At 44.5% G+C, this 72,089-nt stretch overlaps 2 protein-coding genes across 3 annotated transcripts; one reads left to right on the top strand and one right to left on the bottom strand.

Annotated features, from left to right (window-relative positions):
• Positions 1–16,854: 16,854 nt before the first annotated feature.
• LOC117853331 (proteasome activator subunit 4) lies at positions 16,855–36,655 on the bottom strand. 2 transcript variants are annotated; one of them, XM_034735722.2, is made up of 35 exons: positions 36,220–36,655; positions 33,999–34,101; positions 33,797–33,909; positions 33,597–33,719; positions 31,916–32,017; positions 31,657–31,822; positions 29,793–29,909; positions 29,374–29,441; positions 29,190–29,291; positions 28,883–29,099; positions 28,495–28,722; positions 28,282–28,409; positions 28,073–28,190; positions 27,768–27,983; positions 27,538–27,687; positions 27,350–27,426; positions 27,028–27,245; positions 26,478–26,694; positions 26,316–26,395; positions 26,128–26,245; positions 25,880–26,050; positions 25,378–25,546; positions 25,251–25,294; positions 24,823–24,865; positions 24,575–24,720; positions 22,042–22,136; positions 20,996–21,894; positions 19,406–19,690; positions 19,216–19,311; positions 18,681–18,859; positions 18,102–18,183; positions 17,765–17,886; positions 17,564–17,656; positions 17,223–17,376; positions 16,855–17,131 (listed from the first exon to the last, which is right to left on the bottom strand). In XM_034735722.2, exons 1-35 carry the CDS (start codon positions 36,378–36,380, stop codon positions 17,090–17,092), a joined length of 5,442 nt encoding a protein of 1,813 aa, XP_034591613.1. In that variant the 5' UTR covers positions 36,381–36,655; the 3' UTR covers positions 16,855–17,089. The 2 variants fall into 2 exon arrangements, with proteins under 2 accessions (XP_034591613.1, XP_072149239.1); XM_072293138.1 differs by having other exon boundaries at positions 26,478–26,691; positions 36,220–36,654.
• Positions 36,656–42,759: 6,104 nt separating this feature from the next.
• On the top strand, positions 42,760–47,127 carry LOC117854193 (protein FATTY ACID EXPORT 5). The gene is made up of 6 exons (XM_034736496.2): positions 42,760–43,161; positions 45,652–45,847; positions 46,188–46,355; positions 46,587–46,633; positions 46,707–46,747; positions 46,835–47,127. The coding sequence occupies exons 1-6, from the start codon at positions 42,988–42,990 to the stop codon at positions 46,914–46,916; spliced, it is 708 nt and encodes a 235-aa protein (XP_034592387.1). The 5' UTR covers positions 42,760–42,987; the 3' UTR covers positions 46,917–47,127.
• Positions 47,128–72,089: the final 24,962 nt, after the last annotated feature.

Here is a 72,089-nt window from a genome sequence, read left to right as displayed (position 1 = left end):
ACTGTATTCTGAATATGTGTGGTGCTGCTGTGCTTTGGAACTTGTGAAAAATTCGCAATACTCTATGTTGTCAGGGCCGCAGCTGGGTGGACGAACGGAAGATGGTCGACAATCCGATTGGCACGTTGAAGAACTGGAAGGTGTTGTGCGCAACAAAGCTGTACCAGGTGGTGGATGTGTTGATCTCAAGGCGACAGCAACCTCTGTGATTGACATGGGGCAGGGTGCATCAAGTTTGGGAGAGCTGCCACGCCTGAGGGCATTTCTGCTTTAGCAAATGATACTGACACTAGTAGAGAATTGGCTTTCGATCCGCCCCCTTTTGTCCCGGTTTAAAGTTGGCCCGGGACAAAAGGGGGTGCGCCAAGGTAGGCAAAATTGGAGGGGAGATTTACTCCCGGTTGGTAATTGCAACCGGGACTAAAAGCCCCCCTTTAGTCCCGGTTGCAACGGCTAGCTGGGGGGCGTCGGTGGCGGGACCCTTTTATCCCGGTTGGAGGCACCAACCGGGATAAAAAGTTTAGTCCCGGTTGGAGCCTCCAACCGGGACTAAACTTCCAACCGGGACAAAAGGTGTTCCTTTTTATCTCGGTTGGAGTTTTTAACCGGGATAAAAACTCATCCCCATTATATACGGCCAAAACAGAGGACTTTCTTCCTCCTCCAGCCCGAGCCAGTCCAGCACATTGACAGAGAGAGCTGAGCTTCACCTACTCTCCAGTGGTACCGAAGCAAGCAAGGAAGGTGCTGCCCGAAGTTTTTTCCCTCATTTTCGTGGGAATTTCACTCGGCCAACACAAGTGTTGCGAAGGTTTGCTACTTCATCCTCGTGTTATGCTTTGATTTATGCTTTGGAGATGGAAAGATTATTTGCTAGAATGTGATGATGAAGTAGAAAAATGGAGAGGTATTTTGAGCTAGAATGTGAGGGAGATTGATGTGTCATATATAGTATGCATTATTGCAGTGGTTTAAAAATGATGCTACCTTGTCTAGACGGTTTATCTTATCAAATTCAATATGGTTTTTTAAATCCATACTTGTTGAACTTGCATACCGTGTTCATTTCCGCTACGATGTTCTCCGCCGAGCAGCAACGTATGTCAAGAAGGAGGTTCGATTCTACGAGAAAGAGTGGATACGGACATCGTGACCGTGTCCCCTTTTCCGTAGCATCTAACCTCTTTCATGACGAAGTGCGGTGCCGCCCAGCTGAGGACATCCTCGCGAAATGATCACGGTCTTCAAGTTCAACAACTTCTGTAGTGGTAAGGAAAGAATTTTTGTATATAGATGACTTCTGCTACTTGTTGAACTTGCATACCGTGTTCATCTCTCCGAGGATGTTTTCCGCCGAGCAGCAACGTATATCAAGAAGGAGGTTCGATTCTACGAGAAAGAGTGGATATGGACATCGTGACCGTGTCCCCTTTTCCATAGCATCTAACCTCTTTCATGACGAAGTGCGGTGCCGCCCAGTTGAAGACATCCTCGCGAGATGATCACGGTCTTCAAGTTGAACAACTTATGCAGTGTTAAGATAATAATTTTTGTACATAGATGGCTTCTTCTACTGGAGGAAGTGGCGATGGTGGGGGCGATCGTGGTTCCTATTATGGCAAGATTCCAATCATAGTTGGCCCTCAGCATAAGCCGAAGAAAAAGAGCGCGCTGGAAAAAGCAATGCTTCGTTATTTGCAGCAACGTCATGAAGAAGCTGTTGCCGCGGGTCAGGAACCTCCTTTTGGTGGTCGTTATGCTCCACCCTCAGTCCCGGGTGTTTCACGTCCACTTAGTACTACCGTTTCAGGCGGCACAAATAAACCTAAGGATGAGGTTGGGTCAGCGGAACCTTCGTCTTCACCGTCCAAGGATGCTTAAAGTCCTCCTTGATAATAACCAGTGGATGGCTTGTTGTATTGTATCATGTTGTTTGGGACTTTAATTTAAATATGTGTATTTGGATCTTCATATTGTTATATTGTACCATGTTGTTTGGATCTTTAATCGATTTTCACGCGTAATCCATTGTCAAGTGTAATCCATTTTCATGCGTAATACGATGCAGATGGACCGGCAATGGATGTATAATGCAGACAGGCGGAGCAAGGCATTTATTGATGGCTTGCATTATTTTCTCGAAGTGGCAAAAGCGAACAAGCCAGAGAATGGGTTCGTATGTTGTTCATGCTTCCAATGCAATAACAGGAAGGAGTATTCAAAGGATTCCTGGGGGACTATTCACAGCCACTTGTTTATATACGGTTTCATGCCTAACTATTTGGTTTGGACCAAGCACGGTGAACTAGGGGTTGTAATGGAAGATGGCGAAGAGGAGGAGGAAGATGACACCATTCCGGACTGGGTTGCAGGCCAAGCTTTTGCAGGTACTACAATGGGCGAGGCTGATGAAGATGAGTTTGCAGAAAATGGCCCTACTGATGACCTTGGTCAGGTGATACGAGATGCATACAGAGATTGCGAAACTGAGAAGGAAGCAGCAAAGTTGCAGCGCATGACAGATGATCACCAAAAATTGTTGTACCCAGGTTGCCAACAAGGCCATAAAAAACTAGGTACGACACTAGAATTTGTGCAATGGAAGGCAAAAATGGTGTGTCCGATAAGGCATTTCAGGGGATGTTGAACATTGTCAAGAAGATTCTCCCCGAGAATAATGAATTACCGTCCACAACATACGAAGCTAAACAGATTATTTGCCCTCTCGGATTGGATGTTCAGAAGATACACGCATGCCCTAATGACTGTATCCTCTATCGTGGTGATGAATACGAGAAATTTGATGCTTGTCCCGTCTGCGAAGCCCTGCGGTATAAGATCAGGCGAGATGATCCTGGTGATGTCGAGGGGCAGTCTCCCAAGAAGAGAGTTCCCGCGAAGGTGATGTGGTATTTCCCTATAATACCACGCTTGAAGTGCTTGTTCAGGAACAAGGCGAATGCTAAGTTGATGCGATGGCACAAAGAAGACCGTAAGGAAGATGAGATGCTCAGACACCCCGCAGATGGGGCACAGTGGAGATCAATTGATAGAACATTCCCAGACTTTGAAAGTGAAGCAAGGAACATAAGGTTTGGTTTAAGCACTGATGGATTCAATCCATTCGGTGAGTTGAGTAGTGGCCATAGTACTTGGCCTGTGACCCTTTGTATGTTCAACCTTCCTCCTTGGCTGTGCATGAAGCGGAAGTTCATTATGATGCCGGCGCTTATCAAGGCCCAAAACAACCCGGCAACGACATTGACGTGTACCTAAGGCCGTTGGTTGATGACCTTTTACAGATCTGGAAGGAAGAAGGTGTACGTGTGTGGGATGAGGATAGACAAGAGATCTTTAATCTACGAGCACTGTTGTTCGTAACCATCAACGATTGGCCTGCATTGAGTAACCTTTCAGGACAGACAAGGGATGAGGATAGACAAGAGATCTTTAATCTACGAGCACTGTTGTTCGTAACCATCAACGATTGGCCTGCATTGAGTAACCTTTCAGGACAGACAAATAAGGGATATCGGGCATGCACCCACTGTTTAGACGACACAGACAGCATGTACTTGAAGCACTGTAAGAAGGTCGTCTATATGGGTCATCGTCGATTTCTCCCTGCTCACCACCAGCTGAGAAAGAGCGGGATGCATTTCAAAGGGGCACCAGACCATCGTAAAAAACCTGCACACCGTAATGGAAAGCGTGTGTTCGAGATGATGAAGGATGTAAATGTAGTCTTTGGAAAGGGACTTGGTAGCCAACCTGTTCCGAATGACGATAACGGACATGCTCCTATGTGGAAGAAAAAGTCAATATTTTGGGAGCTACCTTATTGGGAAATCCTAGAGGTTCGCAACGCAATAGACGTGATGCACCTGACGAAGAATCTTTGCGTGAACGTGCTAGGCTTCATGGGTGTTTATGGAACCTCAAAAGATACATTGGAAGCACGACAGGACCTGAAAGCCATGGGGCAACGAGATGACCTACATCCAGAAAAGAGAGATAATGGACAGCACTACTTACGTCCTGCCAGTTACACTCTCAGCAAGGAAGAGAAGGATAGCATGTTTGAATGCTTGAATAGTATGAAGGTCCCGTCTGGGTACTCCTCGAATATAAAGGGAATAATAAATATGAAACAAAAGAAGTTTACAAATCTCAAGGCTCATGACTGCCACATGTTGATGACCCAGTTGCTTCCGGTTGCACTGAGGGGTGTTCTACCAGAAAATGTCCGGTTGCCGCTCGTAAAGCTATGCGCTTTTCTCAATGCGATTTCGCAGAAGGCAATCGATCCATCCAAGCTATCAAAGCTACAGAACGATGTGCTGCAATGTCTTGTCAGTTTTGAGTTGTTATTTCCACCATCCTTCTTCAATATTATGACGCACTTACTGATTCACCTAATAAAAGAGATTGGTATTCTCGGACCTGTATACCTGCACAATATGTGGCCTTTCGAGAGATTCATGGCAGTCCTAAAAAACTATGTTCTTAATCGTGCCTGTCCAGAAGGAAGCATCGCCAAGGGATATGGAACAAAGGAGGTGATCGAGTTTTGTGTTGATTTTATTGATTCAATTGACTCGATTGGGGTTCCAACTTCACGCCACGAGGGGAGGCTCCGAGGAATGGGCACCCTTGGAAGGAAATCAAGTTTGAGCAATGATACTGATTTGTTCGACAAGGCACACTACACTGTTCTACAACAGTCATCCTTTGTGTCTCCGTATATCGAGCAGCACAGGCAGATGGTAGCTTCCAAAAACCCGACCAAATCCGATGCTTGGCTTACCCGTCATCACATGGAAACTTTTCCCTCCTGGTTGCGCCAACAACTTATGGGTAACTCTGAGATTCACCCACAGCTTGCCTGGTTAGCCAGGGAACCTGCTACCACAATCGTCAAATTCCAAGGCTATAAGATAAATGGTTACACATTTTACACGAGAGCCCAGGACCAGAAAAGCACGAACCAGTGGTGTCCGCATAGATGCTATGGACAGAAATAATAGCAAGGAGTCGTATTATGGTTTCATACAGGAGATATGGGAACTCGAATACGGACCGCTGTACATCCCTCTATTTCTTTGCAATTGGGTGAAGCTAACTGCCGTCACCAAAGATCAGTACGGAATGACAATAGTAGATCTGAGCAAGACTGGATACAGTGATGACCCATTCGTACTTGCCAATGATGTGCATCAGGTGTTCTATGTGAAGGACATGTGCAGCAAACCCAAGAGGAATCCAGAAGAGACATGGGAGCCAAAGTGCCACATAGTTCTTCCAGGTAAAAGAAAAATCGTGGGAGTCGAGGATAAAACAGACCAATCAGATGATTATGATCAGTTTGATGGCATGCCTCCATTCGCCGTTGAAGTTGATCCAAGCATCCTGCTATCCAAAGAAGAGGCTCCGTACTTACGCCGCGATCATGATCAAGGAACTTTCGTGAAAAAGAAATTTTACAACGTTGTATTGTAATGCGTTAAATGTACATGATCTTTGTGTATTAATTGATACAATTTGTAATTTACCCTATGTATGATTTCATGTCTTCTTAAATTTGTTAGGTGAAGATTTTATAGATAAACATGAACAATGTTAACCACAAATAAACATGGATTTTTCTGCGCATTGAAATTATTTAATTGAATAATTTCTTGATCACAGCAATGCAGTAAAATAAATATTTTAGAGGCTAAATGAACTGGTATAGAATTCATGATTAATTCATACTTATTGTCAATTTACTCGTTAATTAAATATATTTTTGTATGTACAAAATCTGTAAAGGTTTTGTTTTTCATCCTGAAATGCAGTGAAAAGATAAAATAAAATCCATTTCCAAAAAATAGGCGGGAGAAGAAAACTAGAAAAAAAGACTTTTTGTCTCGGGTGCTAACAGCAACCGGGACAAAAGGCCTCCCTTTTATCCCGGTTGCAAACTGCAACCGGGATAAAAGGGAACTTTTCGTCTCCCGCCCCGACGTACCCTTTTATCCCGGTTGCCAACTGCAACTGGGATAAAAGCCCCCCCCCCTTTTATCCCGGCTGGTGGTGGCACCCGGGATAAAAGGGTACGCTCCCAGCCCCACCTGGCGGGGGCACCCTTTTGTACCGGGTCCCGTCACCAACCGGGATAAAAGGGGGGGCCTTTTATCCCGGTTGGTGACGGGACCCGGGACAAAAGGCCCTTTTGTCCCGGGTGGCATTACGAACCGGGATAAAAGGGGGGGGTTAAAAGGCACTGTACTCCCTTCTACCCCCCGCCAGTTACACTTAGCCAAATTTTCGCCAAGTCCCGCGCGTTCTCCGCCGTCGCCGCCCGTCCGCCTCCCTCGCCGGCCGCCGCCGTCGTCGTCCCCCATTGCGACGTCGACGTCCCCCATTGCACCGTCGTCGTCCCCCGGCCGGCTTGCCTCGATCCCCTCCTCGTCCGTCGACGCGCCCGGCCCCCGGCCACCTCGTCGCCTCCGGCCACCGGCTCCATCCTCGTCGTCGGCTCCATCCTCGTCGCCCCTCGTCGCCGTCTCGTCGCCGTCCCGCCTACGCCGCCGCCTTCGTCGTCGCCTCGGTCGCCGTCGTCGTCGTTGCCTCGGCAGCTGCCGTCCTCGCCGCACCGGCCGCCGCCGTCCCGCCGCCCGGCCGTCGCCCCGCGCGCGAGAGGTCCGCCGCCGCGCCGGGAGGGTTTTTTTAAGTTAGAAAATTAAGTTATATTTTTATGATAGATTTTTAATTTTGATTGTTAAGCTAGAAAATTAAGTTATATTTTTCAGTTAGATTTTTTAGTTAGTTTGTTAAGTTAGATTTTTAAGTTAGAAAATAAAGTTAGAAATTCGTAGGATGCACCGCCATCCCCTCCGCCGTCCCGCCGCCGTGACCGCCGCCGTCCCGCCGCCCGTCACAACCTAGTAGGCACCGCCCGTGGTTCCGGGGAACCGTCCCCGCCTCCGCCGTACCGCCGCTCTGACCGCCGCTGTCACAACCTAGGCACCGCCCGTGGTTCCAGGGAACCGTCCCCGCCTCCGCCGCCCTGATCGCCGCCGTCACAACCTAGGCACCGCACATGGATATTGTTAGAAATTCGTAGAAATTCGTAGAAATTCGTAGAAATTCGTAGAAATTCATAGAAATTTGTAGAAATTCGTAGAAATTCATCAAAATTCGTAGAAATTTGTAGAAATATGTATAAATATTCCGGACTTTGTAGGATTCATGTTATTTTATGATTTCATTATATACATGTATGATTTCGGACTTTGTAGGACTTTGTAGAAATTTGTAGTAAGACGATTTCTATGACTGTCATGTATGATTCCATGTATGTTTCCATCAATAGTTGAAATGGCAGACGATGAGACCGCAAGGTATATCATGGAGCAGATAATCGCTGGTGATGGTAGTGGCGACAACGTTCCACTATCATACACGGATGAAGAGGGCACCCAGGCGGACATGTTCCTCAACATGTCCGCCGATGGGAATGAAGAGCAACAGCCGCAGCAACAACTTGTCGTGGTGGAAGGTTCCGGCGAGGTATATATAACCATTCTTGTATTGTTTCACGCTACCGTTACTACTACGTACTAATTAACGAATCTTGAACTGTTAGCCCTCCAGATCGACACAAGGGCAGAAGACCCGAGGTTGTACAAAGGTGATGGAAGGGAGGCTTGTCATCACGGAAGTGACAGAAGAGGGCAGGCCGGTTCCTCCCGAGAAAGTAGCAAACAAGTACGTGAGTCAGATCGGGGCAATCGTCCGGGACAACATGCCTATCAGCATCAGAGAATGGAAGGGCAGAAGCACTAATCAGTACGCCCTTCCAGAGACAGAAAAGAATATGCTGTGGGAAGACGTGAAGAGACATTTCACATGCCCCGAAGGATATAGTGAGAAGGATGTCAAAGCGTGGACGCTTAAGAAGATGGCTACTCAATTCCAGACATTCAAGAAGATGTTGGATACCCACTACATCAAGAAGGGCCGAACTCCAGACTTCAACGCGTGGCCAAAGTTGAGGGACCACTGGGATGCATTTGTTGAATATAAGAGGAATGAAGAAGGTGTGAAAAAGATCACGACCAACACAGCAAATGCTAGTCAGAAGGGCTACCATCATCATTTGGGGCGAGGTGGGTATGGCTCAGCAATTCCCAAGTGGAGGAAGATGGAACAAGATCTGATCGAACGGGGAATCGTACCTGCAACTATTGAATGGCCCGAACGATCAAAAAAATTAGTACTACGCTCATGGAGGCTCCCTAAGCCAAGAGGATGGGACGTTGATTTTTAATGACACAATACGTGAGAAGGCCGAACATCTCATGAAGAACATTAAAGATTCTAAGGCTAGGAGGTTGAAGGTGGACCGAGAAAATGATGAGCTCACATTGGCCCTCGGTAATCCAGAGCACCCAGGACGTTGCTGAGGGTTCGGGGTGGTTCCGTGGAAGTTCGCTTTCCGAGGCGACAGCGCCTCGTACAGAAGCCGGAAGCGAAGAAAGGAACATATCGAGGAGAGCTAGCGGCAGATGCTAGAACAAAGAATGATGGATGAAATCAATCGGCGGGTGGCCCACGCAGTTGCGGAGTTGGCCCAATCTGGAGCATTGCCGAATCCTAACACCGCCAGCCCTTCTCAACGCCTCTTGAGCAGTTGTGCTTCTACAGGGGTCCCCGATGCGCAGACGCCCAGGTTACCCGTGGAGGAACAACGGTTCCCCGTGGATGCCATCACACAACGGACCTCATGTGAGCTACATGCACCGGTCGGCAACCTCACTATTAAGGTATACTTATACATAATATTTATGCAATCTTGTCAATTGATCCAGGCCTCGAGATCGGAGTTCAACTTGTTTACTTCTGCTATATGTACAGGTAGCGTACGGGAGTGCGTTAGCAACCCTGGCGGGGCAGAGCAGTCATGGCATGGAAATTCCAACAGGCTACGCCAGCGTCTGCGTAGAGCAAATAGTTGATCCCCAGTATGAAGGTCTAGAGCTCGACTTCCCGGGAGGCGACGGGGAAAAGACATTGGCAGATGCGCTTCATGGGATCATTCTATGGAAGAAACGCTACATCATTATTCCCGGCACGGAGCCATCTCCTCAGACCTCAAGACCGCTCCCCGTAGATCCCCAGCAGCGACCTTCTCCTCATACCTCGAGACCGTCATCTCCTGCTCCAGGACCGTCCCTTCCATCTATATCAAGGTCTCCATCTCCACCACATCCTGGTGCTGGGAGCGACGACGACAATAACAACACCCCTCCCCGATCACCGTCGCCGGCACCAAGAGCGGCCCCCTTGAAGGAACCTGCACCACCACTAAAGAAGTCACGAGCACCGCCTCCCAAGCAAAGACAGAGAAAGAAGAAAACAAAGGAGTCTGAAGTGACTCGTAAGGAACGCTTTGAGGAAATGTCTCATGCAGAACAGTGGGCAGAAATCCAACGAGAGGCCAGTGAGTGGTTCAAGAAACAAGCCGAAGAAAAAAAGGCAAGGGAGATGGAGCCACCGCCAGTAAGTCGGCGAGATTTAAACTTTTTTATCAGGATGGAAGAAGGAGCCAAGAAAAGGATACCACTCTTGTCAAACTATGAACGGGCTCTAGTAAAGGCTGATGAAAAGGATAAAAGGAAAGGAAAGTCATCTTCCAGCGGTCCAGTCCCCGACCTCAGCCATTTATCAAAAAAAGATGCTCAACGGGTAAAAGCAATGCCCTTGGATCAACAAGCAAATGTATTGAAGTTCATGGAAGAAACAGGTCTGGGACTTGATGAATGCATAGGGCAAGTTGAGACGCCAACTGCACCGCCCCCTGAGTCGAAGTGGCCTTATGAGCTAGGCAAACCTCTAGTAAAGCCTTCATTGGTACGGAAGCTATCAACAAAGATGTACGCATTCCATCAATGGTACATGATGGCATCCACCGACTCGAGGGAGATGATTGGCATGAAGGTAAAACCGATAGATTTTCACGGTGAAGGGGAGAAAGTGCTGTGGCTAGACTTCAAGGATATATACGAAGTGTACCATCATGATGCCCTGGACGTCTCTCTGATCAGCGCTTGGATTCTGTAAGTGTCCGTTTATCTCTACATGTAAATTTTGGCGTGCGTCACCGTACTAACTTCATCTTCCATTTCATGTAGGATGCTAATTCAGACATGCCGCCGAGAGGCGTACCTACATATAGGCTTCATGGATCCATCTGTAGTTAACCAACAGATACAATTAGCGCCGGAAAAAACCTTTGCGGAAATATACAATTTCCTAGACAAACAAACATTCAAGGATTTCATACTACTTCCATACAACTTCAAGTAAGTGTGTGTATACCGTCTACTTTCGATGTCTTTTTCCTTATCTCTACATGTTAGTTAGCTCTAATATGCATGAACATTTTACGCACGCAGCTTCCACTGGATCCTTATTATAATTGAGCCTGAAAGAAGCCACGTCACTGTCTTCGATTCGTTAAGGAAAGATCCGGTGGACTACCAAGAATTGCAAGACATGCTAGGCTTGTAATAATTTTGGACCTTTATCTCTATGCAAAAATTTATTTCCTAAATTTTATCCCTGTTACACTATATCATTCATTATTCTAATCCGCAGCGCATGGAAACAATTCATAAGGACACACAAAGGTCCATTCAAAGAAAAACTTACATGGAACACAGACTTCCCGGTACGTATGCAGTCTGCACATTTATTACATTGTATAACACGAATATTTCATAACTTATTTTTTTCCGCACTGAAGTGCTTAAGACAGGAACCCGGGAATAATCTATGTGGCTACTACATCTGTGAGCACATGCACAGGTTTATGGGACCCAAGGGACCGAAGATGACACCGCACAACTTTAAAGTATGTAAAATAAAACTATTACTAGTTAATTATTTTCTAGCTCCTTATATGTATTTGTTCATGTAACATTCACAAATTTCCAAATTGTAGATGTTAAATATTCAACAAGGACTCTTGAAGGAAGAAAGAGTAGCGGCAATATGTGAAGGTCTCATTGGATTCATAATGGACGAGATGGTAAATCTAAAAGGAGAATTTTATTACGATGGACGACAATTAGACACTCCGATCAGCAACACCACGATGGGAAGATTGTAGGAAGATACTTTGATTTATTTGTATATATAATACGCGCTAATTATGATCGATTTGTACTAAGCTAGTTGAATTGTGTATATGAATTGTGTATAAGGATTGTGTATATATATAGTAATTGTATAATTACAAATCCCATTCGTTTAAATACTAGTTGATTTCGTTCTAAAAAAATCTCAACTACTAAAGGTTAACAAATTAAAAGGGCCGCGGTACTACGTATACGTGATGCATGCATGAAAAATTCAGGCGTCACGGCAGTGCCATGCAAGCGCCATTTAGTCCCGGTTGGAATCCAGCCGGGACTAAAGGGTTACCCTTTAGTCCCGGTTGGTGTCAGGGCCTGTCCCGCGCCTGGCGTGGCAGGCCCTTTAGTCCCGGTTGGTGACACCAACCGGGACTAAAGGGGGACCTTTACTCCCGGTTAAAAGACCCGGGACTAAAGACCCCCCCCCTTTTGTCCCGGTTGGTTTATCCCGGATGGATTTTCGAGAGATATGCACCCTACCAAACGGGATTAAAGGCCAATTCTCTACCAGTGTGAGGTGGTGTTTGGATCCAAAGTTCATGGGTTAAAGTTTAGTCCCTAAAGTTTAGCCCATAAAATTTAGTCTTTGTCGGGTGTTTGGATCCATGGGCTAAATTTAGTCTTCCTTGAAGTAATGACCGATTTGCCCTCATTTATTGATTCTATGCACATGCATGCCTCAAATTCATTTATTGACTCCATGCACATGCAAGCCTCAAATTGGTGTGCTCTCTATGCACATGCATATGCACGCCTGAAATAGTTCACTTGAATCTGTCCATGCACATGCACATGCATAGGCGTCGGCCGGCCAGGAACACGCTGATGTTCCTGCTGGTCTCTCAATATTTTACAATCGTTCAAGTACATAATCGTTCAAGTACACAACTCAGTGGTCCTAGGCAATACAAGAAATCAAATACTCTACGATCTATTATACAAACTTGAGGCTATTTGATCACGGAATGCATTCATGTTTGTATCTTCGTCCCTTGATTGAGTACTTTGTGTTGGGGGTTGAGAGGTTGATGCTTCATGAGGAACATAGTTCTCATCACGGTCACAACGATCAAAGTCCTTATCCTCCATATGACTCTCTCTAATAAAATTATGAAGTGCCATACATGCAACAATTATCTAGCTTTGCTTTGGCATTGGATAACTTGGCACTTTCAGCAAAATCCGCCACTACATCTTAAGAACTCCAAATGACCTCTTGACGCAATTCCTAAGAGATGAATGAGAGAAGTTAAAGGTCTCTTTCATACCTTTCGGCATCGGCCCATGCCTAAACTTTGGAAGATGGTACTTCGTTCCCTTGTAAGGTGCAAGATAACCAGACCGACTGGGGTATCCAGAGTCCACTAGATAAAACTTCCCTGCAAATACTAACATTATTGTTACAAACAAAAGCTACAACCAAAGTGGCATATATACTGAATGTGCAAACATAAGCACAACATACCAGGAGAGGGATGTGGGAACTTGTCTTTGTATTTGTCCCTTGCATCATTGAAAACTCTCATGTCATGTACTGAACCAGGCCAGCTCGCAAGAACAAATGTGAACCTCAAGTCAAAGTCACAGACTGCAAGCACATTCTGTGTAGTGAAGCCCTTTCGATATAGATGTTGCACCACCTTGTTATTTGGCACGACAACTGGTATATGAGTGCCATCTATTGCTCCTATACAATTGTTGAAGTGTGGAGAGAACCTAGGATCCTGTAAACTACGGTGCATTGTTCTAAATTAAGGGTCGATTGGCTTAATTATGTCAGCTGCTAGCTTTATAACACACTTCAAAACTGTGTCAAAATTGCGGTGAATTGTATCTAATGATCTCTCTAATCTGTTCTGGGCTTGTCTGACTGACTGAGGTGCACCAACCATCCAAAGAAATATTCCTAAGGCCTCTACTAAAGAACTCGTTGATGTGGACTTTAGGCCATATGATTGCATCAATAGATCATGCAGACGATCAAACAGTTATCTACTCATTCTAAACATGTTATAGCATTGGACACCATCTGCTAGATTTCTCATCACCCAATCATGGCCACTTTCAACCATCTTTCTCTTCTTAGCTTTATGGAAGTAAGTGTCATTTTACATACCAAACATAAGTAGATCCTCCGTGAACTGCCTTTCATATTCGTTATCCTCAATAATGAGCCTGAAGAGCTCATCGTCACTTGAATCACTATCCACATCCATATCCTGAGATATAATAGATAATTAAAATTAGTTAAATTCATTTCTATCAACACATACACTTCAAACCAAATTCAATTCAGCCAACACATCAGTTCAAAGCACATTCATTTCAGGCAACACAAACAGTTCAAAGCAAATTCATTTCAAATCTAGGTTCAAGTAGTACAGACAGTTCAAGTCATCACAAAGGCATCATCACAAAAACATAATTCTAATCTAGGTTGTGCTGCTTGCCATATCTCTTCAAGAAGGCCAACCTTCCTTCTGTTGTAGATATGTTAATGAAGAACTCTCTCATTGGCTCATTTAAGCAAATCTGGGAAACAACATAGTACTCCGTACTAGTTTCATCCACCCCACACTCTAAAACCAATTTCTGAGCCTGCTTAATGGTGTTGGACAACTGAGCCTTCCTATCTTGCCTAGTACAGACAGGTTGCTTGATGTATTCATTCCTTTCAGCTTGCTGCTTAGAAGAGAAATTAATGTAATCCTTCATCATTTTGACCATTGGGCTTTTGGACTTCTTGCTTGGACTTGAAGCTGTTGTGCTAGTACTACTTGTTCTCTTGCGGCTGCTTGTACTCATAGGACTCTGTGTATTCTCTGGAGGCCTCTCCTCCTCAGGCTTTTCATGCTCTGTGGTTGTTTGATCATCTGTATTGGTGTGTCCTGCAATAAAAGAACCTGAACCATCCACAACTACACCATCAAATATGCGTTCAAGCATTGGTAGATACTCTGGAGGCCCATGCCTTAGTTTCTTCCAATCTGGATGCTTCTGCACATGTAGTAATTGATGTTAGAAATTGATCGGATGGTTTATTACAGCCTGCACATGTACTAGATCAAGAAATACCTCTGTTGCAGTCTCCCACCATTCCAAGCTTGCAGTAGGCCACCCATTTTCATCATGGCTTAAGCTACTGTTGGAATGGATATCTTTTATGAACTGATACATTCCCTTGAGCTATCTAATTCTATTAGCTATATGTTTCCTATCATGCCTGAGCCCTGACCTGCAGTAATACTTTTCTATGATGAGCTTATACCCTCTTGCTGTCATACTCCCTTTGATGTAGTTACCCATTTCAATTTGATCAACGAGTAATTGACACAGCAAGTTGTTATTGTGCTCTGATGACCAACTTCCTCTGTCAAATTTATTCTACCATATGCATCATAAGAACACGCATATGATATTACTCTAACAACAATAGTGAATTCACGCACTTGTCTGAGATCAAAGGACATGAGACTCATACCTGATGGCTTGGAAAAATTTCTTCGACTTCATTGTCGTCAACATCGTCATCGTCGTTGCCTTGCTGTCCACAACGTCGACCTGAGCCATGGCCTACAGATGCAGCAGGCGCCGCCGAAGAAGCTCCACGCATCCCACGGCCGGCGGCGGGAACAGGTGGCAACCGACCGCGGCGGCCGCGACTGGACGGCAAAGATTCACCGCGACCTGCTATGGCTCCGCCACTGCTCGGAGCATTGCGTAAACCCAGTGTGCGAGAGCAACCTCTTTTGCCACCGCGCGGTTGAGAGGGATAAGGCCCCATGCTCTCGGATGCAGCCAGTGTGCCGGACTGCAATATCCCCTGATAAGCCGCCATTGAGGACCAGTCATTCGCCTACGAGTTGAGGTCGAGTGCCTCAATGCCAATCTGGGGACCATGGACGGATCCCGACCCCGGATACTGGCTCCCCTCGCCGGAGAAGAGGTCGAAGCTGCCGGAGAAGAAGTCCCTAGTGCCGTCGTCGCCATATCCGTCCATCGGCGGCGCGCGGATGTGGATCTTCTAGCTTGTAGGCAGTTTAGGTGCTCTGGCCATAGTGCCGCGGCCGAAAGGGGCGGCGCCGAAGGAGCACGGGCTACGGTGTGGCGAGAGGGAGGGGAGGCGGGAGGAGTCGGGCGATAGGGGCGGACGCGGTGTAGATCTGGCGAGAGGAGCGGCATCAGAAAAAATTAGGAGAGAGGGGTGGCGGCGGCGATGCGGGAGCGTGTGAGAGGAGGGGAGGCGGAGGGAATCGGGCGAGATGGGTGGAGGCCATGGAGATCTAGCAAGAGGGGTGTGCGAGCGGGGCGGCGGACTACGGATGAAGGCGATGCGGATGAGGGCGAGGGGCAGGGTGCGGGCACGTGCCTAGGGTGTTGTGCGAGGGGAGGGGTATGGAGCGTCCGGGACCACTTTTAGCTCAGTTTAGGGCCCCTTTGGGGGCTAAAATTTTTAGTCCAAAGTTTAGTTCTTTGCCCTTTCTGCCCACCTGTTTGGATCCCAAGAGCTAAAAGTAAAGAATTAAAATTTAGCTCATGGATTCAAACAGGCGTTCGTTTCATTATCCTTGAGAGCCGTACGGCTATTTGACAGCGGCACGCTTCGAACAAGCTGAACTCAAACGAGTGTAAGGATCGATGCTTTGTTTCGTTGAAATAAAGGGGAAACCTAGTTTCTAAAAAAAATGGAAGCGATCGGCGTGGCCGTTGTTTGTCCCGAGCGCTTCAATAAAAACGAGTTGCAGTCCTCCCCTGCAATTCTCCACCACATCTCAATTCCGTTCTCAGGCACCGAACTGCATGGACGTCTGGACGTGCACGATGACGTTGCCACCTTGGCTAGCTAGCGACAGCGAACATGCAGACATGCTTCGTGTGCATCGAACTGTGCTGTTTGTCTCGAGCGCTTGAATGAAAATGTTAAACAAAACAAAATCCAGAAATGGCCGTCGTATTTCCATCGGTTGCTTCGACTTGCATGCACAATGAACGCGATCGGCGTGGCCGTTGTTTGTCCCTAGCGCTTCAAACAAAATGAATTGCAGCCTAACTCCTAACTGCATCTTCTCCAACTCCGATCCGTTCTCAGGCACCCAACTGCATGGACGTCAGAACGTGCATGAAGACGTTCCCATGGCCTGCGAGAGCGAGCATGAAGACGTCGCCGTGGCTGAGAGCGAGCAAGCCATCGCCCTTCACCTTCTGCATCTGTAGGATCGTTTTGTCCCATGGGACTCCTACTACGACTAGCCTACTAGTGCTGCATGGACAATGGAGAGCCAGAGGAATGGAAGAGATGATAGAAGAACTGCTGGGATTGGTGTGCTGGCATTGTTGTTCTACTACTTGCAGATTTACGTAGGGCCAACTTTGATCAGGCGCGCAAAGAGGAGCCGCGCGGCAATGGATCAGGCAAATTTTGATCTTGCGCGGTCAATGAGGTTCCGCGGCCAGGGAGAACGCGATGGCATATTTTGACCTGGCGCGGGCAAAAGGCAACACGCCGCTGACTCAGGCAGCGCCCAGAATCGCTGGTTAACGAAGAGGCTTGGCGCGGCTAGCACGATCTTGTCGGGGGGAGTTTCGTTTTCGTTGGTCCCTGTGCCGCTAACAAATATGCTGATCAACGATGGATCGAGTACCAGTATATAAAGGCAGGCTATGGATCGGGTTAAGCAGCATAAAACACTTCTTACGTAATTTTCCTAAACCAACCTATCTTTATAGTGTACATACAAACGCGCGCGCATAGCACCATCCCACTTGTACGAAGCCAAAGCCTTAATAATGGAGAAAAGCAAATATGATACAAGATTATACTATATGAGCAACACTGGCAGCTCAACTGTCACAAATTCATATACATCGCACGGTATTAGAGCATACCCTGTAATCGGAATTTTGATCTAAGCAAAGTATGACGAGGATGATGATGTATCACGAAGAACCTGCATGAGGAAAGTGAGCGAAACTGTGAGAATGTGCGTATTCTGTGAAGCAGTACCAAATGGGTGGTCAAGGGAAAGATTTCAAGCTTGCCTCCAGTTCGTCTTCCGTGAACGCATCCTTCTGGATCCCCCACGTGTCGGCATGGGTACGCTTAAACTCCGCAACAGCTTTTGTGACGGTTGATTTTATGGGGGAAGGCTCACTGATAAACCGAGCAAGTAGCGTGACATGAGCAGGAAGCCAGCTGCAAAGACCACAAAAAACACATGCCCAGTCAAGAAAATGTTAGTTCCAACTCGAAATTATAGGATAGCTATAATTAAAATCGACATGATCAACCACTCATACAAGATATGGTACACCCGCCTCCTTGCATAAGGAGAAGCATCTGACATCTGCCAGGCATAGAAAGTAAATAACACAAAGAGTACCTAGGCATGTCGTATGGGACAGAAAGGACCGAAGCTGTCAGAGCAAGGACTGCACCATGAATGCTAGCAACAGAGTGGCCTGATTTTGAATTTCTGTAACCAATAACAGGTATTAGTAGACTGTCAACTCAACAAATCAACGCAAAGAAAAGAGAAGACACTATTGGTCCATGAGAATGTCACAATCAGCAGAAAGTTTACCTTCTCCGTGCAACAATAATACGCTGGGCTTGTGCATATGACCGATCACGGAAATCCTTGGATAGATCTTCATCTACACCCTTCATTAAGCTTGCAAGTACACCAGCAGCATGTTCCCTAACCTGAACGTATGAAAACAAACTTCATACCACTGACAAAAGCAGCCTCCACAGAGGATCTTTAGCTGAAAAGTACTTTCATAGTCCATGTTTTCTCAAGGCAAAGGTCACAATGTAAGTAGTGTTGTTTGTTATATATTTATCTGGTGTGCGGCAAATAAGAAAGTATAGGAAAATAAAATATTCATTGGATACATGTCAAACGAACATAAACTTGCCTCAACTTGGTTGTCCACAAGTAACTTCTCTATTGTTTGCCAGATTTGTGATTTCTCTGAGCCAGAAAGGATGAATGTGTGCCTGTGACAAAGGTAGTGGAGTGCATTCATTTTCCATTAGCTCTATGATACAGTGAAAAAATCAGAGGCATGTAATACCATAGTGAAGTTATCACATATAAAGTATGTAGAAATACTCAATCTGTCAAAAAAAAAAGCTATGTTTCTGTTGCTCTTGTATCTCTTCATCTAGCTCTATCACTATTTTCTTATGGTTTGTTAACTCCAACAAATTTTCCATTACTAAGGTAACAGGGAAGGTTATCCTTGTTGAAAAATGTTTCTGTTAGTCTTAATGAGAATGCATGTGACAGTAACATCTCACAAGTTATGGCACTCTGCTATAGTGGAAATGAAAATAGTGAGCTGTTTGTAGCAAGGACAAAAATATTGGCATTCACAACTTACTATTACGCCATTTCTTTCATACTGAGTATCACGCAAGGAAAGAAATACTCATGGTGCAGCAAACCACTGTCATGAAAATGGGTATAGTGGCAACAAAGTGAGAAATCAAACCTGTATGTAAAGGTCCTGAGATACGATAGCAGTGCAGATCTGGTACGCCAGTTAGGATCATTAACTGAAGAAAGAATAGATGAAATAGCAGTTTCAAGAAAAGGCCGATGTAGAATCCTCCATTTCAGCAACTCAAAAGCTGATTTAGCGAGCAACGATAAGTCCTTATTTGAGGTTTCCTGCGAAGAGAAAATATGCAGATAAAATGTAAATAAAAATTGATTGTAATAAAATCACACATTTCTGCTACCCAACATCCAGAGTTTCTGAGCATGTCTTTGGGATAAAATATTTAACAGCCTCTAAAGTTCAGACCAAATCAATTTCAGTCTACTAGCAGACCAAGGTGATAAAACAGCCTGAAGAGAAATTTCAATTTCAAGATTCCTCAAGACATTAACAAAGAAACGAAGAGAGGAACTTCCTCACCTTCAACATTTTTTGTTTCATTACAAGAAATAATATATTGAAGATGACGTAAAAACAAGAGTAGGAAAAAAATCCTTACACTGCTATAAGTTACCAAATTGTTTACCTGTAGTGAGAGAACAGCGTACAAGAGCTCAATAATAATGTCCAGTAGCACAGAAGATCTCCCAGACTTCAAAGATGCGATCATGAAATGAAAAATCTGCAAAGAAACAAAAAAAAAGGAAGACATAAGCAAGAAATGAAGCAAGTGGGTATGGCACCTTCAACTTGGAGGAAAGGCATAAAATAAGCACCGTTTCCATCCTTTTAGCGTCAGCCTGCTCTCCATGATCCATGCTATTTTCAGCAGCCGAATCTGATGTCAACTCCGGTTGCTTAGATTGAATACTGTTTTGTATACTTACAGCTAATTCATTAGCTCCATCTGTCAAGCATTTAGACCAATATTCATTTCCTGTTTGTTCAATCATGCGTACATCCCCACAAAGCTCTTCCGGTGAGCAACCAGTGCCAAATGATTCAGAAAGTCTCATATTAGAGCATGTAACACACATGGCAACACCAATTGCTTCTCTTACCTGATAACAAAATTTTAAAAGCAAATAGATTGAGAAAAAATATTGTTGCAAAGACAGTAATTATTTCCCTGTAGATGTCTTCCCTTCAACATTGGTAACATGCCAAAAGCTTATTTAATATATAAATGGCACTTGAATTATAGAAAAGTTCTAAAGTATTGATATATTCTAGCTAAGCTTTGATGTATTGTTCTATATATATTCTACCTAATTTGAGTTTATTCACGAAATGGATCAAAGAACTGGAAATGCTATTAGACACATTAATTGACACTATATTTGGGGAACATTGTATATTTTGCTTTTCACCAACTTCTAGCGAAAACTAAGTACATAAAATGTTCTTAATCAATTTCCAGCCCAGAATGATCAATGAGAAAAACAGGTAAGCATAAAGCATCGCTTGCCAATCAAATGGAAACAAACTAACAAAACACATCAGTAAACTAAGACTGCCATAATTTTAAACATAATAATTAGATGTAAAAGTACATTTTACATGATGTTTAACCATATTTCCTTATGGTGAAAATTTCTGAACTTTGCCTATGCTCATTATTTAATTAAACTAAAAATGTTTCATCATTGTTCTTTATTCTTTTTGCCTTTGCCTGTCCAATCAATAAAAAAGGTTTAAATTCTTGCTTCTCTTAATTCAACCGAAACTTCGAAAGGAGGAAGGAAAATATGGACAAATAGTTGCTGTAACAAGCAAAAAGGTTTCCAATGTTTCTTTTCATTATTTTCCTGCAGCTATGAGCATTGTAAAGTTGTAACTGTGCCTCCACTTTAATACATGGGGAAATAGGGAAAGCACTGAAAGAATAGCTGTTGACTGGTCAAATAATCAAAATTAATTTATAAATTTGACATTTGACATGTAAAGGAGTGTTGTCATGTACACATGTACTGTGGTAGCCTCGTAGTATGGAGTATGGACGCATGTAACAAGCATTGCCAGTCACCCATCAGAAAACAGCATATGCTTAAACGTAGTATAAGCCAGATTCAGTTCATAGGTACCAAGCAATGATAGCATAAGATTGATTCAGTTTATAGGAACTACGAATCCAACCTACCTAACAGAAACAGACCATCGACATAGTGGAGCATCAAAACCTAGTGGCAGGGCCTAAAATATGATGGCATACTTTATAATTGTTAAATAAACAAAATGAGAGAACTCCTAGAAAATTCTAGGAAATGCTCTTCAGATGTGACAGCATTATATTCTCAAAATAAGAAAAGTGAAATAAAAAGAATGGCAACTCATAGACACCCCCACAGTGGAGCCATTTGGTTTACCTGTGCAGATGAATGGTTCATGTTGTCAAGTAGTTCATCAAGAATTTTAACATGGTATTGCTTCTCTGCTGGAGACATTTTCGGTGCAGATATTTCTATTAGAGCAACAGATAAAAAGGCATATCTCTTGGCAAGTACGCTAGTTGCCATGGATTGAGGAACAGGACTACATAAGCACTCTAATACTTTTTGTCTGAGAACAGGAGCACGAGTTCCAGATCTTTCTTTTCCTGTAACAGCATATCGAATGCAAGCTGCCCATTCAGGAGCTGATTCCACAGATGGCACTAACATAATCTTCTGCAGTTGAACCATCAACCAGTTTTTCTCAGACTCCAAATTCCCAGTGATATCAGAGTGGAGCATCCCTGCCATGGCTTCAGCAGCCACACATTGCCTTGATCTCTCTTTTGAACTTAGGAAATCTTCCAGTGCGGTCTGAAGAGAAGACATTACTGGCATGCCACATTGTTGTATGAGCCTTTTGAATATCCTAGCAAAGCTGGAATAGAACGTGTGACCACCCACTAAAGAAATCCAACTAGGAGTACGTGGCCATGAGGCAGAGAAATCAAAATAGAAATTAGTGATTGCTTTGTCAGATCCGCTTTGAAAAGATGAAGCCCCATAACTCGCTTTTGACGAACCATCATTATCAGAAATAATATGGACATTCGATAAACTGTTCAGTGTCTCATTCATGAATCCTTCCTCTTGAATTATCTGATTCAAAATTTCTCCTGTCGATGAAGTGTTGCAATATTCAGGGTGATCTAGTGATTGCTGTGAACCTTGTGGACATGCCTTATGAGGCGATCCTTGCAATAATGTGTTCAGCGCAGATATTGCAAGCATTCTTGAGTGGGGCAGTTGACTCTTCAAATTCTTTAAGAAATGACCTAATATAAAAACATTTATTTTGAACAATGAAGCTCAATTAAAATATTTTCAAAGTTGACCTTTTCAAACATGAAGATAAATGCATGATAGCCGAAATGTGTTCCATAATAACAGGAAGCTACAAAGAGGAAGCATGCTGTCCATACCAGCAGTCTCTGCCAGCATTTGTGAATATATGCCAGATTCATTTCTGGATGCCAAAATTAGCAGCAGAAGTACTCTGTTGGCCATCAAATTGTACCTGAAATTACAGAGCTGCAAGTTTGAAGTACATTTGTATGTAATGACTACAAGATAGTAAAATTCGATTCAAGTAGATATGAATCTACGATTGATATTACATTATTAAAGGGGCAAGTAATAGTTTTTCATGTGTAGTTGTCATTGTGGAAATGCTATTTGTGCACTATGACTATGAACAATCGGCACAGAAGATTGTTCTGTACCTGCATGCTTTAGTTGTGGTGCAAATTTTTATTTTGTAGTGAATATATCTAATATGCAGACAAGGCCAGACAGCATGGCTTCAAGGTCGCTCATTGAAAATAGATCTTGCCTCATTGAAATGAAAGAATTCAGGTTGAGAAAAGACCATTTTATTCTTGTTTGATTAACAAAGATACAATTCTATCCCATTTTTTACTAAGCTAAGAAAGGGGTTTAAAAAATTTTAAGGCAAATGCAACTAATATGAGAAGACAAATAACAATTCAGTTGGTGGATGTCACCAGAGAATCCTTGCCTAAGCAATGGTCCGGCAAGGCAAATGCAACTAATATGAGAAGACAAATAACAATTCGGTTGGTGGATGTCACTAGAGAATCCTTGCCTAAGCAACGGTCCGGCAAAGTGTTCAAATCACGGCAACCGAGAACTTAATCATTTAGAGGAAGGAGCAGTCGTAAAGGTTACTATGAACTGACAAAACAGACCATGAAGAAACTCATGCCACCAGGCTCCGACCTGGGCACCTGACCTTTGTTCTAAAGGGGAGGGGCCGCAACAGAACCCATGGCACCAAAGGCATCAAGGGGGCAAAAAAGCTACTCAGTTTCCTGTTCTTTCAAATATGATACAATCAAAGCCTTACGGTGTACTCTTAAACTATTTTCTGTTAAAAGTAATGGAAAAGCTGTACACCTCGGGTCGCCAGAAAAATAGAAAACAAAAACCTCAGTCACAAGTCATTAACAAAAAAATTTTTGAGAACACAAGTCATTAACAATTAAAAAGATGGCAAGCACTTGCAAATACTTTGTTCTAAGCTGTCATATCATGTGGGTAAAAAAATAAAATAGACACAGCATTGTTAGTGACCAGGAGTTCCAGAATCCTTATTAGGCTAATCCCAGTGCAAGTTTCATAGAGGTTTCATGCACATTAAATACGATGACACATCTGCATATGTGATGACATGGCAAGGTAATTATGGCAAGGCTAATCCCAGAAGAAGTTCAATCAGGATGAAACTATGTATGCGCTGTTTCCAAGACTACGAAACCTGTTGAACCTTGCATTAGGTTCTATAGAGTTTCATTTTTTCCAATTGGAACAACTTGTTTCATTCATGAACTCAAACATACTTAAATGACATGGCATGCTTGGAAACCTGCAATGGAACTCTGCACTAGGAATAGCCGTAGCAAAAATACAATTATCCAACATATTGCAATGTTTAAAAAAATCCTAAAGATCATGTATGTAATACAAGCAAGTTATGTGAACCTGCAAAATTTAATTTCAAATGCTCATGACATGTGTATTTTTCATTTTTTATCATCTTCAATTTATATTAAAGGAAAACGTGTATTTTTCACCCCTCAAGTATTGCAAAAGTGTGGCATTCATCCCTCACATTTTATTTGGTGCAAATCAACCCCTTAACTAACTAAATCGGTGCATTTATCATCCCCACCTTAGTTTAACAATGGTTTAGTGTCATATAACATCGATTTAGATCATGTAATCATCTTACTAATCACCGCTTAGACACGTTTAAAGTTGTATCAATTGCCATAATAGTTTCACATGAATCGGTTCCGTTAATTTTTCACATAAATTTTTATGGGATAGGCAATGTAGAGGATTTATTGATTTTTTTTTTTTGGGGGGGGGGGGGGGGGGTTATATCTTCGACCCTGAATATTACATCGCTAAGCATGGATTAGTCTGGTGATTACGTTGACGGTTCATCGAGGAGGACTTGCACTAAGTTTCAAAAAAAAGGTAGCACTAAACCATTGTTAAACTAAGGTAGGATGATAAATGCACCGGTTTAATTAGTTAAGGGATTGATTAGCACCAAATGAAACATGAGGGATGAATGTCAGACTTTTGCAATACTTGGGATGAAAAATACACTTTTTCATATACTAAATAGCATGGCCTGAGATGATTTAAGTTCAAGGCAAATTTGAAAGGAGAGCTAGTTTCATGACATCTAAAGGAATTGGGTATGGTCAATTAGTCAATGAACAGAGTCCTTACTGAAAAGAGAGCTCAGTACATAAATGATGTATGCTGAAAGGTAAAGAACAGTAGAAAAGTGAGACAGAATAACTGGTTCAGCATATACGTATGGGATGACAAAAATCTTAAAATTTTGAGGTAGCAAAAAATTTAAGTGCCATATGTCTCTAGCATTGTGTTAATTTATGTCAGAATATACCAACTGCTCACCTCCAATGTAGGCTGTTAGTCTCAAAGCCCAAAGCATTGATTTGAGGAACTAAACTGAGAAATACCGGCTTGTCGACTTGACTTTCAGAGTTTTTAAAGAAACTCCTTGATATTCCAGAGAAACATATATTATACATTACAAAGAGCTGTAAACATATATACAAAAATCTTCAGTGCCACATTTAGCTTAAAATTTTATTTAGTTTATCTCTTTTTTAACAGAGGTAAGATCTTCTATTGAACTGTACCTCAGTAATAGCTTTCTGACACTTCAACGATTCATGATGAGAGCTATAGAAAAAAGGATTGGAGTTAGTAACATACTGATCAGCTTAACAAATTGCACACTTTTCCATTCCCTAATTATCAAATGCTGATTATTTTTGTTTGTTAAAGGCCCTGTTTGTTTCCGCTTATAAGCGGCTTATCAGTGAAAATAAGCGAGAATCCCACCAAACGCCTTGCTTATTTTCCAAGATTCTCGCTTATGTGGTAAGCCGCTTCAGAGATTTGAACTATGAGAAGCAAAAAGCGAGAAGCGAGAAAATCTTCGCTTAGATTATAATCCAAGCATGGCTGTGAGAAGCGGAAACAAACAGGGCCAAAGTGTGGTGTACAATAAAACATACTCATAGGGCATAATGTAGAAATGATGCGTAGGAAAAATGTAGTCTACCTTTCCAGAATGCCCATGATAAAAGAAGAGAGGGAAACAGAATCCTATATGAAACAATTATGTTAATACTATCCACATTATGAAATTAACCTCGGTCTAAAGCATGTAAGTAGTGAAATACACATACAGTGGTCAAGTGTCTTAAAACAGTCCGTGATGACAGAATGCTGCAAGAACCAAGTACCACATGTTCAGGAGCTTTCGGGTCGCGCAAATATCCAGTAAGTGTGGGAACACAGTTAGAAATTAGAGAAGGCCAGCGCTTCAATAATTTTGTTAGGGATCTTCCAGCATACCTGCATAAGAATGTACAGAAAAAGAAACAAGATGGTCATTACTTGAAGAGAACTACAAATAAGACCAACAATTGTGTGCTTGCTTGTATCCCATAAACAAGTGCGTACACTTGCTGATCAAAAAACATACTCGTGTGTTGCAAATGTTGGTGGCAACACTCAACTGAAATACGTACTATCTCCGGTCACTTTTATATGACGCTTCAGACAAAAAATAATGGCTACATGCAGAGGCCAAATCTGTTGTATGAAACCGTCACTTAAATCTGACCGGCAGGAGTACTAAAGCTAAGACATTTCCATCTTATAACCAAGGGGGAAGAGAGAACTTACGAGCGAACAGTTTCATAGTTGTGTAGTGAGAGATCTATGAGATCACTCATCAAATCAGTCATGAGGACAGATGGAGATACATCTGCATTCGTTCTGTATCTGTGATATGATGATTGTGAACATCTCCATGTACTATGCAAGTTTGCTTTGTCTACAAGCGCCCATCTAGGCCTAATATAAACAAAATTGAGAACTTCCATCACAATCCATATAGCAGAATCAGAATCCACAAATTCAGACGGGCATACCTCTTTTTTCCTTGAGCATGAAATGGAACAATGAAGTTACATGGAGGCTCAATTATAGAAGCAGACTCTAGCTTCCAAGCTTGAACATGGCTTGACCATTCTAGATATTCCAAGCTGCCTACAACAGTAAACCGTCACATAAACAGGGAGAAATATTCACCATGAATCTTTGAACCTAGTGAACATACCATAGTTTACCAAAGCATCAATGACACGGACAACAAGTGCTAGGAGAATACTGTCATCAGTTCTTTCCTTTAATAAGTACCTGTTGATGGATATACAATTGTGAGACTAAGTACTAAATGTTATCAAATGATACAGGATGACTTAAAAACAAAAATATTCACCTGCACGCAACATGCACAAATTCTGCAGCCTTTTCACGCATTTCAGAGCTGCCAACATTGCTACCATAAGATCCTGCGATGAAGAATATGGGCTCCACTTCCTTCGACCTCCCATCTTTGTACGATGGGCGCATTTCTGGCAAGCAAGACATGACACCATGCAATGCAGAGAGGATGCGCAATAGAGTTACTTTTAGGTGCTCCTTCTCATCTCCTGCTAAAAGAAAAACAAAACAATTATCAAGTAGGCACCTGAGCAAATAACCAAATACATAAAAAGAGGATAACATAGCTGCCGACATAGGTTTTTTTGGATGGTGGTGGTCGTGTGTGTGGAGGGGGGGTGGGGTGGGGGAGGTTGACATGAAGATAGATTATCAAAATCAGCTTCCAGTCAAGATACATTACCACCATATTGACTTCAATGTACCTGAATAGGAGTGTACTGATTTTTCTTATGTACATATCACATTATATTTAGTGGCCTCCAAATGAGTAATCAAACAAGAAGAAACTGAATGTTGTTTTAATGTCCAGTACGCATATCTACCTGTCTCAGAATTAACTTTTGTCTGACAAATAGTCAAAAGATCTTCTAAAGCTGATTGAAAATGAAATTGTAGTAATTCATTTGCAAAAGAGAGTTCATCTTGACTGGGATCATGCCACTTTGGAGGGAAATTAAGCATTTCAACCTCCCTATCCTGATGAGCTTTTGAACAACCCCATGGTTCAATAATATTACCAATAGGCTGACAAGTGAATGGCCTACAGAATTTTACACAAAAAAATCAGGATAATATATTGGTTGTTGAGTAAACAATTTATACATCAAATGAAGAAACAATCAAGTGTACAAGACATAAACATACTTGTGCTGATCTGTCGAATAATAGGAAACCAAAGTTCCTAGCAGAGAGCGAAGGAGATGATCCCCAGCTCCATTGACCTAGTCATTCCAAAGGAAAGGAAATTTGTCATCTAAAAATAGTATAAATATAACAGGGAGCTGGGGGTACTATCTGTCCAAATGTACGAAAAGATAGAAGAAAAGTATAACCTTCCATGAAGGGGCCTGAAATGCAGCTGTTATTATGTGATTTAATTCTTCCTTATACTTGAGTGACACGGGACCAGCATAAGTGATGGCTATGGCCAAAACCCTCAGATAGTAGTCTAATGCTGTTTCCAGAGCAGGAGAAAGTGCAGCCTGCATGTCAACAAATGCAAGTGGTGTGTAACACAGAATAACTCAAGTAATACAGAAATAAACCTTTTATATGAATAAACCTTTTTAGACATTTTGTCAGGAACTGCTCTTCCAACATAACCTGTTGTCGGGGTGCCTTCAAAGGAGGACATGATAGTCATTAAGATAGGTTTTACAAGGTGGACTGAAGCCTCCTCAGGATATGAATGAACGCAGGCACAACAAAGAAGCCCAACTTCTGAAGTAGCACCAGGGAGGATATTTGCATTAACAAACTTGGTAATTCTCTTCAGGGACTGTCAATTGCAAAAGAAGGAAACATGTGCATGATAGGGAATTCATAAGGACGTGGAAGTGTAGCAACATTTGAATAAGGATGCGATACCTGATTAAATAAAGGTTTTGATAACTTTCCAAGAAGAATTTCAAGCATGCAAAAGTAATATGAACTGTCCTCAACAAGAAAAGTCCCTGACATGAAGGAGGTTTGGTATCCTTCATTACTGCAATATCCAAATGAGATAATGCCATTACAATGCTGTGACAAGTACTTCAATAGTAAACAACTTTCAAATGCAAACCTTTACAGCTTACATTGGACTACTTGATTCCAAATTTTGAAGCACAGAAAACAGCCGGGAAAAGAATTCATCTAGCCAGTTCGATAGAGAGGTAGATTGGAGAAATGCAGGCACATCATCATTATCACCAACTGTAGCTAGCTATATACACCATAGAATGGTTAGCATAACAGTACTCTTTACCAAAAACCAGCATTACAAAAGAAAAGATAAAGGAAAGACTTACATTTGAAAATATAGAACCAATTAACTGCATTGTAGCAATAGTTTTGGGTGGATCGTTGGCATCCATGCCAAGTAATGCATTTGAAAGGGAAGTGACAATAAGATCACTGAATGAATCAACAACACTACTATCATCAGACTGAGATGAACATAAAGAACACAGAAGAAGAGGACGTCCAGAAAATGCAACAGATGTGACAGCATTCTTCAATTGATGGGTAGCTGTAGTCTGTAAGAAAACAATTGAAATGATTAGCATGTAACTTAAGTATGCTCTTTAAAGAGCGCACCAATCGAAAACTAAACAGATTGCAAGGCTCTCATAAGTCAACTAAAGAAATATCTATAAAACAAAATGAAGGTCAATGCATATTTGCTGTTAAACTTACTGTCTCTAAGGCTAGTTGGAAGTTCGTTGCAACGAACGGAAGCACGAGGGTTGGCTCCACATAAGACAGGATGGAAATTGCAATGGAAACTGTTTCAGCAAGAGAATTGTCCTTGCTGTACTGGCCACGATCCAGTAATTTCAAGATAGCTTTGATAAAAACAACCCTTTCTTCCTTTCCCAGATAAGTTTGATCATGTTCCTCAACCGTCGTATCACTAAAGTGTACATATTGAAACACACGAACTGCAGTCAATAAGTTGAAGATGTTTTTAAGCTACTCATGCAAGTAAAGATTGATCCCTTACAATTGTTCTTGTTGAAGGCGTTTTTCAAAGTAAACAACAAGATGCCGCAGGAACCGCTCCAATGAGTAGGTCCATCGACCCCCATTAGATGGATGATAGAACCTATAAACCGAAGCAGTCAAGTTAAAACAAAATGGCAGCCACTGCATCAAGCTCAAAGAAGATCAAAGGTCAGAAGGCATACTGTTCCAAAAGATTAATGAGCTTCTCAAAATACTCGAATGCTAAACTTTTAGGCTTCATAAGGTATACCTGCAAAATGTATAAACAAAATTGGATGGTTCCTTTATTGCTTTAGTTGAACAATGCAACAGGTGTAACAATTATGAAGCAACATAAATATAGCATCTCCTTGGTTCATTTGCCAAGCTTGTTTTATATGGATATATACAGGACAGTAACAATTAATTGGAGTATAAAAAACTTTAACAGGCTACTGACTGAATAAGTCATCCTTATTAAACTGGAGCCATGACTTATACGTATATATTATGCCCATACCAGGACATCTGATATTCAGCGGCAAAAATACATGAGTATGTTCCATGAGCCAGTCAGATAAAAAAAATAAAAATAAGAACTGAAAGGGTATCAATAACATACAATTGACTTTGCAATTGCCTTGGAAAGTGTTCTTGTCTTGCTGGAAAATAAAAACCTTGTGTTCCCAGGAACCTCCACCGGAAAGGGGTATGACCCATTCCGACTTGATATAGGAACCTAGACATACAGAAAGAAATATACAAATGAGTTGGTAACTAATCCACCAACTTTCTGCACAACCCAAACACCAATTAGTACCAAATAATTGTATTTCAAATACATCAATTGAATATCATAACATGCAAATTTCTAGTGTATTAACTATATTATATAGATCATTCATTTACTAAGAAATGCACAAGCAAATATCTTTTATGATAACTTTAACATTGGAAATTTTGAGAGCTCCAATAGAGCATTGTATAAACCTCGATGTTTCAAATAACACATTATAGTGCTGGTATTGGGGACAAGGTTTGGCACTGGGATTATTTTTAGCACTCATTCGCAAATGCAACATATGTTAGTAGGATCACTGCAGCAGAAACATTCCAGATTCTTGTTTGGCCACTTACCCCATATTTTCTAGTGAGAATGGTCCTACCATATCCTTAACAAAGACGTAGATTTTGGCTACAATGCAAGTGCAAAAGATATGAAAACTGAAGGAACGATCATTTGGATACACAGGATATTCTATGTGATTCACGAAGGAATCATTCATGAGATTGGACCTCATATTAAAAGCCCTTTAAAAGTCATACGGAACGATCCAACACTCGAAAGAATTTTGATAGGAAATATGGAGGTCCATCCTTTGTTCCAAAGGACTCCATAGTTATTTTTCCACATGATTTTAATACCTTCAAAAAACTCTCCAGCTTTCCTATGTTCAAAAGGAGATTCATTGTTTGAAAACTTTTAGCAAAAGATAAGGACACCCAAAGAACAATCCTATAATAAGGAAAGGAATGTTCCACCTTCCCTCATATGGCCTCCCACTTTAATATTTCTACCCAACTTATGCATGTGAACTCGTTTGCAACTTTATCTCATCAACTCGTTGAGGAGATCGGTGAGGAAATCAGGCAAGACCTCAGAGGCTTGGTGAACTCGGCATTGCTGCAGTTCCCACACTAGTAGTAGTGTTTCTCACTTAGATTGTATCATGGTTCTTTTATTATTTGGTTGTTCTAGTTTCTTTAGCATAAACCTGTAAATTTTTCATGTAATGGTAGGCCTCACAGCAGCTCATGCTCCTGAACTATAATTCCTTAATAAAACGATACACAGCTCTCCTGCAGATTCTTCAAAAAATGCATGTGAACTAATGCACATATTATGGTTCACTTACTTACCTACTTCAAATATTTTTTTCCTAATACTCCCCTTTGAACATATTTTATAAATTTTCTTTTTTTTTTGTTGCAAGAAAAGCACCATAAGGGGGTACAAAACAGACTTACAGGTACTAATTTTCTTGTTTAAAGGGGATTTCACAAATCATGATGACATGCATTGTTCTGATGTTATCTTGGCTCTTTGAATTAAAAACTGCTAACTTTCTACTTTTGGTGTTTAATTTAAGATAGCGTAACTTTCTATTTTCAAATATGGCCAAAAGTAGAAACACTCTGCTGCCATATGCGTGGCTGCTATAGAAACACCCTGCCACTGCATTTCCACTACCACTATTTAAACCCTTAACACTGCATGTGAGATAAAATATGCATGGAAACTAACAAGAAAATTTCAAGAAATTTCAGACAAATACCTGCTTCATTTTTACAACAATAAAACCAGTATTACTATCCTAAGAAAAATGATTGATGAAAACAAAAACAGTTGTTTAGTGAGACATTTAAGATTTTATGTAAATTATTCTCCACTCTTCCTAAGTATAAAACCGAGAGAAGAAACATACCTCAAACATGTTCAAGTATCTTGTGAATAACAACGGCAAAAAATCATCCCAGTTCACTGATTTAAATTTTTTTATACAGCGTGCTATGATGGAAGCCCATTGGATATCCCAGAAGTTACAATTTGTGACAGAATCCCATATGTCAAGGCATTGTGCGATCCAATCACTAAAACAGTACAAAATTAGTTAAAAGATAAAGTACAACGATGCTCAGCTACAGATGAAAGAAGGGAGCTTATCCATCAAATATGTGACTTACATGGTAAAGTGGTCCTGATTCCTTGAGTTCACAGGAAGAAACAGCCTGAGAAATCCAACACCTTCAAATGCTGAGTTATGCCATGGATTATCCAGCAAGGGCCTGTAGTTCCATTACAGTATAAGGTAAGGTACATAAATGTTTGCAGCATATCATAAAGCAATTTCCAATTAGGCAATTACAATCTATGCTGATTTTGTGTGCTATTTTTCCAAATGTTAACAAAAATAATGGTCCCGAAGGAACAATAATGATATTATCAATACAAGAAACAACTAAGAGGTGCAAGCTTAAAACTAGTGTTAACTTGCTGTTACGATCTTACAGATGCGCTTAGGAGTTCCTGTGCATGTTGCCACTTCGGAGTTCGTTATTTAGAAATCTGATGATGGCAGTATCACAAACCTATATGGATATGATAGTTTTTAAAATTGCACCATATTTTAGCAGATCCCAAATATGCATAGGAGTGACACTTAAGCCCTAAAATTGTCAACATTAAGCTAGCCTGTCATCTTTTTTGGTGATTAAATGCTCCTGAAGATATGAAATAGACATTGAATACGTGGAATTGACACATAAGAAGCGTATATCCAATCTATCAAGTTTTTCACAACCACTATATTCATTGCGAAACCTAAACCCATAATTCCATTGTTGTTCCATGTATCTTGTTTATCTTCCTTCTATGATGTTCAAATTGTAGCACCAGATACCCATATGTAACATTTTAGTTCTATCTGCCTATTTGCACTCCAAAATGACCAAATTGCTCCTCATTGCACTGCTCAGGTATGCTTACAATGAAGGAATCGGATATTTGCTCCCAGTACCACAGTTTGAGAATTTTGATGCCGAAATCAACATGAGCTATGTCATCTATCATCAGATCCATGTCAGCTACGACCATTAGCTAATGGATTAAATGGTAGCTTACTTAACTACATGAACAAAAGTGCCATACCTAGGCAAGTTTAAGGACCCGCAAGAATCAGATAAAATGCAAATTTACATTCTTTACAGAGAGTTCTTGTGCAGCTTACATCAAAAGGAATATAATACTCTTTGATTGATGCTGTGTAAAACATAACCAAATATTCCTGGTGGACCCTTTTTCTAGGATATCTGGATTAGTGCTGGAATGGTTTGACACCAACATTAAATACCTACGAGAGTTTTTTTAAAGATGATTGGTACAGGATTTTATATATTACACTACAGGTGATTAGATACCTTTGTTATTGCAAATCCACAATAAAGTAAAATGAATGCTCCCTCCGTTCCAAAATGTAGGTTTTAGTTTGCCCTAAGTCAAACTTTTCTAACTTTGACAAGTTTATAGAAAAATATATTAACATCTACAGTACCAAATAAATGCACTACCAAGACATATTTCATAATGGATTTAATGAAACAAATTTCATGATGTAGATGTTAGTGCATGTTTCTATAAACTTGATCAAAGTCTGGTGAATTTTGTAATGGAGGGACAATATGTGAATCATATGCTTGGTTGATTAAGCTGTGATTCCGTCCAGCCAAACACTACATGGGGCTTCTAGTGGGTGGATAACGTGGATCATAAAGAAAAACTAAAACCAGCAAAGCAGTTCGAAAAGTATGACGTTTCTGGAGGGAAGTAAAGGTTCGTGCTCTACATGCCAAACGGAAGCCGCCAAACCTGAATTCTGACCAAATCTCGGCAGCCGCACCTTCAGGAAAGAAATTCCTAGATGCACGCACCAAGGAGGTAACAGTTTCAAAGTGTTGCTTCCTTACTTTCCAGCCCTCAGGTCCCATGTTTCTGAAACAGACATGACACTCGATCAGCTATTTTGTCATTCTTTCATTGTTGGAAAATGTGTACTGGTCAAACTTTACCTCTTGAAATGAGTCTTTATCAATGTATCATACAGTGGCCTCCATTGCACAGCAAGTGACAGCCTCTTCCCATGCTTTCTTAAAAGCCTGACGAGCAAACCTCCCCACTTAATCTGATTATCATTCATTGAACAAGACAAGAATGTGTCAACGAAGAGCAAACAAATTTGAACTATCCATATACAGATCATTAATTAATTACCTGAACAACAAACTTGTTCTTCGATGCATGAAATATCTCCAACCCAAGCTTTATAAGAGCCTGTACATCCTCAGGAGCAATATCACTCTTCGCTTTAATAAAACTAAATCCATTGAAAAAACAAACACCAACATTAATACATCCCCAAACTCTGTAAATGACATCACTTACAAACTCCATGGCAATTAGAGGATTAGAGCAAAAGTGTAAAAGAACAAATGTTTCTATCAATCATACACAACTTTTTTGTCAGCTATCATGCAACAGAAATAAGCTGCATCATTTTTCCTATTATAGCATTATAGCAATTAAACAATTTAAACAAGATTGTTCAAACAAGATCCACTTTCTGATTGATGTATCCAATTGTCACAAACAGATAAAAATTCAAAAAAAATAAGAGACAGAGCCTAGTGTAAACCCATCTTTGGTTACTAGCATCTGAGCTCATCATGTGGGTCAAAGGCCACCAAGTGAATTCGGCTACATATGTAAATATTTGCAAACGATCCCTAAAATGTCTGGGAATGATTTATGATGGTTTTCACTTATCTGCATCCCTTTGAATTGAATCAGATCCATCAATCACGCAATATGGCCCACATGAGGGTTCTTTTGTTGATAACCAATCAATTACTACTAGTTCAAAGAGGGGTTTCCACAAGACACTTAGTACATCAAAAAAAAAATATAACCAATCAACTACTACTAGTTCAAGAGAGAGTTATCAAAAAATACTCCTCAAAGCATTGTTGATAAAAATGCTACAGTGAACGAATTTGGTCAATAATTGGCCACTAAAAAGGTGAAAACCATGATGTACTACTTTGGTCTATTTCCATTTTTAAAACCAAAGTTCCTTTTGCTGCTTCTCTTAATGCCAAATATTCAGAATGCTCTTAGCGCCTTCTCTGATTCCAGCAACAAATGTCATGCCAAGAAGCAATCAATGTTCCCCGTGACATGCATGTAGTACTAGTACCTACTGACTCCATCTCCATGCAGCCAAATTCTGGCTGTAAACTGTGGGTTTTTTTAGTGGGCTGTACGCAGTGCCTTGGCAGAAAGCCTGCAAGCAATGGCGAGAATGGGCTTGGTGATCGCTTGAACTGTACCCCTGTCACTCCTACTATCATACAATTTCAATCGGGGAACAACACAAAAGTCTTCCCACTACACTAGGGATGGAGGTCTGTGTTTAGTAGCGCAGAAGAGCTTGTCAAACCAGAACTAGAAGTATTTATCAGTTTGGATCATACCCCATAAACCCTGGGCCTGGATTAAGCAAACTGTAACAACTTAGTTGTGCTTTGCGGACATTTTCAGCCCTGGATGGAATCACAGGGTACAACTATAAGCATTTGCCACAAAACTATTGAATTGACAATTGAGTCGTGTTCAGCGGGATGGAGAAGAGACCTAGTGAAGTTCTGGTAATTTTACTTTAAGAAAATGGGAAAGTTGGGTGAAATTGTAAAAATGTAGGAAAACTGATATATTATCAACTATGTAGTGCCATTTTACTGACCAAATTCTTCAGAGTGGCATTTGCGTGCCATTTACTGGAAAAAAAATTCCCAAAAATCCAACACATACTTTTAGAACATAAAATTCAAACATATTCAACAAAAACACAGCCATGCATTCGACTGTACAGTGAATCTACTGAGGGCTCAGCATACTTCTTTGTTCCGGCAATTGCAATAAACTGAATTCCCCAATTTGGTTAAAATTACACCTCGCAGTCAACTAACCATCAAGAGCAGTTCTCTGAAATCACTCATTGGCTGTCCTAATTCTCAATGTGGACTGCAGTTTAGAAAACTCAGCATAGAACTATACTAACCATCATTAAAAAGCACTTACAGAATACCTACATATAACAGAAAAACGGACAATAGGAGGTCAGAACTACGAAAATGACAAAACAGAGCAAGTAAGAGTTGAGCCGACGATTGCCTTAACCCAAAATTCCCCAACCCAAACGCGACCGCACCAAGCAGAAATAAGCAGCCAGCCACACATTGACAATACTACCAGCCGAATTCGGCACTCCCTTTCCCGCTACTCGATAAACCGGATTGCTAAGTTAACAGAACTCCAGGCAACACCAGTCGGAGCAGGTCGTACGCGCACACCAAAGCGTAAAACGAGACCTCAAGTCAAAAGCAATTGAGCCACAGCGAGGGGAGGAGGGGTGGGAGTTCGAGCAAGCAATTACAGGTCGAACACGGAGATCCACTTGAGCGTGGCGTATGCGGAGTCGGGGTCGCCGGGCCGCCACGCGTCGGCGGCCGACCGCACCGCGCCCGCGAACGCCGCCGCCTCCCCGCGCGCCGCGGCCGCCACCGGCGGCGGCAGCCACGCGTTGTAGAGGTGCATCCTCGGAATCCTCCCCCCGGGCCCGCTCCCCTCGCACCGCCGCCCTCCCTGAGTCTAAAGCTCCGCGGCTGGAGTCTAGGCGAAATGGGTGGGCGGTGGTAGGTTTGGGGGGTTTAGTTGGGGAGGCTGGGACGGCGGGGGCGGGGCATTTATAGGTGGGCGGTTTCTTTCTTCACCTCCAAGACGAGGGGTGTGCGGCCGTGGAGACGACGACGGCGACGACCGGGAGGGAGGGAAGGGAGACTTGGGGCGGCCGGTGCTCCGCTCCGGTTATCGGTGACGCACGGCGTATGGGGTGGGGGACGAGGGGAGGAGGTGGAAGGGGAGGGCGGGTGGGCTCGGTGCACGGTGGACTGGGACGGCTGAGGCTGACAAGGCGGTTAGCCTCGGGCCCGGAGCCGTACGGATCACGAGGTTCTCTGCTGCTGTGGACGGGAGGGACGACGATGCACGTGCCCCAGGCCCCCAGCAGATCCGTACGGCTCAGGCCATGTGCATCGCAGGTCGTGGAGATGCCGATGCGGATCACGGTAAAGTTGCCAAAATCCCTCAACCTTTTAAGAAAAATAATGCATCTTCTGTGTGTGCACTGAGTCGCAATCGGTGTATTTTATTAAAGTTACGCAAAATCCAAATAATAAACTCGCTGGTTGTAGTATCTTTCGATGTGAACTCGATTTCTCTCCTTGTCTAGATTTTAACATAAAGGGATAGGAATTCATCAAATAACACATCTCGCCCCGCGTCACCTCCGCTCGAGCAACTCGGGTGGCGACCGTACACCTCGCCGCCACCCCCTCCCCCCTTTTCCTCCCCTCGCCGCCACCAAAGGGGTCTGCCGGAAGCCCGCACGGGCCCTAGGATGGCGGCGGCGGGATCTTCCTGCGAAGATTGGCCGAGGGCATCAATCTCGGATGGGAGAAGGGGGCAGAGCAGCCATGGCAGATCCACCACCGCCTCGGAGAGGTGGATCCGCGCCCTGGAGACCGGATCCGGCATCACGGCAGAGGCTTTAGGTGAGTGGCGCGGCTCACATGGGTTGGACCCAACCCTGCAGCTTGTCCAGGCGCCGGAGGAGAGGAGGCGATGGCCCAGCCCTGCAGTGCGTCATGTGTGGGAAGGAGATGCGGTGACCATGGATCCGGCACGGCGCCGACCGGATCCGGGGGCTATGCTGCTGTTGGCGACACCGCCGGCGCGGAACTCCCAGACGAGCGTATAGCGGCGGCAGCGGCTAAGGCGGGGTGCCGGGCGGGGGGGGGGGGGCGCCCTCGCGACAAGGAGGTGGCCGTGGAGCGGGCGGCAATTGGGCTGGCAGTAGTGCCCGAGGAGGGAGAACCCCTCCAGGACACTGACCGCCCGGTAGAAGGTGACGCTGTTGCCACCCCCCCGCCCGCGAGGCAGTGGAGGCGAGGAGAGAGGTGGCCGCGGGGCGGCGACCCGGCGACGACGTGCTATATGGTTGAATTGTTGAGCCGAGGGGTGCAGCGGTGGTGAGGTGTGGTCATACGATGCGTGACGGTGAGGCGGTGCGGTGGTGGCTGCGTGCGAGGAGCGGAGGTCGAGTGGTGGTGCATCTGAGCGGCGAGCGCAGCGGAGATGGAGGTTCAGCGACGTGGTGCGTGGAGGTGCCGTGACGATGTCGTGCCGTGACTATGGATTGGGAGTGCCAAGCCATGTACGTGCAGTGAGAGGTTGGGATGCTTCGGGCGAAAGCCCTCGCCAGCGTTCTTGCTGCTGGAGATGATGGCGTCTCCCTAGGGCGTCGTTTTTCCTCGTTAGGGGCGTCATGTCTAAGCTACAAACCTGTTTCATGGGGTCCTCTGGTGAAAACCCTGTCCAGATCCTGTACGAGCGACAGCGGTGCCATTGGCTTCGTGCCCTCCTTGGAGGCGTCGTCTCTAGAGACCCATCTTGATTTGTGGCATTGCTGGTCCAGTAGTTATGGGCGGCCGCAGCTAGTGGTGGCAATTCCGCCGCGGGACAAGCTGGGCGAGTGTTGCTGAGGCCACGTGGAGGCAATCGCAATTATGGTGGCGGCCAGGGGTTGTCGCAGGATTGTCTGTTTTGGCTACTTGCAGCGGGCCGCCGCGGCTAGCGTTACTTGGCAACGGTCAGTGCGACGGGGGACTGCGTCGAAGGACGACGCTAGCGGCAATGGCATCGTGGACAACTAGTCTTGCAGCGGACCACGGTGGATGGCTCAGCTTGGCTGGGCTATCCGGTGTGGTACATCGTCGGAAGACGGCGCAAGCGACTTCTTTAGCTTGCTGACATGGCGGCGGATGCTATTTGCGCAGGTGAAGCAACAAGGCGAAGTCAACATGCGGCAGCAATGGCTTGGCTGATCGATGGAGATCTTGTGGAGCGAGGCAATATTGCTCACCACTCTGACGGCGACAAAAGAAATGGATCCGTGACGTGGAGTACTATGGCGGGCGTAGCGAGGCCCCCGCACGCGGTGTCTCTTTAAGGCGACGAGAGAGAGGTGGAGTCCAACGACGGATGTGGCGAGGCTCTCGTGCGTTGTGTTATCGTGGTGGCGACTGCGAGAGGTCCGGATTCGATGGTATCACTCTATTAGGTGGAGTGTGGTGTTGCAGCGGCACTACAGCAGAGGGTCCCGCATGGCGGTGGCCTTCTCGGTGCGATGCAGTCTGTTTCTATCGGTTCCCTATCGACACAGAGCCACGCCTGGAGGTTTCGGCGACTACATGAGCGGGAATGTTGGTGGGTGCCACGGAAAGACTTCGGCTCTGCTGCCGTCAGTCAGACGGAGTTTAAATCCGCTTGTTTGCTGCCATGGCGAGTAGAGTGGTGAGGCTGGCGTTGACGTCCCAATCCAATCAGTCAGGTGTGGCGATTTGAGTTGAATGGTTACCCGTGTTGATGTCCCAATCCAACTGGGCGAATCTTTTTGGTTTTTCTTTTCTTTTTATTTTCATGCCTATAGCCTCCCAGGACTGTAGTCTTATATTTTTCTGCTATATCAATGAAATACGTACTATCTTTTTGTGCGGTTCGTTCAAAAAAAAAAAGATTAAAGGGATAGTTCAATATCTCTTCTCATCTACATGCAGTAAAAACCCTATCAACAATTGCCCACGCCAATGTGTGACTTTTTGTGTGGACGTCTCCTTCTCTTTCTTTTCTTTAAATCCTAAACTCTTAGCGTAACAGTTACATAGTCACACTATCAGATGCCAGATGGCCTGGTTTGAGTTTCTTTTACAATTTTCCAAGTTGAATCCTCCCCTATAAATATTCATTCAAAGTTGAACTTATGTGTTCAAAGTTCATATTCACTTTAATTAAAAATCTCAATGGTTTTTAGTTCAAAGTTCTGAGTACCAACTAGAAGTTTCTATAGCCTAATATTGTGATGAGAGCAAGGAGGGTCAACACGAAGAGGCATGCTAGGCGGTGCCAAATACTCATGAACTTTGGATCAATTTGAGTGGGATTCAAATTCTAAAAGTTCGAATCCCACTAAAAATTGATCCGAAATTCATTAGAAATTGAAACCAAGTTCGAATCACATTCAAAATTGATAAAAAAATCATGATAATTTGAAACCAAGTTGAAATCTAACTAAAAGTTTTAGTGCTGAGAGCTCTGGATAAGTGTATGGACCTGGATGAGACCACGGAACATGTTTATGGACCCGGATGAGAGTTCCGAACAAGTTTACGGACTGTTACGTACATTTCTAGAGTATTGGGACTAGGATGAGAGTTCGGGATAAGTTTAACGATTACTATATGCATTTTGAGAGTACCGGGATCGAGATGAGAATCCAGGACAAGTTTAAGGACCGCTGGTGAAATTTACTCTTCAAATTTTATATTGACATCCTCCCAAGAACTACTGACATAGTGCCCAAGCAACAAGACCAAGGGTAACTTTTGTGGCTATAATGATTATTTCGATCATGGGGAAAAGTATGCTCGCCTGGAGCGAATTAAAGACATGACGCCACTAAGCAATAATTTTGCTAACGTTAGCAACACCACCATGGCACATGATAATGGTAAGAATGAGTAGGGGCAGTATCAATATTGTCATAGAAATTTACAACCATGTGGACTGAAAAACCTTCAACCATCTCCTCAACTCTTGTTTTGCAAAGCTAGAAAAGGTGACAAATACCAGCCTTTTATTCGGCCCAAGACGATAAAAATTGTGCACACATCTGCATGTACTTACCAGTTACTCATTGGTTTGCTGCCAAAATTTTTGGGCATGCTAAAGTTTTGTTAAGCTAATTTTTTTGCTACTATTTGGTTTGTTACCAAAATTTGCCGACATCTCCCATTTATATTACTAAAATATTGTTAAATTTTTTTACCCAACTTTTAGCTTGCCAAAATTTTGGGAGCAAACTAATTATGCTCTTAGTTACCTCGCCGATGCTTCCTTTTTCACATAGCTCATGTGTCCCGTTCCGTATATTTCTTTTTTGTTTTCCTGCAAATTTTGACTCATAACTTCTTTTTAAATCAAAACACACTACTAGAAAAAACAATCATCTATATCAACTCAGTCATCATGGTGGTGATGACTTATAATATAAGCCAGCACTAATAGGATCCCTAAGTGTTATCCATCAACATTGATATTTCAAAGACTATTTGCCACGAGCCAGCGAGGAACAATAAGTATTAGTGCTAGCTCAGTACCAGTCAGCACAGATACTAGAAGTTAGAAGTTTTGATTTGAAACATTTCTTAATCAGTAATGTTTTTAATAAGAAAAAGAAAGGAGAAAGAGGGAAACTGCAAGGTAACCTAACTAACTCCTACTAATTGCCTTGTGCTCCCTTTGTTTTCACAATGTAAAGTTGTTTTCATTTTGACCCAAATCAAACTTATCTAATTTTAATGAAGTTTATAGAAAAATGCATCGATATATACAACATCAAATTAGCTGTGTTATATCCACCATGAAATATGTCTTCATAATAAATAGGAGTACTATAGATGTTGCACTTGTGAAAGGGAAGAAACACAACTCATTTATCATAAAAGCATGTACCTAAGCTTCCAAAGTTTGAATTTCTTATTGACATCCTCCCAAGAACTACGGACATAGTGCCCAAGCAACAAGACCAAAGTGTAGCTTTTGTGGCTATAATGATTATTCCAAATACGGGGAAAAGTATGCTCTCCTGGGAGCAAAACAAAGACATGACGCCACTGCAATAATTTTGCTAACGTTAGCAACACCACCATGGTACATGATAATGGTGATAACGAGTGGGGGCAATATCAATAGTGCCATGGGAATCACAACCATGTGAATTGAAAAACCTCAACCATCTCCTCCAAGTTTATACTCAAACTCTTATTTTCCAAAGCTAAAAAATTGAGTACCAGCCTTTTATTCTTCCACAAGCCACAAAGTCATGAAAAATAGGGGAAAAAAGAAACAATAAAACTACAAAAAGAATGAATAAAAAAAGAAAAAAAGAAAAGAAAAGCGGGCAAATATTTTTTTATATATATTTTATATTTTAGTGTTTTGCAAAAACACATATCCTAATAAAAAAATTTGCAAAAATATTTTTGCAATTGTTATCTGGACACGTGTTTTTCAAAACACTAAAAAATAAAATAAAATAATAAAAGAATTCTTCCTTCATCGTCGTCTCTCCTCTGCGAGGGCTTCTATCGGAAGATAGATAGGGATAGAACCTTCCAGCCCACCAAAGCGCATCTAGACCTTATCTTCTTCCCGACGCCCTCCACCCCCATCTCCTCCTCCACAGCCCCGGCTGACGGCTGCCGCACCATCTGCCCACCCACCACTGCGCCTCCCTCTACCCCACCCTTCCTAATCCACCCCTCGCCACCCCCGCCGCCGCCCACCGGATGTCCAACCCCACCCAGCCGGCGGTGCTCCCGCGCCGCCTCGCCTCCGCCGCTGGCCGAACCGCCATCGCGGCCAGACCTACCCCACCGCTGATATTCTTCTACATCCGAGAACTATTGGAAGCCCGCCCCTCACAAACTTGAAACCCTAACCTCGATCCGGCTGACCCCACCCCCACCGGCCTCAGCTACCGTCGGCGACCGGTGGCAACCTCGCCGTCGATCTCTCCTGCCCATCCACCACCCCGCCGCCCAGCTTCCTCTCCTTGCGACCTCGCACCCCGACGGCGGCGCTCGTGCAACAAGAGAGACGGGAGAACAAGGAGATCATGCAGCCAATAACGGTTGCACGGATCTCAAACACAGGAAGGGATAGGTTTTCCGCTCTTGTGCAGTTGTGCTCCCCCAGCCGGCGGACCGAAGTTGACAACAGAGCCCACTAGCCTGCTCAGGCAGCCCATCTCCCGAGCCCAGGCAGGGATAAGGCTCCCTTCACCCTTCTCCGCCCGCTCCCCGTTTCCCACGTGCCCCGGTCGCCGCCGAGCACGAAGGAAACAGCCGCGTCGCAGCGACCAACCAACCAACGACTTCCCCCTCCTCTGACCGCCTCCCCACTCGGAACAAGAAACCGGCGACTCCATTCCGCACGATCCGCGCCGCGAGTTTCGTTCCGAGCAAACTCGCTCTCTTTCACAACGGTGCCGTAGGCGCAAGCGAGCCCCACGGCGGCAGAGTCGATGGCCGCGGCGCAGATCCGCGGATCCGCCGCGCCGGCGAAGGCGACGGCGAGGCGGTGGCTGGCCCAGCCCAGCGCCCGGATCCTCCGCTTCGCGCCGCTAGCACCGTCCACCGTCCCGGCGTCGCTTCGGTGGGGGGCGTTCGGTGACCTTGCCGCTAGTGCCGCGTACAAGGTGAGTATCCTGCTTCGGTTTTTTCAGCTGCCTGGCCTACCTGGATCTAGATTTTAGGAATGTTCATGGTTCGGTGCTTGCTGGGTAGCTAGAATGAGGACGGATAGATTAAACATGGGTTTTGCGTGGTGCATCGAGTGAGTTTAGGAGAATGGTTCAGGGAAATTTTCTACTACCAGTCCAGAATGGTTTAAAGAGTAGGAAGATCTAGTGCCAGAGAATGCACTGAATGGCTTGTTCAAAATTGGGGATAAAACTAGTACAGGTGGCTAGTTTCAGGAAAGAATCACAAATTTGAAGTTCCTATCAATATTTTCATTTAATAACCCCCCTGGCAAACAAATAAAAGTTCTGCACATTACTCCCAAACAACATGGCCAACATGGTACAGTTCTGCACTATTACTCCCATTGTTGCCAAGGCTGCTGTATATAAGTTATGAAACCAATGCCGTGAAGCATGACAGAATCCTCATTTGTGACTCTGAAAGTTCCCAGCAGACACCTTCTTTGCCTTTTGCGGTAGCACTCGCTCAGATTTGTCTGATTTTCCATGTCAAGTGGATTGATTTTATTTCCATTTTTCTATGTGGATCTGCTCATGAGAAAGAGGAACCTTTCAGCTTGTTGTGGATATTAAAGAACAAACTTTCAACTCAAAACAAGTCTATGGGTTCAACTTGAATTTTCAGAACTTCTGTTCCTTGTCCCAATAGGATAAACTGGATTGCTATAAGAATTATTGCTGTCTGCAGCAGTGTCCTTGTCTCATGGTTTTCCTATGATCTCACTATAGTCAGTCAGCAATATTTGTGTGTTTAGTTACTGAATCTTTTCTGTGTTGTAGTTCAAAGCTAGTTGTATTCATGTGCAGTTTTTTCTGGTCTGTGTTCTTTAAATCTGAATTCTGTAACTTGAGAGTAAACACTAAAATATTGTTTTCACACTAATATGTTTTTGTTGTGTAACTTAGCAGTAGACGTCAACTGCATGATTGTTTGTGGTTCTATTTGCGTTAGTAGGCCTTGATTAGACAGGTTCATGTTTGTCTGAATCCTATAGAGGCTAATCAATCTTTGCTGTGCTCTTTATTTATTCAGTTTATCTGTGCTGCAGTTGGAGTATTCAGAACTGTCACTTATCATGTTTATATGCTATTATTCGGTTCCAGATCTGGAGCTAGATTTCAAAGTCTAAAACAACAGATATGTTTATTTGGTCTATTAAATTGAAGGAGCCCAGATTTTTATGTATCATTATGGCCTTTACTATTTCTTTGCTCTTTTTTTTTTAAAAAAAAATGAATGTATGCCTACGGTGCTGCAGAACTTTGGGTGTATTTCCTGGTGTGTATTACATTACTGAAGTTAAGTTTTAATCTGAGCTTTTCAACTGTTGTTCTCATTAGTGGCCTTGATACCTATCAAAGCCTTCATGCTTTAATTTGATGTCACAAATATATTGTATGATCATGCTATTGGATGATGCTTCGAGGCAAATATTCCCTTCGCAAAACTCCACTTTAGCTTAATTACCAGAATTAATTTGAAGGAAAAAGTCCAAATTACTCCCCTCAAGTATAACCAAAGTTTGGATAACCTGCTAAAGTATTTCTTGGTTCAGTTTACCCTCTAAACTATGCATTTGGTTCAATTTACCCCTTAACACAATTTGTCCTTTTTGTTTCTCCATGCACAAGTGGAGTTTTAAGTTCAGATTTTGCAAGATTATAGCAGACAACATAAGACATGTTAAAAAAATATATCATGAATTTTTCATCACTTTTTGATAGGGTAAGATATTTAATAATAAAACTTATCATTAAGATACAAAATTATATAAAAACTAATGATGAAAAATTCGTAAAATATTTTTTTAATATAGATTATGATGTCCACTACCACCCTGCAAAGTCTCAAATTAAAACTCAACTTGTGTATGGGGAAACAAAAATGACAAATTGCATTATGGGGTAAGTTGAACCAAATAGCATAGTTTAGGGGGTAAATTGAACCAAAACATAGTTTGGGGGGTAAATTGAACCAAAACATAGTTTAGGGGGTTCTCTGGACTTTCGCTATACTTGAAGGGAGTAGTTTGGACTTTTTCCTAATTTGAATATTATTTTGGGTCCAAGATAGGCGCTTAGTGAAGTTAGCATCGTTTTTATACGAGTTCAAAGCTCAAGCAAATATTAGATCTCATAGCCTTTATGCCTAGAATGTTTATATCATTTTTTTATGTCCCGGTGTTGTTTTACCATCATAATAAAAGGCCATATTTCTGATGAAAGCAAGCTTTTTGTTGAACCCCATGAATATTTGTACATGTGATTTACTATGTGCTATACCTTCCATGCAAAGAGCTTATTGTTCTTCCTATATGGATTTTTCTAGCAAAAATAGCATATTTTTATCTACTCTTGTTTATGTTCTTCCTCTTGTGCTCCTAATCTCTGTGGTTAATATTTCATCTGATGGCATTGCTGCAGCCATTGACTACAATGTGCATGAAGGCAGACTATACCACTCCTGTTGATTCTGTCACCGCTACAGAGCAAACAGGTGGTGAAATTGAAGAGCCAGCCATTGCGGCACCTGCTAATGAAGAGATAAGTACAGAGCAGGAGGTTGTTCCTCAACAAAAGTGTGCAAAGATACACGACTTTTGCCTAGGGATCCCTTTTGGTATGATTTCAATTTTGTTCTAGCAAATTTTAGTGCGAATGCCTTTAAGCAGAAGTTAGTCATTGCTCAAGTCTTACTGATATAAGAACACGGTTTGTTTTATGTGTGTATGATGTCTTCTATTACTTATATTTCTCCATGCCCCTGAATAAATCTTTAAATAGAGGTTGTAGGAAACTTCCGGGTATTTTATCATTAGATCTAATTGGGGAATATTTATATATCGACCTTTTTGTGAGCTTGTTGATTTCTCTAATATTATGGTATCCTTCTTTGTTCGATATTGTCGCTTCAAATTAATTATTAAGAGTACTTACAACGTGCACTCTTCCTCTTTCAGGTGGATTCCTGTTTTCCATGGGCCTTATTGGATTTCTATTTTGGAGGAGTCCTGTGAGTCTTACTTTCGGTGTTGCACCTGGCCTTGCTATATTAGCCCTTGGCGTGCTTAGCCTTAAAGTTTGGAGGAGCGGAAAATCCAGCTTGCCGTTCATACTGGCGCAAGCAGGTAGTTTATTTTCCCCAGCATAAACATCTTATCAGATCTCACTGAATCAGAGAGAATAGTTCCAGTGCGAGTTGACTATCTGTCAGGTCTTATTAGATGCATTTCTTAGGAGGCAATATCATGACTTCCATAAAAACTTGGTCTTGCTGATAATCTGCTATCATAAGCCGAGATGTAGTTCTGTATATGGAAAATTTTGAGAATTTAATCTGCAGTGCTTTTCATTTGCAGGTGTTGCTGCTGCGGTATCATGGAAGCACTGTCAGGCATACACACAAGTGAGACTAATTTGGTTCATTTTCTGATCACTTCGATTTGCTTTCTTATCTATTTTACTCTTTTTTGTGATAGACGAAGAAGGTGCTTCCCTGGGGTTTCTATGCTGCACTCAGGTACTACTAACCCCTATTCTCTGTCTGTCTTGTTCCAAGGCATTTCATACCTCTACTACCCTTCTGAAAATTGCTTTCTTTCCCCAGTGCTGCGATGATATGCTTCTACGCCTACGTTCTGCTTGCTGGAGGGAATCCGCCTCCAAAGAAGGCAAGAGCTGCCGCTTGATTCATTGTTGAAGACCTTTCGCTGAATCTTCTCATAATTGTACTAATGTTGATGATAGGGTTACATTTTTCTTTATTTCCGTTGGTGAATACCGAACACAAAGTTGTGTTGTAGATAAATTTTACCTTGTTTTACATGACTTTTTGTTGTTTCCTTAATCTAAATATTGTAAAGTGCGAGTTTTTTAAAGAACGTTTTTCACTGAAGCAAACCCACCAATACCACTCACGATGGTCCCACTTGTCAGGTAAAGTATGTCATTGTTTTACACCACCACCAAAACCACATTTTCTAATTTTTTCTGCCATGCCATCCAAAACCACGCTTTCTAAATATTTCCACCAATTTGCTGTCGTTTTCTCACCCTAACTAATGGAAGTGTACCCGCGGCCCCTCCCCTGCCTGTGATGCCTTGTGTCATCAACGAGATTTGATTCGCTTCTACATGCTAGATCTTTGAGGTAGCAGGGCACGGCCACGCGCTCTCGGTAGAGGATCCAAATAAACCCGAGGACAGCGCCTTCCAGGTCCGATGATCGGGGGTTCTCTCCCTCAGGCGCAGGAACGGAGACTCGGAGAGGACTTGGGGCAGTCGCGAGTCACGACCTCGAGCCGCCCCGGCACCAGCGGGCTGTGGCTGCGCGTCCCCATGAGGTCGCTCCTCCGGGCTGCGTGGCAACGTATTCGAGCTGCTTGAAACAAAAAACCCTACGGTGCAGAAATTGTTGTCGTAAGAAAATACTCTCTCCATTTCAAAATGCAGGTCATAGATTTTGCTATGCGCTTAAGTAAAGAGTTATATCCATATACGTAACACAGTCTATGTATCTAAAAATTCAAAACGATGTATATTTTGGAACGGACGTAGTAGCATGCATGTACCTTCATTTATGTATTCTCGCGTAAGAGTATCTTCAACGGACTACCCATTTTTCTCTCTCTATTCGACTCTCTATCCAAGTTGGCAAAAAAATTCCTCTCTATATTAAGTTGTTCATTCTAACACTATCTACTACAATTTTCCAAATCCAACAGCTAGTTTCCTCTCTAAAAATTTGCACTCTTCATCCACTCCAACAGCCTCTCTATTTTGTACTATAACAGCCTCTCCATTTTGCACTCTCCATTCTGACAATTGTTGCGCATGGGACCCACGCTTTGGCAAGGCAAATTGGCTTGCCAAGTTAGGGGGTGTTTGGTTCTTTAGGACCTCTTAAAATTCCTGTCACATCGAATGTTTGAATACTAATTAGGAGTATTAAACATAGACTAATTATAAAACTAATTGCACAGATGGAGACTAATTTGCGAGACGAATCTATTAAACCTAATTAGTCCATGATTTGACAATATGGTGCTACAGTAAACATGTGCTAATGATGAATTAATTAGGCTTAATAGATTCATCTCGTGAATTAGCCTCCATCTATATAATTAATTTTATAATTAGGTCATATTTAATCCTCCTAATTAACGTCCGAATATTCGATGTGACATAAATTTTAGTCCGGACTAAAGAACCAAACACCCTCTTAGTGTGAGGGGAAGTTTGACAAGTCGGATGGGATGGAGAGCCAGATAGCAACTCTGTTGGACCACGATTTTCTTAATGACTTGCCAAATTTTGACTTGGAGAGTTAGATAGAAACTCTATTGGAGTTGCTCTGAGTTAGGAGCCTACGCAACGTGGACACCTTTTTTGTAGCAGAGAAGAGACACTTCCTCCTTGGCACTGGTTGTCTTTCTTGTTACCGAGCTCTTCGGAGAAGACGGTATTTGTCAGTTAAAGAGTTACTGAGTATGATCATATGCATTCTTCGCATATCAGGAAACGCAGTCATACCAAACAAACTCAAGAAGACCGCGCTGGAGTCACTCGAAGACCGCTGCCGCGCCACCATCGCCGTCCCTGGACAGATGAGGTGGAGACCTGAAGGAAGGCGGGATCTACTTGGACCTAGAACATATATGGCACCCATCATCTCGGCCTCGTCCACGACACGAATGGCCAGATCGTCGCAAACTATGGCTGCTGGTTGTGTTTCTAGCCTTTTACTAAGTGGTGTTCATGTTCTAGATGCTAAAGATCCTGTTTAGATTAAGTTAAGTAATGTAGATTCCTACAATAAAAGGTTAGCAAACATGCACCAAAATTTAACTAACACCTATTCTTCCCATTGTTGGTGTTCATGAGGCAACAAACAAAATTACATCAACGAACCATGGAACTATACATCTGACTGACAAGGATGACCAATCAAACAATCAACTAACCATGGAACTATACATCTGACTGACAAGGATGTACCAAGTGAATCACCTGATGGCTGATGGGGAGGTGGAAATGGCAGGGGAGTCCGAATTGGGCAAATCTGCCATTGTAGGAACTGCGTCAGGTCATCATTGGTCGTAGGAACCACGCCGCTGTAAGATCTGCAAGAACTTTTGTGAGTATAAGGTGAGGTGAAAAGAGGAGAGGAGAAACCCTAGCATGGCAGGGAGAGGTTGGCGGAGGACTTACCCGAGCAGGCGGGAGGGCAGAGGCGCGGCCGGTCGTCGGAGATGAGCAGGAGGGAGGGCAATGGTGGAGGAGCGAGCGACTGCGGCGGCGGCGTTCGACGGGGGAGATGGACGAGTTGGCGGCGGGGCGGCAGAGGAGATGGGGGGCGGTGGAGGAGGAGGAGACGAGGAGCGGCGGCGACGGAGGAGACGCGGGTTGGTGGTGGCTTTTTGGCGAGACGAGGAGACACGGAGGAGACGGTGTCCTCGGGACGGGGATGGACACCCGATGCCTTAAGGCCGGGAGCCGTTCCGTGCGGAAGATTCGGCTGAGATAGGCCGGACTTCCCCGCCTAGCAAGCTTCCAAAGATGTCGAAACTTTCCGCGTGGGCTGCCAGCACGCAGAAATGGCCGGGAACCCGGCGGGGAATTAGGTTGCCAAAAGGGCCCTAACTAATGGAAGTGCACCCGTGGTCCCTCCCCTGCCTGTGATGCCTTGTGTCATCAACGAGATTTGATCCGCTTCTATACATGCTAGATCTTTGAGGTAGCAGGGCACGGCCACGCGCTGTCGGTAGAGGATCCAAATAAGGGGTGTTTGCATCTTTAGCCCGGACTAAAATTCATGTCACATCGAATATTCGAAGGCTAATTAGGAGGACTAAACATGAGCTAATTATAAAACTAATTACACAGATGGAGGCTAATTCCTGAGACAAATCTATTAAGCCTAATTAAACCATCATTAGCACATGTTTACTGTAGCATCACATTATCAAATCATGCTGTGGCGGAACACCTTTGATTAACTTAGCTAAAGCACGGTTAAGTCGCCTAACACGCGAATCTCATACTTTAATCAAGTTAACTCGACGATCCGTCGGATTTCATCCGATTTAACCACTTAAACAGGACCGAGTTAGCATAGCTCACACGAAGGTGAGTTGTTTCAGAGAATACAACAGATCAAATAATTAGTCCAACGGTTCATTACACACTGGTTCAAAATCAGAGTTTTACAAGGTTCGAAAGCAGTGGAACAAGGTAAATAACAGAAACTAGCACCGGGGTCGGATGTCCCTGGTGAGGCCAAATAGGACATCAGTGATCCCGCTCCTCGCCGTCCGAGGAGGGATCTTACTCGACCGTCCACCCAGGAGGAAGCTGGGGCAGCCAAGTGCCAACGGCAGCGAACTCAGAAGCTTCAACTTAACCTGAAAAGAGATGCCATGAACAAGGCTGAGCTTATAATCTCAACAAGACTTAATCGATCGGTGGGAAAACTACTCCACCACTTCTAGACATGCAAGGCTCTTTGGCTGAGGGGTTTTGTTTGCCAAAAGCAACTGTGTTAGGTCCTTACTTTCAAAGTTTTAGCTCAAATTCTAAGTTCATTAACCATTCTACATTGGCAACTTATGCTAAACAAACATAGTTTCAAACAACAAAGTGTAGAACAAGCATCGGGTTCATCTCATCATCATGTTCCATCTTTACTTAGTGTAGCATAGCGATCAAGTAGTCTCAAACTGTGAGAGGCAGACGAATCGATTCGAGTTCCTTAACCATGCATAACGAACCTAACCTCATGACATCCGCGCACCACCGAGGGTCGCTTCGTTTGTTGGCCATCCCCATCAATCCCCTGACCCGTGTCGGGACCACCTCTCTTGGTGCAAGGTTCCACAGACCCGGCCTCTGTTGTTCCGTGACCACACTTGCCACCACATGCGGCCGCAGGGAAAACTCTGTTCCAGAGACAGTGGATCGAACCGCTCACGTCCAGGTTCAATCAGGTACTAGGCTTCTCCATCCTATAATGGGTATGAGATTAGTATTTTCAAACATTTGATCACGAACACCACCACTATCGGACCTTAAACATATTCAAGTAAACAGACGGGGCGATCAGCCGACCACCAAAAGAGTTCACCAAGCCCTGCCCCGTCCATCGTCCTTATATTTATAACCAGAAGGAGAACAAACAACTCCTATAACTCGCAAGTGACAGGAAATCACTCAACTTCTGCCGAGCCCTATTAAGCATTGCAACTACTCGGACTCAACAGACTAGTGTTTAGATTAAGGGAACTAAGTCATGCATCTATGGTTTCAAACAACTCCTATAACGTAAATGCACATTCATATGAAGGAAGGCATGTGCAAATTTAGAAAGTTGGGTTCATGCTCCGGGGCTTGCCTTCAAGCGGGGTGGAGGCAAACTGGTCCTCAGCGGGTTCTGCTTCGGCTCCTGCGGTCGGCAGCTCAGCTACTGCTCCGTCTTCTAGCGCCGGATGCAGTTCGTATGTGCCGTCGGCGAGATTTAGCTCTACACGAAAGTGCAAATGCAGGGGTTAAACATTTAGACAGTTATTTCAACAACACTTGCATGTTTAGCTCAGACACTTGTAGCAAAGCTGCAGGAAAGGTGGAGGAGTCCAACTTCAATTGGTGGAGAACAGGATAAAAGGGTCAGATTGGGAGAAACTTATGATCTGACCCTTAGGCTTAAGGAATAACTGTACCGGGATCCTCAGACTTATCACAGAGAAGTCCCCAAAATTTTACACAGATACCCTCGGGTCAAAGAAAAAAGATACAGCCGAGCCCTCGGGCGAGGCGGATAAGGGTCGGCGAAATAGACAGGGTCGGGCGAGATGGAAAAAAAGGGGTCGGACGAACCGGGAAGGGGTCAGCAGCTTACCTTTAGGCCTACTGGTGAAGTCTTGGGGTCAGGAAGGAACATACTTAGGTGGAAGGACTAAGGCGCTAAGGCTTGGATGGCGGCGAGGTTCAACGGTGCTCCAGCGGCGGCGGAGCTTCTTGTGGACAACAAGCAAGCTCTAGCACCGTGCGGAGGAAACAGGCGGCTGGTGGGTTGGGAGAAGCGGATTGAGCGGAGAGGGGAACTTTCTCAAGAGTTTAAGTGATAGTGCTCAAGTGCGAGCAGAGTATGGTGCGGCGAAACAGTGATGGCGAAGGAAACTCCGGTAGGGGCTCTGGTACTCCTTTTTATAGCTGCGTGGAAGAGAGAGAGAGAGAGAGGGTTTGAGCCGCGCGAAGATCGGGAAGAAAAGGATGGAGTGCTCTTCCTTGGCGGAGATTGAGCGGCGATGAGCAGCGAAACAGAGTTTCGGGGACAGGGTCCTTGGTCATTGGGCACTGGAGACAAGCCGGCGCAGGCACGATTTTGCTGGGATTAAGAGTTGGCGTAGGCGAGCATGGTTTGGTCGCGTCAAGCGGTGGATTGTGGTGGCGACTAGACTGGCGTGTGATAGGAAGGGAGGCACTGCAAGCGAGGTTGCAGCAAGCAAGGTGACAGGGCGAGCGGCGGCACGAGCGAGCGTAGAACAACGGTTTGCCGGGGCACATCACTGGCGAGGCGGAAAAAGGAGCTGTCTCTGCCGGAGTTGTGGTTGGTGAGGGCGGTATCGTCATGGAGAGCGTGCGTGGGCGGCATGACTGTGGAGAGGCGGAAAAGCCAGAAAGCATCGGGGCGCGCGGCCAGGGATCCGGGCGAGATGATAAGTGTGGGATGCGAGGCGTTCTGGCGTGGCAGTGGCAAAACCTCTACCACGGCGGTGACAGGGCGCCTTGGTGCGGCCGGCGAGGGTGCGAGCGAGATGAGGCAAGGCAGAAAGGGCTGCAGGGGCTTCCGCGTGCGATTGTGAGGGAGGCGCGCTGATCTATCTTGTCGCGGCTGGCGACTGGGCGAGGCGGCGCGCGTCGGAGAAGTTGAGCCACGTGCCGGGGAAGCTCTAAAGCGGAGCGCACGCTGGCTCTGGCGCGTTTGACTCGAGAGAACCGGGGGATCTGGTTGTGGGTCCTCCTTCTAGTCTCTAGCTCTCCCACAGCTCTAAGATTTGGAGGAACACCGATTTTTTTGGGACTTAGAGAGAACCGGCGGTTTGGCTGGGTTTCAGGGGTCGGGGCTGAGAACCAGACTCTAGGCGATCAAGCTCAAGAAAGGCTGAGTCAACTGGATTAGGGACTCATCTTAAGATTAACTTGGCTGATTAACCAAGGTCGTTACAGCCTACCCCCCTTAAAAAGAATCTCGTCCCGAGATTCGGGTGTAAGGGCAACCAGTGGGGGTGTGCGGTCCTTACCTTCTTGGTTGAAAAGAAAACCTCTGAAGTGCTTCTTCAGATACTCTTCTGTTTCCCAGGTTGCCTCCTCCTCCGTGTGGTTGCTCCATAGTATCTTGTACATTTTCACAACTTGCCGCCGGGTGTGTCTTTCTTTACGGTCGAGGACTTTGGCCGGGTACTCGGCGTAAGTCAGGTCGGGCTCGATTTAAAGTTGCTCCTGTTCCAAGACCTCAGTTGGGACTTGGACACATTTCTTCAGTTGGGATATATGGAAACCATCATGAATGGCCGAAAGCTGTTCTGGTAGTTGGATTCGGTAAACAACGGGTTCACAAATTTCCACAATCTCATAAGAACCAATGTATCGGGGAGGCATTTTTCCTTTTACCCCGAATCGTTGCACTCCTTTGGTCGGGGAGACGCGAAGATACACGTAATCACCAACGTCAAACTGCAGGGGTCATCTCCTCTTGTCAGAGTAACTCTTCTGTCGAGATTGGGCGACCTTGAGATTTGCTTGAATTATCTTAACTTGCTCTTCGGCTTCTATTACTAGATCAGGACCGTAGGTTTGTCTTTCTCCAACTTGTGACCAACTCAACGGCGTCCGACACCTCTGACCATATAAGGCTTCAAACGGTGCCATCTTCAAGCTCGTCTGGTAGCTATTGTTGTAGGAGAATTCTGCCAACGGTAAGCACTTATTCCAATTCTTGTCATAATGGATGACTCAAGCTCGTAGCATGTCTTCAAGGATCTGATTTACTCTCTCAGTCTGACCATCGGTTTGCGGGTGATAGGTCGAGCTACAAATGAGCTTGGTGCCAAGTGATGCTTGTAGCTATTCCCAAAAACACGCTACAAACTGAACACCTCGATCAGATATGATCATCCTGGGCACACCATGCAGAGAAACAATGCAGTCAAGATACATCTCTGCATATCTCTTGGCCGGGTAGGTGGTGTGAACAGGAAGAAAGTGGGCAGACTTGGTAAGGCGGTCCACGATAACCCAAATGGAGTCATGTCGCTGCGATGTAGGGGGCAGTCCAACAATGAAGTCCATGCTGATGTCTTCCCATTTCCAGGATGGGATAGGTAGCGGCTGCAGGGTACCTGCTACCTTCAAATGGCTGGCCTTGACACGTTGGCAGGTGTCACATTCGGAGACGTAGCGTGCAATTTCTGGCTTCATTCCACTCCACCAGAAAGTTTGACGGAGATCATGATACATCTTATTATTGCCAGGATGGATTTAGAACTTGGAGAGATGAGCTTCATCCAGGAGTTGCTTCTTAAAAGCGGGGTCGGATTAGACAACAAGTCGGTTCCCATAGTACACTCTCCCATTCTCATCCTGTCGGAATTGCTTATATCCCTCATTCCTCCGTGCAATCTTCCTTTTAATTTGCTTTATTCCCTCATCCTCTAACTGCGCTGACCCAATTTGGTCCTCCAAAACAAACTCAAGGGAAATGTGACCGAGGGTTCCATGGGAAATAACTTCCAAACTAAGCTTTCCCATCTCATGACAGAGGGTCTCTGTGAAGTTGGTTGCCGACAAGCAATTGCAATGGGTCTTGCGGCTAAGAGCATCTGCTACTACGTTGGCTTTGCCAGGGTGATAATGCACTTCCAAATCATAATCCTTAATCAACTCCAACCATCTTCTTTGGCGCATGTTGAGGTCGGCTTGAGTGAAGATGTACTTGAGGCTCTTGTGATCGGTGTAGATGTTACAGTGGGTGCCCATCAGATAGTGTCTCCATATCTTTAAGGCATGAATCACTGCTGCCAACTCAAGATCATGGGTCGGATAGTTCAGCTCATGCGGTCGCAACGCCCGCGAGGCATAGGCAATGACTCGGTTGTCTTGCATAAGAACACACCCAAGTCCAGTGCCAGAGGCGTCACAGTACACGTCAAACGGCCTGGAAGGGTCGGGTTGAGCTAAAACTAGGGCAGAAGTCAGCAGGTGTTTCAAGGTGTGGAAAGGTTCTTCGCACTTGTGGCTCCACACAAACTTGACTTCCTTTTTCAGTAGCTCCATCATCGGCTTAGCTATCTTTGAGAAATCCGGAATGAAACACCGATAGTAGCCTTCTAGTCCAAGAAAACTGCGGATTTGGTGAACCGAGGTGGGTGACTTCCAGTCCATGACCTCCTGTACCTTGCTGGGGTCCACTGCTATGCTGTTCCGAGAGATTGTGTGTCCCAAGAACTTGACACTCTCCAACTAGAATTCACACTTGGACAACTTGGCATAAAGTTGGTGATCCCTCAACCGCTGAAGAACCACATGAAGATGCTCGGCATGTTCTTCTTCGTTCTTCGAGTATACCATATCATCAATAAACACCACCACGAACTTGTCCAGCTCGGGCATGAACACCGAATTCATGAGATACATGAAATAAGCGGGTGCATTGGTGAGTCCAAAGTGTTGGAGGTATGCCCTAGAGGCAATCATAGAGATGATGATATTCCATTTGTATCCATGATTTGTATGTTGTGTTCATTGAATATCCATTAAAGGCTACTTGAATTGATTTGCAATTATGTGAATTGTATGTGAAACTCTTTACTTGTATGGTTATTCTAAAGTTGTCCCTAGTCGGAGTTCATGTGAGGACACACATGAATATTAGACTAGTACATGTATTAGTTGATGACTATGTTTCACAAGTCATGGACATGGAGATGTTGAACTAATAATGTGGACACATGTGGAGACATGTGTTAGGACTGACCCAACACGAGAAGTAGTTCTCTCTTTAAACAACATATACGCTTTGTCCTTAGACCTGAGATTGTCGCATGTATTCTAGATGTGGATCGACCTACTTAGGGGCTATCAAACGCTACGCCGTAACAGGGTAGTTATAAAGGTAGCTTTCGGGTTTGTCAAGAAGCATGCTATGAGACATGATCAATCAAGAAGGGATTTGCCCCTCTCTGATTGAGAGTGATATCTCTGGGCCCCTCGAGTGATCGGATCCGAAAATGCATGGCCATGCTATGTACGGTTAAGAGTTAACCTACAAAGGGATTCCGAATCACAGGATCGAGAAAGAGCGGTCGGCTTGAAGCTAGACCAAATATCGTGAGGCAAAGGGAATAGCATGTATATTATGTTGTGATGGTTCGTCTGATATGATCTTCGTGTGCGTATAGGAGTTGGCACGTCTTGCTAGAGGCCGCTACCGACTATTGGGCCGAGTAGGAGTACTCGGGCCATGTCTATACGTATCCGAACCCATAGGGTCACACACTTAAGGGGCTGGAAGCCCAATTCGGATCTGATCCGAGTTGGATTAGGTTTAGGAGTACTAATGGGCCTCGGATCCAGAGGCCCATCAGGAACCTCTATAAATAGAGGGGTGGGGGCGCCCTAGGGTTCACACCTTTTTGGCGAAACACACCTGCCGCGCCTCCCACGCCCTCGCCTGTTGCAACTCGCGGATCTAGCAGTCCGGCTTGCGACGCTTCCTCCCTGCACGTGTGGATACCTTGGAGGTGTTGCGCCTGCAGCACTTGGACGAGCCATCGACGAGCCGCCGACGAGCCACGACGAGCCGACGACGAGCCGCGGTACCGGAGGCGATCTTGCCGTGCACGTGGACGAGCTGCTGAGGAGCTGCTGGACGTGATCGACTACGTACGACTACGTTGATCGACTACGTACGACTACATGATCGTCTTCACTGCACCGACGCACATCTACATCTTCCGCACCAGTAGTGCGTCGAGTGGTAATCCCGTGATCCTTATACGGCAGTTGTTCCTGGTTATACGCGGTAGAAATTTTGTTTTGCGCTAGTGTAGCCTACCTCGTATCCCAACACAAAGGACATAACCAAGTACTCGTAGAGTCCATATCTTGTGGAGAAAGCAGTTTTGGGAATGTCACAGGGTCAGATCTTGATTTGGTGACAACTGGAATGAAGATCAATCTTGGAGAATACTCTAGCTCCAGCTAATTGGTCAAACAGAACATCAATGCGGGGAAGTGGATACTTGTTCTTGATGGTCACCACATTGAGGGGTCGGTAGTCCACACACATGCGTAGACTTTCATCCTTCTTCTTCACAAACAGGGCGGGGAAACCCCAGGGTGAAGTGCTGGGTCGGATAAAGCCTTTGTCCAACAGATCATGCAATTGGGTTTTCAACTCGGCCAGCTCGGCGGGTGGCATTCGATAGGGTTTTTTTGATATTGGGGCGGTGCTTGGCTGCAGTTCAATGACAAACTCGATATCCCATCTGGCGGCATGCCGGGCAAGTCATCTGGAAACACATCGGGGTACTCACGGACAACAGGAAGGTCTTCTATCCGGGCTTCTGTTACATGGTACGCACAAGGATTTGCGCACTCAGGGTGGGTCAAGTGTAGGGTAGAGTTGCCATGCAAAGGTGAGTTTATGTGGAGAGCTCGGGCAGATACGTCCAGAACCACCTGGTGTCGGGTCATCCAATCCATCCCCAAGATGATATCTATTCCTTCTAGGTCAAGGATGATGAGATTCTCCCTAAAAAGAATCTAGCCTAACTGGATAGGCACAAGGTTAACTATCTTGTCTGAAGCTATTTTCCCTCCCGGGATGGAGATCACATATGACCCTTTTGTGTGACCAACGCTCAGCTTACATCTCTCACCAGTCTTATTCCCGATGAAGCTATGGGATGCTCCCGAGTCAAACAAAACAACAGTTTGATTATGGATAAGGAAGGTACCCATCATTACTGGCGCACCTTCGGGGAGCTCGGTTAGGCTGGTGTAGTTGAGCCGACCCTGGCGAACCTGCACCTTGGGCCTCCTTCCCCTATTGGCTGTGGGGTTTTGGCCGGGCCGCTGATTCTTGTCTTTGGGGCAGTCCTTGGCAAAATGCCCTTCATTGCCGCAGGTGAAGCAGCGGTTACCATTCACAGGGCGAGGCGGCGGCGATAAGGTCGGCCGGGGCGCCTGCGGGTGGAAACCGGGGAAACGAGGTGCCGCTGGTGGTGGAGGGCGAGCAACCCATCGTCCCAACTGTTGTGGCCTGTGGGGCGATTGAGGGGGAACCATTCTGAATCTTCGAGCAGGCAGGCTCGGTAATGCCATTGAGGCCTTCCGCTTCTGGTCGGCCTTGAGGGCCTGCATACAGTCTTCTTGGGAGATGGCCAGATTCACCAACTCATTATAGGTATCCACCTTGATAGGGTTCAACCTCTCCTTGAGCTCCAGGCTTAAACCTCTGCGGAACCTATCCCTCTTCTTTTCATCGGTATCCGCGTGATAACCTGCGTAACGGCACAGGTCGTTGAGTTTACGCTCCAGGAGACCTTCTGGAATGTGGTGCCCTCTAAAAGCGGTCTTGAACTCATTCCAGCTGACAACATGGTTGGCCGACAACATGACGTGGTAGTGGTCCCACCAAAGCCGGGCGGAACCACGCAGTTGTTGAGCTGCGAACCGGGCCTTATTCTGGTCGGGCACGAGGCAGTGAGGAGTTCGAATTTGGATTCGATCGTGTGAACCCATGCGTCGGTGTCGAGAGGGTCCTCTGTCTTGTGGAAGGTCGGGGGCTGCGTGCCCAAAAAGTCTTCATAGCAAGCAACCTGATGTTGCTGATGAGCCCTCCCTCCATGGGGCTGTTGTTGTTGCCCTTGGGCAATGTGCCTCAGCAGCTCAGTTTGAGCCGCCAAGATGGCTTCCAGCGAAGGTGGGGGCGGAGGTGGGGGAAGGTCCTGCCTCTGCTCACTGCCACTGGGCATAGAGCCGGATCGGGTGCGGTGCGCCATCTGCAAGAGTCAACGTTCCATTAGTTCCATAATCTCAGAAGTATTCCAATCATGCGGGAACGTATGTGTTGAATCCTTAAATGCAACTCTTACCGATAGTGCAATCCAACAACATTTCTTTATTAAGGAGGTGTACACCTCTCCTTGCCATCCTAGTTAGCAACTAGCTCGGTTCTGCATGGTCATATTACTTTGCTAACCGATCGGAAAGGTGTTTTGATCCACACTTAGTAGGTTCCACAAGATCCGTGTTCTCATCGGCTGGTCTGCACATAACCTCAGGCGAGTCAAAACCGTATCCCATGGGTTCCACTATGTCCGGCCTTAAGTGCTCGGGTCGGGTGAAGCGGAGCCGTGCAACAAGGGGTCGGGCGAGGCGGAGACCTGCTGCGAGGGGTCGGGTGCATCCGACCTTGCGACCCTGGGTCGGCCACACTTTGGACAGACCCAAAGGAACGAAAACCTGCGTGCGGTCACAGCACAAAAACTCATGCAACTTTGGCATCCCAAACGGGTCCCAAAAGGAACTGATTTTACCAAGATCATTATATTGCTGGTTCTTCAACACAGGAGGAGCACTCAACTCAAGGCTAACCTATTACATTGCTATCCAAAATTTAGGTTGCCGAGGAGTACAACAAAAGATTAGCTTCCTACAGCCTCCAACCTAAAAGTTATCTAGGTTGCCTACTGAGGGAACACTATGCGTCGGAGAAGGGGCGTTGCCATCTTCAATGTCCATACTGGAGACTCCCACTACCTCCTTAGGGTCTTCCTCCTTCTCCGGGGCCTCTTGCTCGTCCAACTGCATTTCCAAGGCATGGATGGCATCGAGCTCGGCGTGGTGCTCGCCCAAGTGTGCATTAGCAACCGCGAGCTCCATCTCAACCTCCATCTTTTCTTCGGCAAGCTGCATCATATCATGCTCCATGTCTATCACTTTTCTTCAAGCTCGGAAATTCTGGCCTGCATGTAGGAGACCTGTATGCTCCTCTGGATAAGCTGATACGACCGTTCCACCAAGTCTCTCTTGGCGGTGTTGAAATGCTCCTGGGTGTCTACGGCTATCCAAGCCAAGATAGCCATAGCCTGTCCTTGAAGCTCAATCAGCCGGTACAAAGCTGACATGCACCTTGTGGTGGTAGAGAGGGTGACCAATGAGTGGGAGGCTGCCAACACCTCCATGTTGTTGACGCGGTCAAGCCAAGCCGGGTCCAGCCGATCCCTGGCGGGAAACAAACCGATTGGGTCCAAAAGGACCTCAACCGAGTGTAGCCGGCAAAACTGGGTGAGAGCCTGCAGGGCAGCTGACTCCCAGGTGTCTTTAAGGGTGTGACCGTAGGTCGAGACTTCGAGCTGGGGCCACTCGGGTTGTACAGGGGGTGGAGGTACAACCATTTGCACATTGCATCACTGCACTCTGTGCTCCTGGTACTCCCGTCCCGCGTAAAGAGGCGGTGACTGGTACCCAAACCACCTCAAGGTATCCCACAAAATAGCAGGAAAGCCCTCGAAGTGTAAGCACGTGGAGTGGGAAGTGCCATCAGTGCCGCGAAACACATGTCCGGGAGCAGCCATCTGGAACCAAGAACCGAAACAAGCGTGAGACAGAAACCCCAAAGAGAACAGATCGAGCAGAGTGAGATACTCGGATTTTTAACCAGAGCGCAAGCTGAGAAGGTAGCTAGAAATCCTTAAAGCGAAGAAGAGCTTTACCAGGGCAAGGTTGTTTTAGGGAGGTGGTTTCACAGATTTTAGTTCATGACGCATATACGACCTACCTCGTCCTCTCAGCCAAAACAACTGGCAAAAGCTTTGGTCTTACGCGGTTAGTGCTGGTGGCAAGGCAACAAGTACGTCACTCCCTATAGTAGCTAGTCGGTTTCTAGCATCGTTCCCTAAGCGAATGCGGTTAGTGTACCTGCGGAAAACACAACCACATGAACCTTTCGTGCCAGCACTCACGAAAGCTTCCCCAAGCATTACCGTTCACTATAGAAATGACACCCATGCGTTTAACGCTGCATGGACAGCACAACAACCGTGGAAATAGGTCCCCTTTGAATGGAACCATATAGCCCTTCGCATAATCAAGATGCGGAATTTGCGCAAGTATAATAGACGTGGGCGAACAACCGTGATGATAGGCTCGTTGGAATCGAATCATACCACCCTTCGCATGAATTAACACACGGAACCTGCGCACGTATGATAAACGTGGGCGAAACAACCGCGATGATAGGGTCCTTTGAATAGAACTCCCTATCAACCCTCGCATACTCGTGATGCGGAACTCGGCACACGTATGATACACGTGACGAAGTGCTGGAGGTTAGCAAAATAACCAATAAGTAGTAGCCACCTAAAATAACCCAAAAATCCCCTAGGGCCTCTTGTACTAAGGTCATCCTTAAGGATCGTACGAGATTTTTCAACACATTTCTTGCAAATTTTATTCAAAAGGAACGTGTTTTAGGACCCATTGTGTTCTCTGTCCTGCTAAACCAGCTCTGGTACCAGCTGTGGTGGAACACCTCGGATTAACTTAGCTAAAGCACGGTTAAGTCGCCTAACACGCGAATCTCATGCTTTAATCAAGTTAACTCGACGATCCGTCGGATTTCATCCGATTTAACCACTTAAACAGGACCGAGTTAGCATAGCTCACACGAAGGTGAGTGGTTCCAGAAAATACAATAGCTCAAATAATTAGTCCAATAGTTCATTACACACTAGTTCGAAATCAGAGTTTTACAAGGTTCGAAAGCAGCGGAACAAGGTAAATAACGAAAACTAGCGCCAGGGTTGGATGTCCCTGGTGAGGCCAAACAGGACATCAGTGATCCCGCTCCTCATCGTTCGAGGAGGGATCCCACTCGACCGTCCACCCAAGAGGGGAATTAGGCTGCCAAAAGGGTCCTAACAAATGGAAGTGCACCCGTGGCCCCTTCCCTGCCTGTGATGCTTGTGTCATCAACGAGATTTGATTCGCTTCTGTACATGCTAGATCTTTGAGGTAGCAGGGCACGGCCACGCGCTCTCGGTAGAGGATCCAAATAAGGGGTGTTTGTTGGGAAACGAGGTAGGCTACACTAGCGCAATATAAAAATTTCTACCGCGTAAACCAGGAAAACTACCGTATAAGGATCACGGGATTACCACTCGACGCACTACTGGTGCGGAAGATGTAGATTCGCGTCGATGCAGCGAAGTTGATCAACGTAGTCGTACGTAGTCGATCACGTCGACGTCCAGCAGCTCCTCACAGCTCGTCCACGTGCAGCAAGATCTCCCTCGTGCCGCGGCTCGTTGTCGGCTCGTCGGCGGCTCGTCGTGGCTCGTCGGCGGCTCGTCCAAGTGTTGCAGGCGCAACACCTCCAAGGTATCCACACGTGCAGGGAGGAAGCGTCGCAAGCCGGATTGCTAGATCCGCGAGTTACAACAGGCGAGGGCGTGGGAGGCGCGGCAGATGTGTTTTGCCAAAAAGGTGTAAACCCTAGGGCGCCCCCACCCCTCTATTTATAGAGGTTCCTAACGGGCCTCTGGGTCCGAGGCCCATTAGTACTTCTAAACCTAATCCAACTCGGATCACATCCGAATTGGGCTTCCAGCCCCTTAAGTGTGTGACCCTATGGGTTCGGATATGTATAGACATGGCCCGAGTACTCCTACTCGGCCCAATAGTCGGTCGCGGCCTCTAGCAAGACGTGCCAACTCCTATACGCACACGAAGATCATATCAGACGAACCATCACAACATTATATACATGCTATTCCCTTTGCCTCACGATATTTGGTCTAGCTTCAAGCCGACCGCTCTTTCTCGATCCTGTGATTCGGAATCCCTTTGTAGGTTAACTCTTAACCGTACGTAGCATGGCCATGCATTTTCGGATCCGATCACTCGAGGGGCCCAGAGATATCACTCTCAATCAGAGAGGGGCAAATCCCATCTTGATTGACCATGTCTCATAGCATGCTTCTTGACAAACTCGAAAGCTACCTTTATAACTACCCTGTTACGGCGTAGCATTTGATAGCCCTAAGTAGGTCGATCCACATCTTGAATACATGCGACAATCTTAGGTCTAAGGACAAAGCGTATATGTTGTTTAAAGAGAGAACTAGTTCTCGTGTTGGGTCAGTCCTAGCACATGTCTCCACATGTGCCCACATTATTAGATCAACATCTCCATGTCCATGACTTGTGAAACATAGTCATCAACTAATGCATGTGCTAGTCTAATATTCATGTGTGTCCTCACATGAACTTGGACTAGGGACAACTTTAGAATAACCATACAAGTAAAGAGTTTCACACACAATTCACATAATTGCAAATCAATTCAAGTAGCCTTTAATGGATATTCAAGGAACACAATATAAATCATGGATACAAATGGAATATCATCATCTCTATGATTGCCTCTAGGGCATACCTCCAACAGTCTCCCACTTGCACTAGAGTCAATCTAGAAGGTACCTAATACCCATAGCTCTTACATGCGCATCATGCTTAGGCTGCGGGAGTGGTTTTGTCAACGGATTAGAAACGTTCATATCCGTGTGTATTTTGCATATCTTGATCTCACCCCGGTTAACGAAGTCTCGAATGAGATGAAATCGCCGCATTACGTGTTTGTTCTTCTGGTGGTTCATTGGCTCCTTTGCTTGCGCAATTGCCCTAATGTTATCACAGTAGAGATTCAATGGGCTGGACGCATTCGGGAACACACCAAGCTCAATGAGGAAATTCCTTATCCAAACACCCTCCTTCGTGGCTTCCGAAGCCGCGATGTACTCGACTTCTATCGTAGAATCGGCCACCGTCTGTTGCTTGGAACTCTTCCAACTAACAGCACCACCATTTAGCGTGAACACAAATCCTGATTGTGACTTTGAATCATCTCTGTCGGTTTGGAAACTAGCATCGGTGTAACTTGTTACAACGAGCTCCTCCTCACCTCCATAGACGAGGAACATATCTTTAGTCCTTCTCAAGTACTTAAGAATATTTTTCACTGCTGTCCAGTGACTCTCACCTGGATCAGACTGGTGTCTGCTTGTCATACTTAGCGCATATGAAACATCTGGGCGAGTACTTATCATTGCATACATGATAGATCCAATAGCCGAGGCATATGGCACTCTACTCATGCGATCCCGCTCATCAGCAGTCGAAGGACACTGAGTCTTGCTGAGATGTATGCCATGTGACATAGGCAAGAACCCTTTCTTTGCCTCTTCCATGCTGAACCGCTTCAACACTTTGTCAATGTAAGTATCTTGGCTTAATCCTATAAGCCTTCTCGATCTCTCTTTATAGATCTTAATGCCCAGAATATATGCCGCTTCCCCTAAGTCCTTCATCGAAAAACTATTTTTCAGTGAAGTCTTTACGGACTCAAGCATAGGAATGTTATTTCCAATCAGTAATACGTCATCCACATATAGGATTAGAAATACTACACAGCTCCCACTAACCTTCTTGTAAACACAAGACTCTTCTTCGTTCTTGGTGAAGTCAAACCCTTTGACCACTTCATCAAAACGAATGTTCCAACTCCTAGATGCTTGCTTCAATCCATAAATGGATCTCTGAAGTTTGCATACCTTTCCAGCATTTTTTGGATCGACAAAACCCTCAGGCTGTATCATATACACGTCCTCAGCTAGGTTTCCATTCAGGAAAGCTGTCTTGACATCCATCTGCCATATCTCATAATCGAAATATGCAGCTATAGCTAGAATAATCCGAATGGACTTAAGCATCACTACGGGCGAGAAAGTCTCGTCGTAATCAACTCCTTGAACTTGTCGAAAACCTTTTGCGCAAGTCGTGTTTTATAGATGTGAACATTTCCATCCATGTCCTTTTTCTTTTTATAGATCCACTTGCACTCTATGGCTTTAACACCATCAGGCGGGTCAACCAAGTTCCAAACTTGATTGTCTCCCATGGACTCTATTTCGGATTGCATGGCACTCTGCCATTTTTCGGAGTCTGGGTCCATCATTGCTTCTGCATATGTCGCAGGCTCATCATTGTCTAACAATAATATTTCCCGCATTTCGCGGAGCCTTGCCGACCTTCGTGGTTGTGGCGGTGCTTCTCTTGCCATGGGTATCTCAACTTGTTATGCTATGTTGGCATCACTCATTGATTCTTGCCCGATCGGCTCATCTTGAACTTCTTCAAGATGCACTGTCTTTCCACTCTTTTCTCCTTTGAGAAACTCTTTCTCTAGGAAAACCCCATTCCGAGCGACAAACACTTTGCCCTCTGACCGGTTGTAGAAATAATATCCCAAAGTTTCCTTTGTATATCCCACGAAAATGCACTTATCCGACTTGGGTGTGATCTTGTCCGACTGAAGTCGCTTGACAAACACTTCGCATCCCCAAATCTTTAGAAAAGACAAACTGGGAACCTTTCCAGTCCACATCTCATATGGTGTCTTAACTATGGATTTAGATGGTACCCTATTAAGTGTGAAAGCTGCTGTTTCTAGAGCGTATCCCCAAAATGACAACGGTAGGTCCGACTGGCTCATCATTAATCGAACCATGTCTAACAAAGTTCGATTACATCGCTCGGATACACCGTTTCTCTGAGGTGTTCTAGGCGGCGTAAGTTGTGGAATAATTCCGCAACTCTTTAGATGATTGCTAAACTCGTGGCTCAAAAACTCGCCTCCATGATCAGATCGTAAGGCCTTAATTTTCTTGCCATGCTGATTTTCAACTTCATTCTGAAATTCGTTGAACTTTTCAAAGGTTTCAGACTTCTGCCTCATCAAGTAGAAATAGCCATATCTACTAAAATCATCAATGAAAGTTATGAAGTATTGGAATCCTCCTCTAGCCGTCGTGCTCATTGGTCCACATACATCACTATGTACGAGTTCCAACAAGTCTACTGTTCTCTTAGGAAATCTGTGAAAGGCGTCTTGGTCATCTTGACTAGCAAGCAAGCCTCACATGTCTCGTATGATTCAAAATCAAACGAAGTTAGAAGTCCATCAAAATGAAGCTTTTTCATGCACTTTTCACTTATATGACCCAAACGACAATGTCACAAGTAGGTAGGACTCAAATCATTAGGCCGAGGCCTTTTAGCACTTATGTTACAGACAGGTGAACCATCAAGATTTAAAACAAATAATCCATTCACAATGGGTGCAAAAGCTATAAACATATCATTCTTAGAGATCACACAACCATTGTTTTCACTCGCAAATGAATAACCATCCTTCATCAAGCAAGAAGGAGACAAAATGTTTCGACTTAAACTAGGAACAAAATAACAATTATTCAACTCAATAAATCCTGACGGGAGGTGGAGTTGCATCGTCCCGATGGTCAACGCAGCAACTCTTGCATTATTGCCCACGCGGAAATCAACTTCTCCTCTTTCCACGCTTCTACTTCTTATCATTCCCTGCATCGAATTGCAAATATGAGCAACCGATTCGGTATCAAATACCCAAGAATTAATAATTGTATCAGCGAGAAAAATGTTGTCTATAACATTAACAACAAGCGTACCTGAGGTAGAAGTACTCTTACTTCCGCCATTCTTCAACGAAGCTAGGTACTGCTTGCAGTTTCTCTTCCAGTGACCAGGTTCGTGACAATAAAAGCACTCTTTATCTGGAGCAGGTCCAGCTTTAGCCTTGGGCGCTGGGTTTGGCTTGGACACTCCAGCCTTACCCTTCTTTTTCCAAGAATTGCCCTTCTTCTTGAAGGTAGGCTTTTTCTGTACAGCCATCACATGGCTGGTACTAGCGCTTTTCTTAATGTCTACCTCTACTGTCTTGAGCATACCACACAGTTTATTCAGACCCTTCTCCGTCCCATGCATATGGTAGTTCGAGATGAATTTACCATAGCTAGGCGGAAGAGATGAAAGAATGAAGTCAGTGGCCAACTCTTTGCCCATAGGGAAGCCCAACTTCTCCAATCGCTGAGTGTAACCAACCATCTTGATTACATGTGGTCCTACTGCTGCGCCTTCTGCTAGCTTGCACTCCAGAAAGGCTTTGGACACATTGAACATTTCCGTCCTAGCCTGTGTCTGGAACATGTCCTTGAGCGCCACGATCATATCGTGTGCCTCATGATTTGTTTCGAACTGCATCTGCAGCTCGGGTTCCATGCAAGCAAGCATAAGGCAGCTTACCTCAAGATTAGCATCGAATGCCTTCTTGTAAGCAGCCTTAACGGCAGCAGATGCATCATCAGCAGGTACTGGTGGTAGTGGGGTGTCTAGAACATCTTCCTTTTTATCGGCCCTGGAACAATTCTCAAGTTACAGATCCAATCCGAGTAGTTTGTTCCATTCAACTTGTCCTTCTCAAGGACCGAACGCAAAGCAAACGGTGTGGTGTTGCTAGGTGCCATTTAATCTACAACAAAAGTAATGCAAAATACACTAAGACAAATGTATCCATGATAGAGCAAATCACATTAAACTATTTTAACAGAATCTACTCCCACTAAAATCAATATCCCTCTATTGATACTTAGTGATTCAGGATCCACAACTAACAAGTCTACTAGTGAGCTTTAGTATCACCGCTAGCAAACAAGGTAGATCGGTAAGCAACTTTTGCTAATCATATCGCATATGACTCCTGTTGTTGGGTGACATCTCTATGTCTCGGCGCCCAACCTTTATGCCGCAAGATCCTTAACCGTTAAGATAACCTTGTTAAGCAAACCAACCCTTATGCGTGTAAGTGTCTGACACAAACCCGTCTAGTCAAGGAAAACTAGTGGCACCCTAATTTCATAGACCCACCACTAATTGTACAAGACATGGGACGGTGCAAGTTTTAGTTGGGAGGGCATACTAACTTAAACTTTTGTGAGGGATCGTTCTACTTCTAACATCACAGCATGCAGAAAGTAAAACATAAACAGAATAGCATTCACACAGTTGTGACACAGTATGGCCCGTTTTCATATGGTGATCTCCATCTCCATAGAACCTATTCACCATGGTGATCTCCATCTCCATGTTCCATGTGCGCCATCCTCCTGGTGATGAGTCCTCCAAGAACTAGAACATGCTATTACGCCTAATAGCTAGTAAAGAAGCTAGTAATGAAGATTACATAGTTGCTTGGATCATCACAGATTGGTACGCAGACCATTAAATACAATAAAGTGACAACACATATGGCTCCCGCAGTGTTGCCGTACGCGCGACACGCAGGTCACGAATGAGTTACACACATGCATCACATACACAAAGGGGTCATACTGATCACAAGATACATACATCCTGCAAAACAGAGTTAATCGTCCTAACATTCCAAACTTCGGATACCCGAAACTCCATCTTCCAAGCCGAATTTGGGAAATCTAATTTCGCCGAAAATGGCAAAGCGGTTGAATTTCATGTGTAACTTTTTCTGTAGATCAATTTTCATATAAAATTCACCCCGATCCGAGATCGTACCAAAAAGTTACGGCTGATTTACCGAAGCATATGCATACAGCAAAAATTCCGACCCCGGTGGTAGATCCCATCTACTATTGCACATCCAATGCGTCTGGCGTACGACCCTGGATTTTGATTCGACCAATCACATTGATCTTCGCTCACAGCAACTGGAATTACGTGTATCACTTAACTCCGATGGCGGAAACCGACCGGTAGGAGTATGTCGTTACACTACCATTGCAGCAAAAGCACAAAACCAGGACATAGATCAAACTGAAAACTCGCATATCTCCATATGCACACATCCCGAATCCAAAACTAAACAGCTACAGCTCTGATACCACTGTTGGGATACGAGGTAGGCTACACTAGCGCAAAACAAAAATTTATATCGCATAAACTAGGAAAACTGCCGTATAAGGATCACGGGATTACCACTCGACGCACTACTGGTGCGGAAGATGTAGATTCGCGTCGATGCAGCGAAGTTGATCAACGTAGTCGTACGTAGTCGATCACGTCGACGTCTAGCAGCTCCTCAACAGCTCGTCCACGTGCAGCAAGATCTCCCTCGTGCCGCGGCTCGTCGTCGGCTCGTCGGCGGCTCATCGTGGCTTGTCGGCGGCTCGTCCAAGTGTTGCAGGCGCAACACCTCCAAGGTATCCACACGTGCAGGGAGGAAGCGTCGCAAGCCGGATTGCTAGATCCGCGAGTTACAACAGGCGAGGGCGTGGGAGGTATGGCAGATGTGTTTCGCCAAAAAGGTGTAAACCCTAGGGCGCCCCCACCCCTCTATTTATAGAGGTTCCTAACGGGCCTCTGGGTCCGAGGCCCATTAGTACTTCTAAACCTAATCCAACTCGGATCACATCCGAATTGGGCTTCCAGCCCCTTAAGTGTGTGACCCTATGGGTTCGGATATGTATAGACATGGCCCGAGTACTCCTACTCGGCCCAATAGTCGGTCGCGGCCTCTAGCAAGACGTGCCAACTCCTATACGCACACGAAGATCATATCAGACGAACCATCACAACATTATATACATGATATTCCCTTTGCCTCACGATATTTGGTCTAGCTTCAAGCCGACCGCTCTTTCTCGATCCTGTGATTCGGAATCCCTTTGTAGGTTAACTCTTAACCGTACGTAGCATGGCCATGCATTTTCGGATCCGATCACTCGAGGGGCCCAGAGATATCACTCTCAATCAGAGAGGGGCAAATCCCATCTTGATTGACCATGTCTCATAGCATGCTTCTTGACAAACCCAAAAGCTACCTTTATAACTATCCTGTTACGGCGTAGCGTTTGATAGCCCTAAGTAGGTCGATCCACATCTTGAATACATGCGACACTCTCATGTCTAAGGACAAAGCGTATATGTTGTTTAAAGAGAGAACTAGTTCTCGTGTTGGGTCAGTCCTAGCACATGTCTCCACATGTGCCCACATTATTAGTTCAACATCTCCATGTCCATGACTTGTGAAACATAGTCATCAACTAATACATGTGCTAGTCTAATATTCATGTGTGTCCTCACATGAACTCTGACTAGGGACAACTTTAGAATAACCATACAAGTAAAGAGTTTCACACACAATTCACATAATTGCAAATCAATTCAAGTACCTTTAATAGATATTCAAGGAACACAATATAAATCATGGATACAAATGGAATATCATCATCTCTATGATTGCCTCTAGGGCATACCTCCAACAGTGTTTGCATCATTAGCCCGGACTAAAATTCATGTCACATCGAATATTCGAAGGCTAATTAGGAGGACAAAACATGAGCTAATTATAAAACTAATTACACATATGGAGGCTAATTCCTGAGACGAATCTATTAAGCCTAATTAATCCATCATTAGCACATGTTTAAACTGTAGCATCACATTGTTAAATCATGGACTAATTAGGCTTAATAGATTCGTCTCGCAAATTAGCCTCCATCTGTGCAATTGGTTTTGTAATTAGTCTATGTTTAATACTCCTAATTAGTACCTAAACATTCGGTATGACAGGAATTCTAGGAGGTCCTAAAGAAACAAACGGGGCCTAAATCCGAGGACAGAGCCTTCCAGGTCCGATGATCGAGGGCTCTCTCCCTCGGGCGCAGGAATGGAGACTCGGAGAGGACTTGGGGTAGTCGCGAGTCACAACCTCGAGCTTCCCGGCACCAGCGGGCCGTGGCTGTGCATCCCCCGTGAGGTCGCTCCTCCGGGATGCGCGGCAATGTATTCGAGCTGCTTGAACAAAAAACCCTACGGTGCACAAATTGTTGTCGTAAGAAAATACTCCCTCCGTTTCAAAATGCAGGTCATAGATTTTGCTATGCACCTAAGTATACTTAGAGTTATGTCCAGATACGTAAAAAAGTCTATGTATCTAAAAAGTCAAAACGACGTATATTTTGGAACGAATGTAGTAGCATGCATGTACCTTTATTTATGTATTCTCGCGTAAGAGTATCTTCAACGGACTATCCATTTTTTCTCTCTATTTGACTCTCTATCCAAGTTGGCAAAAAAATTTCTCTCTATATTTCATTCTAACACTATCCACTACAACTTTCCAAATCCAACAGTTAGTTTCCTCTCTAAAAATTTGCACTCTTCATCCACTCCAACAGCCTCTCTATTTTGTACTATAACAGCCTTCATTTTGCACTCTCCATTCTGGCAATTATTACGTATGGGATCCACACTTTGGCAAGGCAAATTGGCTTACCAAGTTAGGAGAAGTTTGACAAGTCGGATGGGATGGAGAGTCAGATAGCAACTCTGTTGGACCACGATTTTCTTAACGACTTGCCAAATTTTAACTTGGAGAGTCAGATAGCAACTCTATTGGAGTTGCTTTGAGTTAGGAGCCTACGCAACCTGGACACCTTTTTTGTAGCAGAGAAGAGAAACTTCCTCCTTGGCACTGGTTGTCTTTCTTGTTACCGAGCTCTTTGGAGAAGACGATATTTGTCAGTTAAAGAGTTACTGAGTATGATCATATACATTCTTTGCATATCAGGAAACGCAGTCATACCAAACAAACTCAAGAAATCTGATGGCGATTAGCCGATTATGGAGCAGAAAACACAGCCAAACTGATGCATATGCATGGAATCTTCAGATCAGATAGTACAAATGAGTTCTCTAATATATGTGCATAACAATATTTATGTGTCATGAAATTGATGTACAAAAGACGTGAGTGATCGCTTCATCAGGAAAAAGAAAACCACGTCCGGGTTGATTCGAGTGCACCGTGCAGGAGCACGAGCGCGGGGACCTCATTCGTGGGCCATCTAGAGCTGATTTGAGTCCGACGCTCTTGGTGCTGGAGGTGC

Source organism: Setaria viridis, chromosome 4 (genome assembly GCF_005286985.2).
Source record: "Setaria viridis chromosome 4, Setaria_viridis_v4.0, whole genome shotgun sequence".
Taxonomy (NCBI): Eukaryota; Viridiplantae; Streptophyta; class Magnoliopsida; order Poales; family Poaceae; genus Setaria; species Setaria viridis.
This window is presented reverse-complemented; position numbering and strand designations above follow the sequence as displayed.

Bases quoted from the DNA above. Each gene is read 5' to 3' on its own strand.
- LOC117853331 (XM_034735722.2), bottom strand. From the start codon at position 36,380: ATGCACCTCTACAACGCGTGGCTGCCGCCGCCGGTGGCGGCCGCGGCG. The intron at 26,246-26,315 runs GTATGTTCACTA...TTACTGTTGTAG, and splicing joins TGATGCTTTGGTAAACTATG to GCAGCTTGGAATATCTAGAA. The intron at 17,657-17,764 runs GTAAACTTTCTG...TATTGGTTACAG, and splicing joins ATTATTGTTGCACGGAGAAG to AAATTCAAAATCAGGCCACT.
- LOC117854193 (XM_034736496.2), top strand. From the start codon at position 42,988: ATGGCCGCGGCGCAGATCCGCGGATCCGCCGCGCCGGCGAAGGCGACG. The intron at 46,356-46,586 runs GTAGTTTATTTT...TTTCATTTGCAG, and splicing joins GTTCATACTGGCGCAAGCAG to GTGTTGCTGCTGCGGTATCA. The intron at 46,748-46,834 runs GTACTACTAACC...TTCTTTCCCCAG, and splicing joins GGTTTCTATGCTGCACTCAG to TGCTGCGATGATATGCTTCT.